Raw genomic sequence first — 72,089 nt, 5'->3', positions numbered from 1 at the left:
ATGTGCAGGGCCAATGTCAAAGAGTCTCGAGAGCCAGTCTTGAGAGCAAGCACTGGCAGTTCCAGTGTTCAGCGTTAGAGAGTCTCAAGAGCCAGTCTTGAGAAGCCTGTGTCTCCAGTTTTGATGTCTTGAGAGCCTGTATCTCCAAAAGCCAGTGCCAGTGCCAGAGTATCTTGAGCATCACAGTCTTGGGAGCCAGTACTGGTAGCTCCAGTGTCCAACATCAGAGAATCTCGAGAGTCAGTCTCGAGGAGCTAGTGTCCAATGCGAGTGCCAGAGTATCTCAAGCATCACAGTCTCTGGAGCCAGTACTGGCAGTTCCACTGTTCAGCATCAGAGATGCTCGTGAGCTAGTCTTGAGATCCAGTGTCCAATACCAGTACTAGAGTATCTTGAGTGTTAGTGTCTCAAAAGCTAGTACTGGCAGTTCCACTGTTCAGTGTCAGAGAGTCTTGAGAGCCAGTGTCTAGTACTAGTATCAGAGTATCTCGAGCATCAGAGTCTCGAGAGCCAGTACTCGCAGTTCTAGTGTTCAGTGTTAGAGAGTCTTGAGAGCTAGTGTCTAGTACCAATACCAGAGTATCTTGAGCATTAGAGTCTTGAGAGCCAGTACTGGTAGCTTCAATGTTCAGTGTTAGAGAGTCTCAAGAAGCCAGTGTCTCCAGTTTTGGGGTCTCGGGAGCCTGTATCTCAAGAAGTCAGTGTCCAGCGTTAGAGTATGTCGAGAGCTAGTCTCAAGTTCTAGTAGTACCAGTACCAACATACAAGTATTGAACCGAGGAGCTTTGCATTCCAAGTCAAAAGTTGAATTTTTGTATGGCCAGGCCAGTCATACCAATACCAGTTGTACCAATGTCCATGGAACACTGAAAATCTAAAACCATTACTGACTCTTTAAGTGTTGGGCCATGGAGCTTAGGGAAAGCTTAAAATAGAATCTAGGGTCTGAAAAATAAGGAAAAGCGCAAACTACATACGCTATAAAAAAGCTAAATAAAGATGGGGGAGGCTAAAAATAGGAGGGGACGCATTTTAAAGGACAGTTTTAAGCAGCAATGAGAGGAGGGGTTTTTTTTTGGGGCAGAGGAAGAAAACAGGGATTTTTGGGGAGAGGAGACAAAGGAGTTGAAGAAGAGGAAGAAGGTTATGAGCAGGGATAAACATCGTGATAGATTGCGAACTGTTTCCATCAGGGTTAGGGTTATCTAGATGAGGGATTTCAATTTGACATGCATACCAACATCGGAGTATGCAACCGTTTTGTATGAAAGGTTCTAGATATTTGGTTAATGGAAACATATTCTGTTAGACAACCTCAATCAAGCGTTTATATAGATTCTAAGTTGGATTTTAGCCTTTAACTTTGTTCTAATCCTTGATATTCTCATACAAATCTCTCTAAGCATCATTGGTTGGTCAACCTCCTGATCGAGACAAGGCGGTTCACAAAGAGGAAGTGGGAGTCAATATTGTATGTGGTGTGACAATGTTGACCATGTCAGGAATGAGTGCGAGGAGTTTGTTGAAGCCAAGCGTAAAGCTATTGTTTTTTGGAAAGATGGTCGGATACACTTGTGAGAAACAGGGTTGCCTCTAAAGACCAAATATGGAAGAGGTGGTATGAAGAAAAGCATGGAAGAGATGTTGCAGGAACATCATGCAAGTGTAGCTGAAGCACTAACTTATGGTGTGCAGATTGAGAACAAAGGGAATGAAAAACCAATTGAAGGTTCTAGTAGGAATGGGGCCTTCTGGCCATATGCTATGACAACAACAAAAAAGGGAAAAGTTGCATTCAATAGTTGTGTCAAGTGGAAAATTGTATTAGGAAGACTACTGGGTGGGAGAACCCTATAGATTCCCTCTAGTATATGCATACATAGATGAATCTCAAAACAACAAGGCTTTTGTAGAAGAGAAGCAAAAGAGGGATGAGGATTTTTTTGGAACTTCAAAGAGAACGACGAGATCGGAGTTACCAAAGGGAAAGGAGTCTAGCTCGAGAAAACCTCCTACCCCACCCAACATCTCAATGGATGAAGCCGAGAAGGAGAAAAAGGTGGTAAAAGCACGAGGCCCTTCATATAAGCTGAGATATGATATTGAACAGGCTACTGATGTGAGGAAAGTACTTGAAAAATGAATTTTGAATAGTAGGGTGGAGTTTTACCCTAGGTGAGATCCTAGGTATTGCAAAATATTGTATGGGCCTGAAAATGACCCAACTAGGACATAGGGGGTGCAGAGCATTTATGAACAAATTGAAGCTATTATGGGTAGTGTTAATGAAGAAGAACTAGCTAAGGATGAATGGGGAAGCATAGTGGACAACGATGAGCTTCCAAGGCGAGTAAAGCATCTCTGATTTCATGAGGATGAGTATGGAGAAGATGTACCTCGTAGTCATTTTACACGAATTCATTGGGCCAAGGCTACTACTGAAACTTTGGTAAAGGTAGGTGATTCAAAAGAGCCGATTGTTGCATTGGTAGATCAAGGATCAGAAGTCGACCTTATGTCAAAGATCTTGTTCTTGAAAGGAAAGTGGCCTATTGATGTGGAACATGGGTGGTGTATCTGAGTTGCCAATGCACAATCAGGGGATTTGTATGGTGCATGTCCTAATGTCAAATAACCATAGGGGATGTAAGTGATGATTTTTTTTTTCCGTACAGGATCACTCTACATATCCAGTCATCTTAGGGAAGCCTTACATTACGACGATGAGGATGGAAACCAAGGTTTTGGATGGTGGATCCCCGTATGCTAGAATCAAAAGTCGTGATGATAAGAAAGCAGTTCAATTTCTAATTGTTTGTGTGGATCATGCTAGAAAGAGGGATGCCTTAAGAGATCATACATTACCAAAGTTGACGAAAGAGTTCAAAGAGAACAGGGGTTTTCAAGATTTTTTCCAAGTGCCATTGTAAAGCGGGACTATGATGGTGCTTTGAAGGAAAAGTTCTTGCTCACAGCGGATGTTTACAAAGAGACTTTTTCTTCAGGATTTTTGGGATTGGCTTCAGAGGATTTGGTATGCTACAAAAAAATTCGCTGATTTGTGCAAATGGGAGAGGAAACATGTTTGCAATGTTCAAGGCATACTTCAAGGATGTGAAATACTGGACTGAGATGAAGCAATTTCAGGTATTTTTGAAGAATATGCGTTTGTGGATATAGTCATACGATCTAATGATCAAGCTGGGATAAATATGGTTAAGGTTAACTCTCTTAACATGTATGATTTTATTTTGAAATTCAAAGAAGAGTTGGATGCAAAAGAGGTACAAGTGAATATGAAATACAAAATACTGGCAAAGAAGGTTAGATTAGTGGCCATTCCATTGCCAAAAGAGAGTGATACAGTTATGGAGAAAGCATCTCAACAACCTATCCTTTGAGATCCAGGTAAAATTGGACACTCATTTACTGAAGAAACTCTACAGGAAATAAAGATTGGTGATGCAAATTTTTTGAATCGAGAAGAGATAGAATGTTTTCAAGAAATGCTAAAGAAGCATGGGAAGGCTTTTTCTTTCCAACCAGTTGAGATTGGTTGTGTTGATCCTAGTGTTGTAGCTCCCATGGTGATATTTACTGTTCCACATTTGCCTTGGAATTGACGGCCTATTCTTGTTCCAAAGGCTCATCTCCCTAAGTTGGTTGATTTGATGAATGAGAAGATTAAGATGGGCATTTTGGAGCCCTCTTGTGCTCCTTACTCTAACAGGTGGTTTAAGGTTCCCAAGAAGAATGGTACGTTGAGGTTGATACAAGATATGCAGCTGCTAAACAAGGTAGCTATTAGAAATGTGGGAACAGGTCCAGTGGTCGATAGTTTTGCAGAGGCTTTTGCAGGAAGAGCCATCTATTCCATATAGGGGACTTGTATTAAGGCTATGATCAGTTTCAACTGGCTATGGAAATTTGGGATCTAACAACATGCGTAATCCTTTGGGATTAGTAAGAATGTGTACCTTGCCACAAGGAGCAACTAATTCAGTTGCTCACATGATGAATGGGATGAATAAAGTGTTGCGGGATTTCATTCCTCAGGTTACCATGCCTTTTATTGACCATGTGCCGATAAAAGGGTGTGAAGAGGGTGAAAAAGATGAAGGTAAAGATAAGAGGGGGTGCAGAAAGTTTGTGGCTAACCATATTGTTGATTGTGACATGATATTATCAAGGCTTGAAGAGGTCAACCTTACACTCTCAGGCCAAAAGTCTATGTTTGGGGTAAAATAAATCTTGATTGTGGGGCACTTATGTGGACCATCTAGTAGAAGACCCAACCCTGTCAAAGTGGAAGCTATTCAAATAATGAAAGAGACATGCAATTCAATTATAGAAGTGCAAAGATATTTAGGTGCGTGTGTTTTTTACTTGATTTGGTACCACATATTTTACATGTTGCAGAGGTGTTATACCACTCAGAGAGGGACAAAAATTCATCTGGAAAGAAGAACACTCGAAGGCTATTCAAAACCAGAAGAAGATGTTACAAGAGGCTCCTACATTAAGGAAAGTAGACTACAAAAGTGGAAAGCCAATCATTGTGACGGTTGACACGAGTCCCACAGGTATTGGGTGAGCTATTGGGCAAGATGACGAGGAGGGAAAAAGGTATGCTATCAAATTCGATGCCAAAGTATAAAGTGCTCGACAGAGAGCATATCTGCAAGTAAAAAAGGAACTTTGGGACGTAGCAACTGCACTAAGGTGTGATATGAAGTACTTTATTGGTGCTTCTGTAACAGTGGAGACAGATTGCTTGTCATCACTCGAGATGATCACAAGTGGTTCTACACCAGACATACTACTATGCTACGTTGGATTGCATGTATTAAGTCATTAAATCCTGAGTTTCATCACATTGCAAGCAAGGATAATCCGGTAGCTGACATGTTATCCATGGCCAGATTTGAGGATGAGGAGACTATGATTTTAGAAAATGAAGACGTGGGCTTGAGTTTTTTTACCTCTACACAAATGCATGGAGAATGTAAAAGTATGGTTTGTGCACTACAATCCTTTTTTTGCGGAGAAAAATTATGATGGTGAATGGCTACTAATTGGAAAATGTTTGAGTACATTGAAGAAGCAGGATGACTGGACCAATCAAGAGTTTAAACAAATCCATAAGAAGGCTTATGGGTATTTTCTACAAGAGGGGCTTTTGTGGGGACATCCAAAGAAGGGAAGAGGAGCCCCTTGACGAGTGGTTTGTGACACGGTAACACAACTCCAAGTACTTAAAGAGTTCCATGAGTCATTGTGGGCAGGTCACAAGGGAGTTTGGGTCACTTTTGCTAAAATCAACGATAGATATTGGTGGAAGGGAATGTATAAAGATGTGATACACTTTGTTGAAACTTGTAATGTGTGTCAAATGTACTCAAATGTAAAGCACCGGTATGGGTTACATCCAACATACCTGTGTGTATGCATTTCAAATGGGTAATTGATTTGATTACAATGCCTACAAGATTATGGAAAATGAGGTATATTGTGCTTGTGAGACAAGATTTGACAAACCAAGTTGAAGGGAGGGCTTTGCGAACCAAAGCTACAAGTGTGGTATGCAAGTTTTTACTTGAAGATGCAATATGAAGATATGGATGTGCTGGACTGCGGATAGAGGAGAAATTGATGTTGATGAGGCAAGAGAATTCTTTGCTCGTCTAGGTATTAAGCTATCTCTCGCTATGGCCTATAACCCGGAAGGAAATGGTAAAAGTGATAGGGGACATCCCCCCATTATCAAGGCATTGGCTAAAGCATGCAAAGTAAATACTGGTGATTGGCCTTGGTACTACCCTATGCTTTATGGGCTGGCGGTACCACACACAGTACTATTACAGGGTTCATGCCATCAGAGTTGATGTATGGCAAAAAACTTGTATGCCTCTTGAGGAGATAGTAGCTACATGGAGTATATTGCTCTGGGATACGGAGATGAGCAGAGAATATCTACTTGCTTTGCAGATTTAGCAATTGTAAAGGAGGAATGAGCATGTGGAGACCGCAAGGGAAAAACTAAGAGATGCTCGTTTAAAGAACAAGGATTCTTTTGATAAACGGCACAGGCTGAGACCGAGAGACATTCAAGAAGGGGATTGGGTTCTTGTTTATGATAGCAGTCTCGATAATCAATACACAGCTATGCGCAAAATGGTAAGCGGTGGTTTGCTGGCCCTTATGTGGTCAAGCATGCTTTTCATAATGCTACCTATAAATTATGTGAAATGGATGATACAAAGTTAAAGGTTCCAATTGTGGGAGAATGCATCAAAATATATAAGTGTCAAAGATTCTCAAGAGCTAGTGTCCAGTACCAGTACTAGAGTATCTTGAGCGTCAGAGTCTCAAGGGCCAGTACTGGCAGTTCCAGTGTTCAGCATTAGAGAGTCTTGAGAGCCACCCAGTGTCTCTAGTTCCAATGTCTTGGGAGCATGTATCTTGAGAACCTAGTGTCCAATGTCAGAGTATGTTGAGAGCCAGTCTCGAGTTCCATTAGTACCAGTACCAGCATACAAGTATTGAACCGAGGAGCGATGGTTTCCAAGTCTAAAGTTGAAGTTTTGTATAGCAAGGCAAGTCATACCAATACCAGTTGTACTAGTGTTCGTAGAGCACTAAAAATATGAAATCAGTGCTGACTCTTAAATGTTGGGCCTTAAGGAAAGCTAATAATAGCATCTAGGGTCCGAAAAATAAGGAAAAGTGAGAACTACATACGCTATGAAAAAGCTAAATAAAGATGGGGGAGGCTAAAAATAGGAGGGGACATGTTTTAAAGGAAAATTTTAGGCGGCAGTGAGGAGGAGTTTTTTTTGGTGGCAGAGGAAGAAAGCAAGGATTTTTGGTGAGAGGAGACAGAGGAGTCAAAGAAGAGGAAGAAGGGTACGAGTAGGAATAAGTAGGGTGACATATTGCGAACTGTTTCCATCAGGGTTTGGGTTATCTGGACGAGGGATTTCAATTTGATAGGCATACCAACTTGGAGTATGCAACCATTTTGTATCAAAGGTTCCAAATATTCAATTAATGGAAACATCTTCTATTCGCCAGCCTCGATCAAGCATTTATATCTATTCTAAGGTGGATTCAAGCCTTTAACTCTGTTGTGATCCGTGATATTATCTTACAAATCTCTCTAAGCATCACTTGTCTTATTTAATTTAAATCGGCCTAAACCGAACTGGTTCCAATCAGTTCACGCCTCATCTTCTTCTTCGTCTACAGCCAAAAGCCGGCACATAGAGAACCCCCTGAGAACGTAGCTAAGTAGATATTAGAGTAGTTTACTTAATGGAGAGAGATCATTTTTAGACACGAGAGATTATAGAGTAGAGAGAGAGAGAGAGAGAGAGAGAGAGAGAGAGAGAGAGAGAGAGAGAGAGAGAGAGAGAGAGAGAGAGAGAGAGAGAGAGAGAGAGAGAGAGAGAGAGAGAGAGAGAGAATACATAATATATGTGGTTCACCCAATGTGGGCTACGTCCACAGGAAAGCAAGCAGTCACTCAACAGCTTTAAAGTAGAAATAAATTTGTACAAATAAATTGGTAGATAGATTATACTAGATATTAAATGAATAAACCAAAAAAAGGGTAATTTTTTTGGTCCAATTTTCTTTTGGTTCACCTATCACCATCTCCAACTCACTGCCTGTCTTCCTCTACCTCATCATCACCTGCTCTCTTTTCATCATTAGCTACTCTCTCTCTCTCCCTCTCTCTCTCTCTCTCTCTCTCTCTCTCTCTCTCTCTCTCTCTCTCTCTCTCTCTCTCTCTCTCTCTCTCTCTCTCTCTCTCTCTCTCTCTCTCTCTCTCTCATTCATTCATTTTTGTAGTTTTTTTGCGAGTGCAACATGGCCAAAAGATGATATTTTTCAAGCGCAACAGGCCAAGAAATGGTAAAATCTATTAAAAAATACAATAAACTAATATATATAGAAATTGCATGTAATCTATAAATATATAGATTAAATATAAAAAATAAAACATAAACACAACAAAATTAGATGGATAGAAATAGAAATAGAAATTATAATACAAAAAATAAATACAGGATAATTTGAGATTGAGAGTGACAAAACACAATAAATTGATATGAATAGAAACAAAAATTTCTATGTATTTTGTAAATATGTTTAGATTAAATATATAGATTAAAACAATAAACACAACAATTTTAGATAGTATATAATAGAAAAATATAGCATTTTGAGATTGAGAATGAAAAAAGGATTTATTGTGCAATTTATTGCCAACTACAAGTGCTATTATGTATGAGATCTAAATCAAATTGTCATGAAAGTAGAGTTGATTCAACATTCAGTGGCTTGTTGCTATTGTGTAGTGCCAATAAGTGTGCTTTTATCACCTTTATTGACATTTGTGGTTTGTGGAGGATTGTGGAGAAGCAAGGTGCAACATTTTCTCTAGCCTTACTATAACGACATCAAAGTTGGGAGCATCACATCCAGTCGAGTCTAGCGGCTCATGAGGTAGCCAATCAAGTAGTGGGAGTTGCTATAGTCTATATGACCTTGAAACTCTCCCTCTTTCATCCTTGCTCTCTGAGATTTTTTTGGAGTTTCACACACACTACTACAATCCTTTCCTCACTTACCTTTGGAGTAATTATAAGAGATCCCACAAAACATGCCAACTATAAAGCCTCATTGCTAGCCTCTAATGCTGCAACATCCTCAGCCTTTGTGATGGAAGAGGACATACAATCTTGAAGACATGATCCCCAAGACTTATATCCTCTAGCAAATATGAAAACATAGCTAGATATAGACCTCATGTTGTCTACATTCCTTACATAATCCACCTCTACATATCCAACAATGGAACTGGCATTGTTTCCAAAGCATAAGCAGATTCTTCTTGTACCTTTCAAATACATGAGGATATTCTTCTCTACATCCCAATGTTTCATGCTAGCCATGTAATGACTCACCACTCCCATTGCAAATGTAATGTCTAGTTTCATAGCCACCATTAGGTACAAGAGATGCCCACAGTTGAGGAATACAAAATCTTAGCTATCTCAACCATTTTAGTATCCAATTTAGGGCAACCATCCTTGCTAAGTCTCACATATATCGGCATTGGGGTACTTGATGCAAGAACTTATGTATGTACAATTCTAAAGGCAACGCAAGAATGCCCTTTGACCTATCACATTTGATACACATACCAAAAAAGTGAATAACGTCTCCCAAATCCTTCATAGAAAAATTTTGAGCCAAAATTTTCTTTAAATTGGAATCCTATGCAATTTTTTTCTTTTAAGCATGTCGTCAACATATAATGCAAGACAAATGAGTGATCCATCAGTGAGCTTCTTTGTGTACAAGCAATGATCCTCTTGAGTTCTTTTATATCCATGAGATTGAATAAATGTATTGCTTGGATCCTTTCTTCAAGTCATAAAGTGCTTTTCTAAGTCTACATACAAGCTCATCCCTCCTTGGCTTAGCAACCCCTCATGATGTTGAATGTAAACATCCCCTTGAAGATCACCCATGAAGAAAATATGTCTTCACATTCATTTGGATACACTCCAAGTCCTCAATAGCTACTAGTCCAAGCACCATATGCAAAGTAGTCATCTTGACCATAGGAGAGAAGCTTTTGTCAGAATCTACACCTTCCTACTACTTGAATGCTTTATCTATGAGTCCGTTCTTATGCTTAGGCTTTATATCTCTTGATGTAAACTTCTTCTTGTAAAGGTATTTGCAAGGTATAGCATTCATTATTAGGGGGTTATTAGGATCTACACCTTTTTTGCTACTTGAAACCTTTACTACAAGCTCAACCTTATACTTAGGCTCAGATTTTTTTATGGAAACTTCTTCCTATAGAGCCATTTGCAAGTTATTCTAATTGCATACATTGATGTCACTATATCTTCTCCTCCATTTGCATGGCTTCTTCGAAGAAGCATGGTTCTCTATAGTCAACTATATGATATAATCCACCTAGCTAAAACCATTGATGCAAATTTGAGGGTCTACTAGAACATCACAATCCTCTAGAGCATTGCTAGTGGAAGACTCCTCACTAGTGTGCGCGTATGTCGCACGTGCTTATGCAAGGAACTTGCCGATACACTATGTACGAGCCACAAATGGCTCCAAGCACACAACAAGCCTAAACTAGTAAGCTCAAAGATGGCGTTGGTGTGTCACTCACCGCTCTACGCTTCCTGTTGTGGAGGATTCCTCGCCGCGAAGAAGAGGGAGATGCCACTACGCCGCGCTCAACCGCCTCGCCGCCGTCGTGCCGCCGCAATGCTCGATCGCACACACTCTCACTCTCTCTCTCACACACACATAGACACACACACACACACACACACACACACACACACACACACACACACACACACACACACACACACACACACACACACACACACACACACACACACACACGCATACACAAGGAGATGAAGAAGAAGAAGATGGAGATGGAGCAAGAGAACTCTTCAATTGCACAAATGAGAGAATGAGTGAATTTTAGGTTTAGTTGACTTTTATATGAGCTCGCCCCATTCACACTTGGGTGCCCATTCTTAGCCAACTAATCCCTTGAATGTTCCAGTTAGAGTGCACCTCTCATCGGCGATCACTCTTACTTTTTTCCTATTGGACCGACAAGCCCAGTACCTGACTCTACCAAGTAAATAATACAATGTCTGTCGTAAGTGATAGGGTGTCCGTGAGCCGTGAGGGTTAACATGCCCCCCTTCCTGATGTAGATTCCGTCCTCCGAAGCTATTGAGTTAAAGCTCGTTCGTCGAGGTGGAAGAGCATTTGAGATGAATGTCCTTAGCCTTCTTCAGTCTCACTGCAAAATCAAACAACATTGGCACAGTAATTGCATTCTCATATACAATTAAAACGCATATGCAGTTGTAGGCAGACAATTTGATTGGTAATAGAATTTTAAACCATTTGTCAGTAATAAACATTAATTTAATATAATCAAACGCATAAACAGATGTAAAGGTAAAAAATTAAACAAGTCTGGGGTCGCTAATGTAACGATCGAAAGGCACTAAAGATCGACTATTAATACCATGGGTAAGCTTCTCAATTTTCTCTGGTCAATTAAGTTGTTTAATCGTGAGAGCCAAGTATTTCATGTTCGAGGGCTGACTAGAGGCTATACCTAGAAGACCTTGTAGTTAAGCTACGATAAAAGGAATTTCTCATGAAATCATCGCCTGACTGATTACCTTTTCTTTGACCCCCCAAAGTCTTTTCACAGTGAATTCAATTTTGATGTGTGTGCTTATTTTGTATGCCTTGTATTTTTTGATTTTCAAGGAAAAGCGCCCACACTGGGAACCTCTAGGGCTCTAGTACCATAGGTGATACATGTGAGTGAAGTACCAAATCAAGCTGAGATTTCTCTTCCAGTTTAAGATTTTACATTGTGGCACTTTGATTTTTTGTTTGTTCGTTTTTAGCATTTTAATTTTGTAACTTTGGGGGGTAATATAACATTGTTACCCTCCCCAGGCTCATCACACTAGTAAACTCCCTTTATAATACTTAAGCTAAATGTCAATAGGGACTAAGCCCACTAGAAAGCCCTATTACATTTCACACAATGCTGCCTAAATCAGATTAAGAACCTAAGTAACCATTGATTATTAGGAAGGCATTCCCCATGGTATTAAGAGAAGATCTCTAACACCTAGCTTGGTCAAACTAGCTTAGTCGGGGACTGCTTGATTTTTAAAACTAGACAAGTGATTATGACAAAAAATTACATTGAATTTAACGTTTGGTACTAAGAAAATGCTCTGAATATTATGCTACCAATCCCAATCAAAGCAGACAAACATGGATGCAAAAAAGATAAGGGGCAATGCTAATGGACAAGAAACACTTGTTTGTGTTGATGATTGCGCTTGATTTGAAGTGTGAACGAGAGAAAGATTCCATGAAGGTCCAAATCCTAACCACAACAACACGTTCCTGTACACACGAGGAAACACAAAGAATACCACTAATTCTACCTATCCTCCATCACTCTAGTGATGAGGATCAAAGGTGTTTGATGACATAGGTTTCTCTTTCAGTGTACCGGATGTGAATGTGTAGGTCTGGTCAATGTTTTGACTTTTATTGTGCATACTCGTTTGCTAATTGCTCTTGCTCTTTATTATTTTTGTTTTTTTATGAGTATAAGGCTTTATATATACATTCCCTAAGATTGGGAAATTGAGAGGTCAGGGAGGAAGGTTGATAGGGAAGCAAGTGAATGATGGATGTTAGCAAACACTCCCCCCTTCCTTGGGTAGATCATACCTTTTGGAATGATGTCGTCACCCTTTGAAACCAGTTGTTCCAAGTTGTTATAGGTGAAGGCTTTAACCAATAGTTTTCAACCACCCTATGCGTTTCTTCTAGTTGCAAGGGTGGTAAGGTACTCTCCCACGATTTTATTTGCAACATTGTTGTAGGTGGTGAACTTAAAACGGGAGGTGTAAACTCTTTCTTGCTTGTATGGATATGTACAATGGTAGGTGGAGGTTGTGTTGAAGCTCCTATTTCCGTATAGGAATTACACGAAGAGCAAGAATCTTCATTTGATTTCGTTGTTCTTGAGCTAGGTGGAACAATTCGTTCTTTCTTTGGTACCCAAAGTAGCTCTGGAGCGGGTGTGCCGCATTCCGTGATTTTTTCCTTTCCGCGATCTTCAATTTGTTTTGGAGCCACATGATTGAGCTCACATGGGCTCGGTGACAAGTAAGAGCACAATTTACGTTTTGGCAACCATATTTGATCATTTCCTTCATGGTAGCCTTGGGCTTCCAATAGTTTTTTAAGAATCCATCGCAACATTTCTTTACATTTCTTGGGACGAATGGGACGTCTCTTACCAGGCTCCTACCTTTTAGCACTGGCTATGGTCGCTAAAGAAGCTTTAGGGACCCACTTGTATGTTTTCTTCGCTATATTGGGATGGGTCTTGTGTGTCTCAAGCTTTATTTCAACTACATCAGTTGAAGCTCTAGAGAGTTGGCAATATCTCAAGGACTATGGCTTGCGTGGCAGGGCTAAGAGTTGGTTTCTGCATTGTGACACCCCTTGTCCCCCAATCAATAGTGCATTTGATGGCTATCATCCACGTGCGTCCTAGATTTATATTACCCTCCATAGTTCCAACAGGCATGACCAAAAAGTCTTGAGCTACAACCCCATTTTCATAACTGACATAAGTGTGCCAGATTCCAAAAACCAAATTTTTTTTCTTGTTGACACCCTTGACTTGGATAATACTCTCAGATAGAGGTGGCTTCCCTAACTGACACCACACCCCATATGATAGCAGATTATATTTAGCACCCGTGTCTAATAAGGCGTTATATAACACTTTTCCATAGGTGCTGTTTAGCTCAATAGGGTATCATATAGGTGTGCAGAGTCCAACCAATCCTCGTTGATTTCCACGTGGAATGCATGTGTGACTCCAAAGTTAGCCTCTCGTTTTTGTCTTATGTGTTGTTGTCACTCCTTAGCCTCAACTTGAGCTTGTATCTTCTTCAATTCTATTTGTGTCTTGGCTGCCTTTTTTTTATGGATGGCACGTAGCTCCTCTTGGCTTAAAGGATCATAGTATCTTTTAAATTTTCTCCCATTGAGGAATCCAATGGTTTCAACTCCATCAAGAGTCTCCACACGAATGGTTCCTTGTGGGGTGATCTCACATACTCTATATGGTCCTTTTCCCGCATATTTCAACTTTTTCTTTTCGTTACGCACTCCATACATAAGGACTTTATCACCAACATTGATATCTTTGTTCTTTAGATGACGGTCAAACCATTTCTTCCTCCTATCTTTCTCCACAAGTGCATTTTGCACAGCTAATTGCCTCTCTTCATCTAGCCTTTCAAGGATATATAATCGCTCAACTAAGGGGTTACCATCCCAACCTTCTTGAGAAGCTAGTTGAAGACTAGGAACGACAAACTCCCATGGCATAACCGCTTCTTGGCCATACACCATCTTGAATGGTGTGCAGTTAATGGAAACTTTGTACGCAATACGACAAGCCCATAGAGCTGATGTAAGCTTTAAATCCCAATCTGTGCGATGAGCTTCCACCGTTTTGGTCAAGGTAGAGATTAAGGTCTTGTTGGTGCTCTCAGCTTGGCCATTTGCTTATGGATAATAAGGTGTGGACTTATGGTGAGCTATCATAAATTTGGTAGTGAGTTCTTTTATTACTCCATTTATAAAATGAGTACCATTGCCACTCACAATCTCAAAGGGACAACCAAATCTTGTAATAATGTTCTCAAAGAGAAACTTGGCAGTTGACCTCGCATCAGTCTTACGTGTCGCCCTGGCTTCCGCCCACTTTGTCACATAGTCAGTGGCAATGATAATATATCGAGATTGAGTGCTCCGAGATGCTGGACTAATTGGGCCTACAAATTCTAAACCCCATTTTTCAAATGGTTGAGTCACTTTAACAGGGTGTAAGGGCATCCTATCCTTTCGTTGTGTGATCTTGTAATATTGGCATTCATCACATCCTTTTGCAAAAAGTGATGCATCCTTAAATAAGGTTGGCTACCAATAACCTGATTGCAACACTTTTCTAGCTGTTAGTTCTCCTAATAAATGTCCTCCGGCTATACCCATGTGGGCTTCTTGCAGTATGTATAAATACTCATCCTCACGGACACAAAGACTAAGAATATCATCCTTTCCTAGCTTGTAGAGAGTTCCTGCAATGAGAGAGTAAGGTTCACATTCTTTTAACAGTTTTCGACCTATGTCTTTACGAAGCTCTTTGGGTGGAAACCCATTAACTAGAAAGTTCACAATCTTCTCACTCCATTCATGTATGGTTTCGACTAGGAATAGAGAAGTATCGGGCAACTCATCATCGACTCCAGTAGGGGCTTCATCATTGGGTATGCGAGACAAATGATCCGCCATGACATGTCTTTGCCCAGGTCTCACCACAATGGTAAAATCAAACTCAAGGAGAATTAACAACCATCGTGTAATTCTTCCCGTGGAACAAGGTTTATTTACTAGATACAACAAGGCTTGATGATCAACATAGAACACAAACTTGTTGGCCAGAAGGTAGTAGAGAAATTTCTTCACTACATAAATCATACCTAAACCTTCTCGCTCTGTAGTGGTGTAGTTTCTCTCGTCATCATTCAATTGACGAATTGCAAAGCTAATGGGGTAGGCCAGTTTATGTTCTTCTGGTTGAGCTAGAACACACCCAATAGCAAAGTTCGATGCATCAATATGCACATGAAAAATTACATTCCAATCGGGCACTTGTAGAATAGGATCGCTAGTCAAGGTCTTTTTCAATGACTCATAAGCATGGTCACACTCCGCAGTCCATTGGAACTCAATAAGAAGCTTGTACAAAGGACAAGCTATCTTGGCAAAGTTTTAAAAAAAACCGTCGGTAATAACCAACATGGCCCATGAACCTTTGAACTCCTTTATAGTTTGTAGGTGGTGGCAATTCAGTAATGGCTCTAATTTTGCTCTCATCTGCGGAAATCCCATTTTTGGACACTGTATGCCCTATAATGACTCCATGTTTAACCCAAAATTGGCATTTGAAAGGGTTTAAGGAGATGTTATACAATCTACACTTCTCAAACACTTTTCGTAAGCATGATAGATGTTCTTTCCAAGAGGAATAAACACAAAGGTCATCTAAGAAAGCTTCACAAAACTCCCTCAAATATTCTCTAAAAGCAGTGTTTATTGATCTTTGAAAGGTAGCAGGGGCATTGGTTAAGCCAAAAGCCATAACACGAAATGCGAACACTCCAAATTTGGTTATAAAAGCTATTTTAGCTTGGTCCTCCAGCGCACTTGTGATTTGATTGTAGCCAAAGTACCCATCTAAAAAGCTATAAGCTTCCTTCCCTGCAACTCTTTCAAGAACATGTTCTGAATATGGCAAGGGGTAATGGTCCCTCCTAGTGGCGGCATTGACCTTCTTGAGATCCACACACACTCTGAGTTTCCCATTCTTTTTTGGAACAATCAATATTGGAGACACCCATTTTGAGTTCTCAATAGGGTATATGAATCCGCATTCCACAAGTTTTATAATCTCTTCTTGAACGATTTTTGCATATTTAGGATTCATTGGGTAGGGTCATTGCTGAACTGGTTTAGCCATGCTATTCATGGGGATTGTGTGCTGCACCATGGAAGGTGGAACACCTTTCATATCATGATATGTCCAGGAAAATATATCCTTGAATTCCTTGAGAAGTTCTTTAAGTACACACTCCTCAATCTCTGTCAGATCTTGGGCAATGAAAATAGGTTTGGACTCTTCTCCTGGGTTAGCTAACTCTATTTCCTTAAATATCGCTGGACCATCATAGACTCCATTGCTCCCATCGATAGGTTTTCTTTGAGCCTTTGTATACACGACCTTACATTCCTCTCTGGTATAGGATTTGAAATGTTCAGGTGCAAGGTGTAAGTCTGTGGGGTCTTGTTGTTCTGTGGACTGTGATTTAACTTTTGATTCCTTTTGTTGTTGAGCTAACTCTCGATTTTGTTGTCTCCTTATGATACAGCGCAACTTTGGCTTCTCTGTAGCCTCTAGTTTTGCAATGTCAATGGGTTGTGGACTACACCACATAACTCTTTGAAGGTATTCAAACCCAATTATCTACCAACTTCTGATGAGCATCACATGCCCCTATATAATTAAGCCATTCTGCGGTAGATTTCTTTTCATTTATTCTAGCACACACATTTGCTCGATATCGTCGCTTCTTATATCTCTTACTCTTCTTGTTTAATTCTCAATTACGGCCGATCTCTAGTGAAGAGTCACTAGATGAATCACTACTTGTGTCTTCTGCTCCCTTGGATAGATTGTCATCTAGGTTACCACTGGGCCCTGAATGGTTTGTCCCCACATTTGCACTAAGATCTAACTCAGATTCTTTGTCCTCAGAGTCAATTTCAATTGATGATTCTGACCCCAAATCGTGTGGGCTATAGTCTTGTGAGGCGCTACTGGTTCCAATGCTAGTCAAAATTTCATCAAAAGCTATATGCATTACTCCTAGCATATTTAAGGGTACGAGTGGTGGCATTTCATCCCCCTCAGGTGTTACCCACGTCGTCCCCCTATTCCCCCAAGTGTCTATGGTTGCTGCTAGGTGGACCCAATCCACATTCTCCAACTCAGTCATCCCAGGTAGTACATCCATATAAGGAGAATCTTCCCCAACATCAGTGTCCGCTTTACACATGTAACAATACTGCAATCGGGCCGAGTGAACTATTGCGTCAGATCTATGATCATTTATGAACTTGTTTCCTAGAGGATGTGCTCGACCAGTAACAAGATCCACTCGAATGACAGAATCTTAGAACTGCAAGTAGACATGGTTTTTAGACCAGTCATGCACCATTTTTGCTTCCCTCATGAAAGGACATCCTAAGATCATCTCTGATGCCATAGTGTGCTTGGAGAAATCCATAACAATGAAGGTAATCCTTATTTTATGTCCAAAGACCTTGATCTTGAGATCTTCTAGCATCCCAACAGGTTTAACAATAGACCCATTGGCCATCTTCACTACTATGGTTGTGGTCGCAAGGTGAGGTCTTCCCATAGTTTCCCAGCAATTTTTCGTCACAATGCTAACCCTAGCTCCACCATCAAGGATTCCCTTCACAGTTAATCCCTTAGTAGTGATTGGTATGGTCGCATTGGATTCATCACCCTCAAAGTATTGTCCCAACTTGTTAACGGGTATTTCTAAAACAAGGTTCTCATCTAGGTTGGGTTGTGGATTTAAGTGTTCCTCCTCCATTGGCATCTCCCCAGCTCCATCCATCTGGGCAAATTGTGGTAACCCAAATTTCAGTTCTACATTGAGGAAGGCTTGAAGAGCTGAGACTAGCTCAGGGTCTTTATATAGTTTGGACATGATGGTGGTTCTAACTTATGAAGACATGAAATCCATCAATTTGGCAATGCTTAACGACACCTTTTGGACTTCAGTCCCTTGACGTGGGGAAGATGGAATCTCCATTTCTTCGATAGGATCAAGTAGTCCCTCTGTAAACATTCTTTCCATCAAGAAGTGAGTACGCCCACTTTCCCAAGACTTTAAGTCACTTTCTTCTTGGATGACACTAGGTATGGCTAAGGGTCTATGGACTTGGTGAGGTTGTTGTTGTGTAGGGAACACGGTGTCTGTAATCTGAATATGCCTAGGTGCTGGTTCTAGATCCCTTTGGGTATCTTCTACCAAACTCCTTAATTTCTTGACTCGCTCAATCTCCTCTGTAGGGTTTGGATAAGTTCTTATCTTCTTCCTGGATCCTGGCCGTTGTGGCTCATGAAGATCTTCCTTGTTGGTTTCTATCTTAGTGGCCGTTTTGGTTTCCATGGTTTCTCCTGAATCAAAATCCTCTTCAGTGTCGTTCATATAAACAGGGTCGTCACCAGCCCCTATGTTGGTCTTTGAACTGGGGTCTGGCTTCGCTGCTTTTTGCGATCTCTTCCTTCGTGTTTTCTTGTTTTTCTGAGATTGGGCAATTGATGTCGTGTCTCTTTCCTCAAGAATATAATTTTGTTTTTGGAGCATCGATCGTGTGAGTACGTTTACTGGTACCACATGTGTACTTTGTGATGGCTCCTTGGTAACTTCAATCAAGTTTTATCGCGTGATCTTTGGTGCATTTGGATTATTTGGACATTGGGCACCAAAGGATCTATGCCACATCGATTACACATGAGTATCGGCATTGTAGACGTGCTCGCTTGATTGGTTTGCATTAGTGTGGCGTTCTTTTGTAGCCTAATAGGACACTCGGCTACACGATCCAGACCTCCACACTCATAGCATTGAAGAGGTGGTCTCTTAGCAGTGTAATTGATATTTTGATCTCTTGGCGCAAGAGCAGCTACTTGATATACAGGTTTGACTTGTCCCCAATAGTCCTCCATGTAGCATTGTGGACTTTCTTCAAGCACATCCATCCCAATCCCATAGGAAATATTAGGATCTATATCTTCCTCACAGCCTTTCAAACAAGCAATAGATGACTCACAACCTACTTGATTCATGGACGTGATTCTCGGATGTAGTGGTTGCAGTCCTAGCACTGGAGATGGTAAAGGTTTTGTTTGAACACATTTTGGGCCCTAGGGACCATGTGTTGTGCTGTTTGTTCAAGAGGTGGGGACGGCATCAATGCAGGCACTCGAGGTGTGTCTGTCCATGCTAAGGTTGGTCTATTGGCCATCGCGTGCTTAAATACTATGCAATCCTTAGCTTGATGACCATACCTCCCATAGGCATTGCAGTTCCCATTGAATTTTACTCTAAAAGTAGGGCATTCACTGGTACTATGCGGTCCATAGCATACTGAGCACCATTGTTGCTCCCTTCTTGGATACATATGATTGTTCTGCGAAGCACGATTGTCTCTAAGACTCTCTTGAATAGCCTCGGTGATATCTGCTAAAGTCATCTCAGATATCTTTGGCTCCTTAGCAATAAGCTTTAGAGTCATTGGCTGATGCCCTAATGCTTGCGAGCTAATAGATTTAGGCTCAATAGAAGATCTTTCTCCTTGAATCATTAAATTATCCTCCAATTGGATCGCATTGGTGGTGACTGCTTCTCAAATGGTGATACCTCTAATGACTAGGCCATTGTAGTTATCCTCATGTTGTAACCCCCTAATGAATCTATCAAGCAATTGGTTATTATTGAAGCGCTCATTTGGATAACAACGAGAAATCAAATGCTTCAAGAGACTAATAAAGTCTCTCACCGACTCTCCTTCCTCTCATTGGGCTTTCTGGAGCTGAGAGGCTATATCCCAAAGCACTCCCTCTTGTATGTATTCTTTCAAGAACAGTCTGCTAAGAGTAGGGTAAATCGTTTTTTCTTCCACCCTTAGGGTTCTATACCAATCTCTTGCCTTCCCACTTAAGGTTAGGCTTAAAGCATTACTCTTATGCAGGTCATTGTGTTCTCCTAGAGAATCGCATATTTGTTCAAACACTTCCATATGCTTTCTCACATCCCCATCTCCACTAAATTTTTGTGTGAGCTTGGCTATTTGTACTGCCTTACTTCTAGGCTCTCTATCAGGCGTGTTACACATATTCTCAGCAATAGATCGACCAATAGCTTGAGCAAATGTTGCCAAGTCACATAAGTGAGCAAGCACCGTGGGTGAAGGTGCTCCAGAGACTACATGTGGAGTAGGTATTGGCATTCGTCTTGGTGCATAGGAAGCCCTTGGGTTCCACGTTTGGTATGATGGTGTGCCATGTGGTGGTCCATAGTTCATATGTGTGGCCCCAGGCACAGCAGACGCCGGATGTGACATGCTAATGCTAGCCGATATAGTCCCATGGAAGTAAGAGCTTGGGTGTTGTGGTTGTGGAGCATAGGTAGTTGAAACAATGGGAGGGGTAGGGACTACATGAGTACAAGGACCCATGGGTGTATACGATTGGTACACACTTGTAGGTACTATTGCAGGCATTGAGCTACCATGTAGTGGTGCTTTAATAACAAATGAGGTCCATGGAGTGTTTCTCAGCATGTCCATCATTGGGGTAGGCATGGTAGCCATGGTGTCATCAAGGGAAAGATGAGCGAGACTTGGAAAGGTAAAGCTATCAGTTGTGGGCTCAGATTGCACTGAGACCCCTGGAGAACAACATATGGAGGATCCATCGAACTTACCGAGGGAGTCTCCATTTGCGATAAGATCGGTTGTTTAGTCTTTCCTGTATCCAAGAATCTCATGAGACCTGTTGAAGGCATGTTGATTCCCTTGTTCTGTCTCTCTAACTCAATGACCCTATGGATGACTTCACAAACTCTTTGTTGTTGATCCTCCACACTAGTAGCGCCCATTGTGGATTGTAGGACATCTAACCAACTCACGTGATAGGTGTGACCCGTGTATAGGTCGGTCAGAGTTTTCGTTTGTAGTTCGTACTCCGAGTTCTCATTTAAGAACACTCCATCTAGGATTGAGGTGCTAGGGGGTGTCCTTTGAGATAGATGCAATGTTGCTTTCTAGGGGTTGGCCCTTAGCAGTTGCTAAGTCAGAACCACTCGATTGCTCTCTTAGCAAGGATATTGACATAGGGGCTTTCGCTTTTAACTCTCTTCGTTGCTCCACCTTGCGCAAGCTCTCGAATTCCTTTTCCCTAGCCGCAATGATATATCGCTCAACCTCTTGCACTTCGGCAAGGCTTCTACCATCGGGTAATATGACCTCGGAGGGAAATAACTCTGAAGAGTCAGAAGGTGCAGTGAATGAAGTATCCACGTGCACATTCTCTAAGGGAATAGGCTCTACATTGGTCATGAATGGAGAATTTACTTCCCCACCCCCTCATTTACATCATTAGCTCCATGTTCGGAGCGAGTGGCTCTACTAAAGGTTTCGTTCAAGCGGCTAAGCACGCTCGGCCCGGACCGTGTGCCCATGGCATGCATGTCTTGGGTTGAGCTATCGGGATTAGGCATTGGGAAACCCTCCATGATGTCGTAGTCAGAGGAAGAGTCACTAGCCGCTATGTTCGGGTCTTGGTTTGTACTACCTTGGGTCCCCACCGAAAGCCCGGAACCTAAAGTAGGTGGATATTGAGAACTTGCGTAAGTCGAAATTCTCTCTAGTTGCTCTGTCTCTAGCACACGACCAGAGTGCAAATGCATGTGCCTTTGGCACCCTACAAGCGTCGGCGAATAACCTCGAAGGTTAACCGCTTACTTTTTTAAGCATCCGTTTTCACTTGTGTTTTTTACCTTTTTAATGTTTTTTTAATGATCGATTTTTTTATTAAAGTGTGTGATAGCTCAAAACAAGTGTATCACTCAGAGGGTTGCGGTGTGCTTTATAGCACAACGTTCGGTCACCTAAAGCTCCGTTGGTCCTCAAAAAAGTCGATTTTTAGCTACATGTGAAGCTAAAATATGTAATTTTAAAGGGCGATAGATGCCTAAGCGTAAGCGTCTGGGCTTGGGTCTGGGAGATATTCCCGATCCCGGTCCTACCTTAAAAAAAAAGAAAATACATTAAAAAAAAAAGGATAAGGTCCCCGCGGCCTACGCGAGAGCACACACACACTCTACCTACCTACTTCCAACTAATACACCTACTGCTACACACTAACACACTCTATTAGCTCTCACAGATCTACTTCCTACTTATTGTACATTACATTACACAGAACTAACAACCTTAATACTTACACCTTACACAGAGAAAAAACACAGAATCTTTGAAAACTCCATTAACAAAAAAAATACACAGTAGTAACACAAAATCCTTCTTCTCAATACACACATCCTCCTTCCTTACCTTTCCTACAATTGAAATTGCACCACAAAAGAAGCATAGAGTGCCATTCAAGCTTAGTGTATGGCATTCCCCGACAACGGCGCCAAAAATGTGTGCGTATGTCGTACGTGTCAATGCAAGGAACTTGCCGATACACTGTGTGCGAGCCACAAATGGCTCCAGGCACACAACAAGCCTAAACTAGTAAGCTCAAAGATGGCATTGGTGTGTCACTCACCGCTCTACGCTTCCTATCGTGGAGGATTCCTCGCCGCGAAGAAGAGGGAGACGCGGCTACACCACGCTCAACCGCCTCGCCGCCGTCGTGCCGCCGCAATGCTCGATCGCACACACTCTCACACATACTCTCTCTCTCTCTCTCTCTCTCTCTCTCTCACGCATACACACACACAAGGAGATGAAGAAGAAGAAGATGGAGATGGAGCAAGAGCACTCTTCAATTGCACAAATGAGAGAATGAGTGAATTTTAGGTTTAGTTGACTTTTATATGAGCTCGCCCCATTCACACTTGGGCGCCCATGCTTAGCCAACTAATCCCTTGAATGTTCCAGTTAGAGTGCACCTCTCATCGGCGATCACTCTTACCCTTTTCCTATTGGACCGACAAACCCGGTACCTGGCTCTACCAAGCAAATAATACAATGTCTGTCGTAGGTGATAGGGTGTCCGTGAGCCGTGAGGGTTAACAACTAGACTTTCGAATTTTTACAGAATTTGAGGCAACATAGTCAAATGTTACTCTTTTGTACTCAACCTCTTTTACATGCTTCTTATGAATCTTTGACTCAATGTGAAGATCACATGTGAACTATGAATAAACTTTTGAGATCTCACATTCTAGAGATGATAACACATCTCATTATCTAGAACATATCCAACAAAGATTTATTTGTGTGACTTTGGGTACGCTTGTTTCATACGATACTTTGGCATGTGAGCATATTCTTTTCAACCAAAAGGATGTAAATGATCATATTGTGGTGTCTTACCTAACCAAAACTCCTCTAGAATCTTGTAATTTAATGGCATAACATGTGATATGTTAATGATGTGAATTGTTGTCCAAGTAGCTTCAACCCAAAAGACTTGTGATGTTTTCCATAAAGATTATAGCCTTAAAATGCTCCTAAATTATGATATTTACATGCTCAACAATGGCAAAATAAAATACCACCAAAATCCTCTCTTCACATAGACATCTATTGTGTCTTTCAAGACATATTTCCCACCTCACGCTCTTAAGATTTTTTACCTTAATCATTCCCAACAAGTGCAAGGAAATTTGAGAATTTTGAGAATACCTCATCCTTATGTTTCGAAGTGTAAGCCCACACATTTTGAGTAGATTCATTTATGAATTTTACAAATTAATTGGCTCCCTTAGAGACTTGGTCAACATAGGACCACATGTGTCACTATGTACAAGCTCCATGGCTCATTAACATGCCTTCTATTCAATTGAAAGTGAATAATCGTAGTTTTCTTTCCACATACATAATATTCACACAAAGAAAAGTCACTAAAAATAAACATTGGTACAAGAGTTTCATTGCCTATTGAATGATATGGATTAGCTGGCTAGATAGCTATACCACAACTTAGTAGATGGAAACTCAATATTTTTTTGACAAAAGATACATGCATGGAGTACAAAGTACTATGTTTTTTAACTTTTGGAACCACAAGATTTCTCATTTTTATCATCCAAGAGGAGCTATTTCTAAACAATTGTATTGTATCCCAAGTCATCCAACTATCCAAAAAAGATCAAACTCTTAGCTAACTCGGGAACATGTCTAACATTCTTTAGCATAAAGTCAATGTCACCTGGAAGTACCAGCTTTATGTCTCCAATATCAATGATCTCAAGCGCATGAAAATCACCCTTTGGTTGTATTACTAGGGAGTCTTTTCAAAACACATATTGCATGTGCATTCAAGAGGTATGTATAAAACATCTCCACACACACACTTTCATTGTGAATTAAGAGACCCTTTTCTTTCATAGCATCAAGTGATTTCCACTAGGCATCTATGTAACCACCACCCTCTTAGCACTCAAACAATGGATCCAATTGAGCTTTCTCAATCAAAACATCCTAAATCTTCTCTTTCCATATGAAAATTTTTGTGGCATAAAAATTTGGGATGTTACAAATGTCCTTCTCAAAACTAGAAGCCATAACTACCAAGTATCAAGTCTACATGGCGAGAAAATCGTAAAACTATGGCAAGATTCTTGGGAAAATTTTGGTAGAGCTTGTCATAATAACTAATATCTAATTGTTCTAAATGATTTTTTGATGTTAAATTGGTCATTTAATATGGGAAAGTACCAGGGGAGAAAAAGATAGAATATTGGTTAAGCTAGTAGACTAGCCACGGTAGGGATCCAAAGTAGGGAAAATAGGAATCCAAAGGGGGGGCCATTTGTAAAAGAGAAATGTGAAACAATGGAATCCAAAGATCTTAGGGTTCAGCCCATTAAGCCTTCCAAAATGCTAAGGTTCCAAAATTCAAAGAAGTCGAAATGGTCAAGCTTAGTGCAATTGGATACTTATGTGATGATAAAAAAGTTTTTAAGTGGTCCTAGATAGGAGGGGGCGAGCCCTAAAGTTAGGGGAAGAGAGAGAAAAGGTGAGAGAAAACACACACACACACACTCCAAACTTCCCTTTACACAAAGGGCATAATGGACACATGTCAACTCCCTAGCCCAATTGCCCACAAGGTGCACTCAAATCCTATTGAATGGCCATAGAGGTGGAACAATGAGAATTAGACTAGAGTAAATCTAGTTTAATACATTTAAAAACACTTAATAAAAGAACCAATAAAAATTAAGCTCTCTAAAAGACTATTGGCCAGTCTCCCAAGGGGTCCAATGAGCATTCAGTAGCCCAATGGCTTGCCTGATTCCTATTGGCCAGAAGACAAAGGGGTCCAATGAAAGTATAATTGCATTATTTAAATACCTAAAGCTCTTACAAAAATGGAAAGGGGGACACATGTCACAAGGCTATCACTTATGATTCTCAATTATGATAGGCTAAGCTTTGCAGGGTCCAATGGGGTGCAAGAATGAGTAAATTGCAAGAGGGGTCGACCAAGAGAGAGGGGGGCCTGATTTTGGCAAGGCATTATCACACACGCATTCACAAAATCTCATGTGTGATGCAAGAAGACTCTCTCTCTCTTCTTCTCAAGCTTTAATGGAAAGCTCATCATCTACTCCAAGCTTGTGAGAATGGAGGCCTACACCAACAACTCTTGGCTTTGTGATGCAAATCCAACCAAGAGCCAAGCTCTAATGCATGCTCATCTCCTCTACCATGATAATTACTAAGCTATGCTAAGCTATTATGAGTGATTATGTGAGGAGATATACTTATTTCTCGTAAGACTACTCCTTCTTCCTCTCAATCTACTCTCATACCCCGCTAGCTCTCACCATCTTTGAAGGTGTGTGAGGTCTTGGGTCTGAGACCATGAGGGAATTGATGTTGTGTTTTATAAGTGTGTGCATGGTGCTTGAAGATTCCATCTTCATTGCACCATCAAGTTATTGAAGGAACACAAAGTATTGTATTGTAAAATGTCTCCCTTGATGGGAGAAACCTATAATACAAAGCCTTTTGGAGGGGGGACCGGCTCCATGTAAATCCGGTCCTCAACTGTTTTGTCACTTGCTTAATTTCACTCTCTTTTGAAGTATTATTCATGCCTATCTAACAAGGTGTTATGCTTTTTGTTTTTCTCTCCATCCAAGCACTCTTGCTATGCTCATTAGGAATTTATTCTAATGAAATGCTTACTATATCTATGCTATTTTTCGCTACACACAAGTTACTAGGCCATTAAATGTTACATTGGTATCAGAGCGCAAGCTTTCTCTTTTCTTGCTCAAGAAGGGAGGTCCTCAAGCTAGTTATAAATGGTTGGTATTATTAATTGCAGTTTAGTATGTAGAATAGGGATTTTTCAGCCTTGCACTGCGCCTGTCTTCGTGCAGATAATGGGGCATCACCGTCGAGAGCTATGGTCTTAATAGTGGAGTCCTACGGGGCTTGCCTACGGCTTAACAACTATTGATCTATTAGAAGCTTGACAGGAGCTGGTACTATTTTGATGTTGGAAGACCCTCTCTTCTATTCCTTGCAATTAATGATATTTGACCCACGGGTGTAATAGCCTGAGTGCTTTTCTAAAGGGGTAAAAAGGAGCAACAACTAGGGCTTGAAGTGCCAAAGTACACCTAAAAATATTACACGTAGAAAATTGTTAGAATGACTGACAATAGTAAAGAGAGTGAAATTAATGTTGATAGCTTTGCTTTTGCTAAGGAACAGTCTACTAATGATACCTAACTACCTTGTTTCTATGGTTCAACAAGCCATGGCAATCCATCCCTCCAAAGTGAAGTGCAATGGCAGCTTCATGCTCATGGGATTCTCCAAGCTCCCCACCATCAAGAGAGAGTACCTAGGAAGCCTGCTTGTGAGACTTCCAAAAGAGGCCTCTCTCCAATTTTGGAAGAAGAAGAGGATCCATACGAAGGGCTCAAAAATTTACTGCTTGATGACGCATCTCCTTCTCAAAGGAGAACTCAAAAGCCTCCACCAAAATAATGAGAAAGAAGTGAGTCTCCTGCCACCTTGGCAAAGATGGATCCACGAAGACAGCGGGCAAAACGCTCTCCATCACCTCCTAAACGAAAAAGACGATCGTTGTGTGGGCCATACCCAGACTCGACCCTACTCACTTCCCTCAGTCCTCCAGACCGTTCCAGGGAATGACATAGATCTATCTGCAGGTATCCCTCCCACTTGGGACTGACACTCAGAGAGGACTCCGATCTATCTTGAATGCCAACCCAAGGGGGTATATATCCCATCATTGAACGATTCTATCCGCTTCTCATAATCAGTCTGTCCTTGACAGCTTTTCGCACCTAAAATCATGGTCCTTAGTCTTGATTCTCTTGATCTTTAACTTGAGGATATGCTCTTGCTTTCTTGTTCTCCCTTGGTTCATGGCAATAACCCCTTTTTCTTGACAAGCAGGCACGGAAGTTATCACTTTCCCCTAAGAAGAGGGACCTTGCAATCCTACCTGGTCTCGCTCGTCCCCGGTTACCCATTTTTATCCCGCGTAGTCTTAGCGTTTAAAATAAAAATTTTAAATCAACATCCAGCCATCTGACCCTCCAGATCTCCCCACCCACCGAACCATTTCATGAAAATCTCTTCCTGAGGTAGTACTTAACTACTACAAAATCAGAAAGACAGTAGTCTATCAAACATCATCAAACAACAAGAAGCGTGCAATCTGTTGCATACCCTCGTTCAGGGAAATTCATCTGGTTGTTCCCACCAGATCTTTATTTAGAAACTTTTAATTTATTTCCTTTCCTTTATCTGCTATAATTAGCTTGTAACTAGTTTCCTAACTAATCATGCAACATATTTAGTCTCATCCAATTCATCTTGCCTTCCATTCAGGCCAAGATAATCGGTTACAAGCCATCAAAATGGCAACACCTTCACAAATTTCCCAGAATTAAGTGTTTGGGAAAGGCTCATCAAGTAATTTAATTATTCCTTCCTAAGCATTTTATTTCGAGAGATGTAGCACCATTTGGTGACAGATGCACATGATAGCCCCTATATTTCTAGCCTTTCCAGTTCCTTTTTAAGCAACCAAGTCGAACAAATTTTCTTTATTAAATTCACATCATCCTCCTTGAGTATGACCTTCTTATCCAACTATTGGCATCAGGCCATACCCGGATTATGGCCGATTTCCAATAAGATACCGCGGGTATTTCACCCGGCCGGGCAAAAATAAAACAAACCCATTCATCCCTTATCCCTTGCGCATGAATGACCTATGTATAAAAACTTTCCGGTTACGCTTCCCTGGTTGAAAAGGGCCAATCTCCGTCAAGTTCCCCAAGAGAATCCTCTCAATGGGCCGGCCTTTCAATCAAATTGACCCTAAGAAGATCCATCTTGGTTTCCGGTCATTTCGAGACAATCCTTATAACTCCTAGTGAAATCTATGTTTTGCAATGGGCTATCCCTATCACCTCTCAAGATTCCTTTTTAACTCCTAGTTGGTAATTTCCAGGTTCATTCAATTTATCAACCTTAACTCCTACTTTCATTAATTATCTACTAGCCAAGTTTATTAGAAAATACAAGCGAGTTTTGGCCATAAGCATTTGATGGTTAATGTCTCTTCGAGAATGCCAACTTTTTAAGTTTAATCCCCGTTTTGTACGATTCCCAGGTTTTTACAATCCTTTGCCATCCATGGGGCATCTCCATGGAAGCTTGTAGAGTTTTCCGTTCAAACAACACGGAGATCAATTCCACGAAGTTATCCCCTATCTCCCCCATCCCGTATTTGCAAACAAATTTGAAATTGAAAACTTTAGAAATACTCTTCAATACAAAAAATTGAACTATTTCTATCGAGCTTAGACAACTACTCTTTTCTTATGGTGCTTAGCTTTCCATTTAAGAAGCTAGAACATTATCCTATAATTTATGAGTTTTTGAGCTTTCCATTAAAGCTTAAACCTAAAATACAAGGTAGTCACTAAAGCTTACACCTAAGTGCAAAGTTACCATTAATGCTTAACTTAAGAGTGCAAATCTACCTTTGAAACTTAACTTAATGATGCATTGTTACTCTTAACACTTAACCCTAATTGCGAGGTTTTCATCAAAGCTTAAACCTAAAATACAAGGTAGTCACTAAAGCTTATACCTAAGTGCAAAGTTACCATTAATGCTTAGCTTAAGAGTGCAAATCTACCTTTGAACTTAACTTAATGATGCATAGATACTCTTAGCACTTAACCCTAATTGCGAGGTTTCCATTAAAACTTAAACCTGCAAATGCAAGGTAGTCACTGAAGCTTACATCTAAGTGCAAAGTTACCGCTACCTTTGAAACTTAACTTTATGATGCATAGATACTCTTATCACTTGACCCTAATTGTGAGGTTTCCATTAAAGCTTAAACCTAAAAATGCAAGGTAGGCACTAAAGCTTACGTCTAAGTGCAAAGTTACCATTGAAGCTTAGATTATGAGTGCAAATCTACCTTTTAATCTTAACTTAATGATGCATAGATACTCTTATCACTTAACCCTAATTGTGAGGTTTCTATTAAAGCTTAAACCTAAAAATACAAGATAGTCACTAAAGTTTACATCTAAGTGCAAAGTTACCATTAAAGCTTAGCTTATGAGTGCAAATTTACCTTTGAAGTTTAACTTAATGATGTATAACTACCATTAATACTTAACCCTAATTCCAAGGTTACCATTAAAGCTTAAACCTAAAATGATGCATATAAACCTTCCTAGTATTAAAACACATGGATTAATTGATCCTACTAGAAATGAAGATTACCTCCTCTAAACAAGAGGGAAGTGGGATTGAAGTCCTTCTTGAAGAGATGTGAGGCTCAAGGAGGAAGGAAAGGGATTTAGGATGAAGAGGAAGGAGAGAGAAGCTTCTTCACAAAACCCTCAAGGGTTTGGCCTTCAAGAGAGGGAGAGAGCAAGAGCAAGGTTTAATGGAAACCTTGATTTACTTAAGCATAATCTTGAGCATGGCAAGTATGCAAGTAGCTTAGCAATATGTGTGTGTAAAATTATAAAGGAGAGGGGGTGCTTATATAGGAAATGGTGGGTATTCTTTTCTCAATTCCTATTGGATCCCAATTTTCTTCTCAATTCTTATTGGACCCTAATTTTCTTCTCAAATCCTATTGGACCCTAATTCTCCTCTCAATTGCTATTGAACCCCATTTCTCTTCTCAAATGCTATTGGATCCCAATTCTCTTCTTAATTCCTATTGGACCCCAATTCTCTTCTCAAATGCTATTGGAGCCCAATTCTCTTCTTAATTCCTATTGGACCCCAATTTTCTTCTTAGTTCTTATCTCTTAACTTTATCTTTCAATCAAGTTAGTCCCTTTTTCTCCCAGTTCCCGATCTAGATCAGTTCCCACGCGGATCTTCATGAAGAAGTATAAAAACAATCTTAATATTTTTGTAAAAATATAGGGATGACGTAATTTCTTATTCAAAATATCCTTGTCTTTTCAGTGTGGAGTAAAGCCTCGTTGTCTGCATGACTTCTTTGTCGATCTTGCTTTTTCTAATTATTTTCTAGGCTGAAAAAGTTCTGAATGGCTCTAGGGTTTAGGGAGGGACCTTACAAACTCCCTAACAAAAATAAAGAGTTATCCTCCGCTCGAGACATGCTTTAGAGAGTAGATAGACTCCATCTTTGGTCAACTTATGATTAAAGATGGTCAGTAACTTTAGGGTTTTTTAGATTAAAGGACATTGAAGCTGGTAATGGATCTTGAATAATACACTTCTCTTCTATTTTTATTTTTTTTAGCGCGTTGACTCAAAAGTCTTAATCATAAAGAAGTCTTAATGACTTGAGGTTACTTTAATTACTGAGTGTGATCTTACTCAACTGGGTATTTTTCCTTTGGTGTGACCGGATTGTGTTTCTCTTGTTAGGTCCGAATATCATTTCTTCACTTTGCTCTCTATCTATAGCCTTAATACGCTTACCATTCTTACCTAAACTTTAACTTTTTTCCGTTTTGAGCATTGACTCATTTCTCTATTGATATCATCCAACTAATACCATGTTCTTGACAGTGAAAGGATTTGATACTGATCTTTCAATTAATCTTGCAACATCTCCTCCCTTGTGTACCCAATTTATTTCCTCCATCCTTATTTCTCTTTTGTCTATAGCTTACTGCCTCGTCTTTCACTTGGTAATCAGATATTTCACGTATCATAACAATTTAGACTTGTAAAACACCATAGATGATTTGAATCTCAAAGAATTGACTGACTAGAGATGCTTAAATTCCATAAAAAAGTTACATCAAAAGTGCCATCACTATCTTAAAGAATAAGTATAAATTGTTCCAAAAAAATATGATCAAGGGTTTGGACAAAAGGAAAAATTGATTTGATTCCAAAAGGTCCATAATAGCTGAATGCAAGCTTACGGAATTTTCTTAGATCTAGGGAGATGCGTTTGGGTTTGACTCTGAGGAAAACTTGTTCACCTTCGCTAAAGCTTCTAGCGGAGCAGTGAAGATCAACATAGCTCTTTTGCCTATCACTAGCTCTCTTCAGGTTGTAGCTGGTCGGCTAATCGAAGAGGGACTAAACATTCTTGACCATGCAAGGCTTTAAAGAGTGACATTCTGAGGCTGCGATGGTGAGAAGAGTTATAAGCAAACTCAACTAGGGGAAGAAACTTGATCCATTGCTGGGGCTGTTGGTTGCAGTATGCTCGAAGCATATTTTCAATGACTTCATTCACTCGCTCAATTTGACCATCAGTCTCTGGATGATATGCTGAGCTGAGATCCAGTTGGGTACGCAGAGATCGAAACTTGGTTTGCCAAAACTTAGAAGTAAATTTGGCATCCCGATCACTTATGATTCTTGGAGGGATTCCATATAATCTTACTACCTCTTTGGCAAATACTTGGGCTATATCGATGGCGGTGGCTGTCTGCTTGACTGAAATTAGATAAGCCACCTTAGAGAGCTTATCTACTAAGACAAAAATAGAATCATAGTTTCTAGTTGTCTTTGGAAGACTTGTAACAAAGTCCATAGACATTCCCACTTCATCTGAGGAATATCTAGGGACTGAAGCTTTCGAGGTAGTAAAGAAGACCATCAGCTAAGGTATAGTCAGTTAAGTGTCCCCTCGGGTTCTGAGCTTGAATCACTTGCAGAAGAGGTCTAAAATAGGGGTCTACCTGAATTTCTTGTTGAACTTCCTCGGAAGAAGAGCTAAGGAGTGAATTAGTCAGGGTGACTGCTGGTCAAGAGGTCTTTGAGTCTATTGAAGGCAGCATCTCTCCCCAACAAAAAAAGAAAAAGATGTCCTCAACTCAAATAAAATACGTAATTGACGAATCTTCTTGGATACGTCTTGCAAATTAACTTCTTGTTAATGCTTTCAACTTGACTTCTCTCTTACACTTCTTCATCTCCAAAAAAACTGCTAATATAATATTGGAGTCATGGGAAATCTTTCTTAATAAGCTATCTTCTTGAATAAGTCATCGCATTTGTGGCTTCTTCGATACGCTACTTCCTCTTTATAAGCTATTGGTAATCCTTTCTTTATCAGTACTTGTTATTCTCTTATTTTTGCGATCTTTACTCTCTTGTAACTTAGTCATTTTCTTATCTGATGGCCTCTTGACAAGAAGACTTGGTTCTTCCTGTATGCATCTCTCACTTGCAGAGTGCAGATGAGGCAGTTAAAAGACAGTTCTTAGAGTAATACAAAGATCTTCTCTTTCCTCAACCAAATTATTGTGTCGATCAGATGATATGGAAGACATGGCGACATCTCACAAGAGTGACTCTCTGGGGCAGAGACCGTTTCCGCAACAATACCCTACTTGCTATGGTTACAGAGGCTCTGGGACTTGGCCCTCGATACTACTGCGTCAAAATTACACGAGATCATGGGTTCTCCGCAAGGTTGTTCTTGCTCGTGCAATTTATCTCCCATTCTAAGATTTGCCTTGATACCATGTGGAGTCTTCCTCTTAGAGCGTTTTTTTTTTCTCAGCTCATACCCGACAAATTACTCAAGTTGTTTCTCGTAGAACCATTCCATATGGTGAGCGTCTTAACATGTGTGGTTCTTGAGATACTTGGTTATGTGACCATATATTAGAGGATCTTCATGAGTTCTAAACTTTCTTGCCTCTCTTGTAATTACTTCCTGCTTCCCTTGTAATCCTTTTTGGCTTTAATTAAAGAAATAGCCCTTTTTGAAAAAAAATTGAGTATTGTCAGTATTTTCTTTTCTTCAAATGTCTGTCTCTCCTCTGTAATTAAATTCTTAAGGACATCTCTATTTAGTGCTTTCAGCAAAGGGTCTTCTGTCTATGATAGTCTTGAGTAAGAATTCCAACTTTGAGTTCTTGACTAACTCATAAGTTTGTTTTCTTATTCTTCTTTGGAGTTTAAATGTCTGCAATATTTATGAACTTATCTATTGCACTTTCCCATCTTGCTTCCTTGTGAGTTTTTAAGCACGCCTCATTTACTGTCTTGAGGTACTATAAGTAGAGGTTTACTTACAAAAACTGAAAATAAGATTGGACCATACTATATCTCTTTGGTCCCAATACCAGTTTTCTCTCATCATTGCAATCCGTAAATTATTCAATAGTTGTACGCGTCCCCATAGGGTTAACCGTGTAACTCTACTCGACCCACATGTTCTCCATTTCTTAGTAGAAATGTCACTTTCCTTAGGAAAGAAAAGTTTGATAAGGCGTCTCAACATAACTAACGTGTTCTCCGGTTCGGCTATCCCCATTCTTTCAGGACCATCTTATAAACTTCTCCTTCTTGAATATTCCAAGCCATCAGTAATTTCAAAACGAGTCTTGCTATATATACTTATAGCTTTATCTGTGGCCAATCACAAGAACTTCTTGGATTTCTTCATTATTACTCAAAAATTATCTTCCAATCAATGTCCTAGAAATTAATTCTTCATGTGGTAGCTACCTTACCCAATCTTGCTCCTTATTACTAAGCTTGAGGGAGAATGACATGTAAAGCTCAAAAAAAAATTCATCCATGCCACTTTCATGTGTCTTAGCACAAGTGCATGCGTCTTCATTCATTTATGCCACTTCCATGCGTCTTCGCACAAGTGCATTACGTATTCTTTCACAAATTTCTATATCGTTCATTTCCAACTTTACTCACACTTTTCACTTGTTTAAATCTTAGGCACAAGTATAGGTTTCTGGAAATAAGATCTCCCTAAAATGTTTCAGCATAGCGAGCCTTTGATCTAGCATAGCAGTTTCCATCCTCTCATAGATAATCCGCTGAATTTCTTCTACCAGATCCCAAGCCATCTTGAATTTATTGGAACATCAAGAATTCATTTTGTAATATAATTGAAATTTGGGTACTAGACTGAGTTGTTTTTCTCTCATGCATTAATCTTAAATCCAAAATTCTAAACTCCAAGCTCCAAGATTCAGAATTAGGCTCTGATACCACTTGTGAGGGCCATACCCAGACTCGATCCTACTCACTTCCCTCAGTCCTCCAGACCGTTCCAGGGAATGACGTAGATCTATCTGCAGGTATCCCTCCCACTTGGGACCAACACTCAGAGAGGACTCCGATCTATCTTGAATGCCAACCCAAGGGGGTATATATCCCATCATTGAACGATTCTATCCGCTTCTCATAATCAGTCTGTGCTTGACAGCTTTTCGCACCTAAAATCGTGGTCCTTAGTCTTGATTCTCTTGATCTTTAACTTACGGATATCCTCTTGCTTTCTTGTTCTCCCTTGATTCATGGCAATAACCCCTTTTTCTTGACAAGCAGGCACGGTAGTTATCACTTTCCCCTAAGAAGAGGGACCTTGCAATCCTACATGGTCTTGCTCGTCCCCGATTACCCATTTTTATCCCGCGTAGTCTTAGCGTTTAAAATAAAAAATTTAAATCAACATCCGGCCATCTGACCCTACAGATCCCCCCACCCCCTGAACCATTTCATGAAAATCCCTTCCCGAGGTAGTACTTAACTACTACAAAATCAGGAAGATAGTAGTCTATCAGACATCATCCAACAAGAAGAAGCATGCAATCTATTGCATACCCTCGTTCAGGGAAATTCATGTGGTTGTTCCCACCAGATCTTTATTTAGAAACTTTTAATTCATCTCCTTTCCTTTATCTGCTATAATTAGCTTGTAACTCGTTTCCTAACTAATCATGCAACACATTTAGTCTCAACCAATTCATCTTGTCTCTCCATTAACGCCAAGATAATCGGTTACAAGCCATCAAAATGGCAACACCTTCACAATATTTCCCATAATTAAGTATTTGGGAAAGGATCATCAAGTAATTTAATCATTCCTTCCTAAGCATTTTATTTCGAGAGGTATAGCACCATTTGGTGACGGATGCACATGATAGACCCTATATTCCTAGCCTTTCCAGTTCCTTTTTAAGCAACCAAGTGGAACAAATTTCCTTAATTAAATTCACATCATCCTCCTTGAGTATAACCTTCTCATCCAACTATTGACATCAGGCCATACCCGGATTATGGCCGATTTTCAATAAGATACCGCAGGTACTTCACCCGCCCGAGCAAAAATAAAACAAACCCATTCATCCCTTATTCCTCGGGCATGAATGACCTAGGTATAACAACTTGCCGGTTACGCTGCCCTAGCCGAAAAGGGCCAATCTCCGTCAAGTTCCCCAAGAGAATCCTCTCAATGGTCCGGCCTTTCAATCAAATTGACCCCAAGAAGATCCATCTTGGTTTCCGGTCATTTCCAGACAATCTTCAAAACTCCTAGTTAAATCTATGTTTTGCAATGGGCTATCCCTATCACCTCTCGAGATTCCTTTTTAACTCCTAGTTGGTAATTTCTAGGTTCATTCAATTTATCAACCTTAATTCCTACTTTCATTAATTATCTACCAACCAAGTTTATTAGAAAATACAAGCGATTTTTTGCCATAGGCATTTGATGGTTAATGTCTCTTCGGAAATGCCAACATTTGAAGTTCAATCCCCGTTTTGTACGATTCCCAGGTTTTTACAATCCTTTGCTATCCATGGAGCATCTCCATGGAAGCTTGGAGAGTTTTCGGTTCAAACAACACGGAGATCAATTCCGTGAAGTTATCCCCTATCTTGCCCATCCCGTATTTGCAAATAAACTTGAAATTGAAAACTTTAGAAATACTCTTCAATACCAAAAATTGAACTACTTCTATTGAGCTTAGATAACTATTCTTTTCTTATGGTGCCTAGCTTTCCATTTAAGAAGCTAGAAGGCCATCCTATAATTTATGAGTTTTTGAGTTTTCCATTAAAGCTTAAACCTAAAATACAAGGTAGTCACTAAAGCTTACACCTAAGTGCAAAGTTACCATTAATGCTTAGCTTAAGAGTGCAAATCTACCTTTGAAACTTAACTTAATGATACATAGATACTTTTAGCACATAACCCTAATTGCGAGGTTTCCATTAAAGTTTAAACCTAAAATACAAGGTAGTCACTAAAGCTTACACCTAAGTGCAAAGTTACCATTAATGCTTAGCTTAAGAGTCCAAATCTACCTTTGAAACTTACTTAATGATGCATAGATACTCTTAGCACTTAATCCTAATTGTGAGGTTTCCATTAAAGCTTAAACCTAAAAATGCAAGGTAGTCACTAAAGCTTACATCTAAGTGCAAAGTTACCATTAAAGATTATCTTACAAGAGAAAATTTACCTTTGAAGCTTAACTTTATGATGCATAGATACTCTTATCACTTGACCCTAATTGCGAGGTTTCCATTAAAGCCTAAACCTAAAAATACAAGGTAGTCACTAAAGCTTACCTCTAAGTGCAAAGTTACCATTAAAGCTTAGCTTATGAGTGCAAATCTACCTTTCAAGCTTAACTTAATGATACATAGATACTCTTATCACGTAACCCTAATTACGAGGTTTTCATTAAAGCTTAAAACTAAAAATGCAAGGCAATCACTAGACCTTACATCTAAGTGCAAAGTTACCATTAAAGCTTAGCTTATGAGTGCAAATCTACCTTTGAATCTTAACTTAATGATGCATAAATACCATTGATACTTAACCCTAATTCCAAGGTTACAATTAAAGCTTAAAGCTAAAATGATGTACATAAACCTTCCTAGTATTAGAAAACATGGATTAATTAATCCTACTAGAAATGAAGATTGCCTCCTCTAAACAAGAGGGAAGTGGGATTGAAGTCCTTCTTGAAGAGATGTGAGGCTCAAGGAGGAAGGAAAGGGATTGAGGATGAAGAGGAAGGAGAGAGAAGCTTCTTCACAAAACCCTCAAGGGTTTGGCCTTCAAGAGAGGGAGAGAGCAAGAGCAAGGTTTAATGGAAACCTTGATTTAGTTAAGCATAATCTTGAGCATGGCAAGTATGCAAGTAGCTTAGCAATATGTGTGTGTAAAATTATAAAGGAGAGGGGGTGCTTATATAGAAAATGTTGGGTATTCTTTTCTCAATTCCTATTGGACCCCAATTTTCTTCTCAAATCCTATTGGACCCCAATTCTCCTCTCAATTGCTATTGGATCCCATTTCTCTTTTCAAATGCTATTGGACCCCAATTCTCTTCTTAATTCCTATTGGACTCCAAGTTTCTTCTTAGATCTTATCTCTTAACTTTATCTTTCAATCAAGTTAGTCCTTTTTTCTCCCAGTTCCCGATCTAGATCAGTTCCCATGCGGATCTTCACGAAAAAGTATAAAAATAATCTTAATTTTTTTGTAAAAATATAGGGATGACGTAATTTCTTATCCAAAATATCCTTGTCTTTTCAGTCTGGAGTAAAGTCTCCTTGTCCGCATGACTTCTTTGTCGGTCTTGCTTTTTCTAAATTATTTTCTAGGCTGAAAAAAGTTCTGAATGGCTCTAGGGTTTAGGGAGGGGCTCTAGGGTTTAGGGAGGGACCTTACAATCGCACACCTCTCCACACCATAATTCAAAGAGGGATGATAAAAAACAAGAGAAGAAAAAGGTGAGAAGAGGTCACCCTCTTCTCTATCTTCCTCAAATTCCTCATCTTCTGAAGAAAGTGATGGTGCAACTTTTGAACCATAAAAAAGAAAAGGCCATAGGAAATCCCATGCCGCGTGGAAGAGGTCGTCCAAGATCAAGAAGTTCAAAGAGGGAGGAAAAAACATCTCTTTCCTTACCTATGATAGCAGCTTTGGCTCATTAGGAATTTATTCTAATGAAATTCTCACTATGTCTATGCTATTTTCTGCTACACACAAGTTACTAGGCCATTAAATGTTACAGAGTCTCCCTTATAACTGGAGAAAATTTCAAACTAAAATAAATGAAAAATGATGTCAAGAGCATTAACAAGTACATAAAGAGCGTCAACTGACTATAACTGCAAATATGTATCAATCTCTGACCATAAATGACTACCAACACAACATCAAAAGCATTTTATCCTCTCTATACAAATTTTATGGTGAGGGGCCTTGTGGATGCAAGACTATGGTCAAGCTTAGCAATGACCATCTACTAATCAATTCTAAAAAATCATTAGAACTTTCATAAATGCCAAAATTGCATCCACAATTGATATAAAAGGTAGTATTCACATCTCAAAAGTACATTGATGGAGTATCTACACATAAATAAGTGCCAAAAAGATGCAAACAATGTAACCAATCCCTACAGGGATATCCGCTTGTAGAAGACCACAATACTACTCAAAAGTGCACAAAATATATGCATAGTGTAAGCATAAATTGTAATCATTTGTAGAATCTCTCTCTCTCTCTCTCTCTCTCTCTCCCCCGCCCCCCCCCCCACCCTTGGTCTTTACACTTTTGCATCGTTGACTTTGACATGGTATTGGAACCTTGGTGGAACAAGGTGACTTTTTGAGAGCAGTTTTTGTGAAGTGAGCCCCTCCCCAGTAGCTTGCCGCTGGTAGCATGCATCTTCTCCTACTCTGCATCTAGCATTTAAAAATGCTCTAGAATTAGAGCTCCTAGAATTTTATTCCCTGTCGCATCCTCTTGTTCCAAACTTTCTTGCATTGTGCTTGTGTTTTGACGTGATGTCCTTGGTAGCGATGTCAAAGGCGGTTCCCTATGTGACAGGTGTGGCATTTTGCGGGTGTTTTGAAACACCACCTGGCATTGCTTGGCATGACGATGGCATTAGAGTCCCTTAGCAACAAAAGCAAGAAATTCCATGCACTTTAGAAGACTCCTTGCCTCCCTTCAACAATGACATCCCCCCCCCCCCCCCCCCCCCCCCAAAGAAAAAACCCACCACCACCAATGAACCAAACATTTTAAAATGTTGTGAGTTGAGTAGAGGTGGACACCTTAGGGAAGAAGAGAGGGACAAAGTCATCTTTGTATTGGTGTCTTGAAAGGAGGGATTTTTGAGCCCTTTTAGTAGAAGTTTGGGACGGATTTGGTGCATGGCTTGGAGATTGTGATGCCCATTAGGGGAAGTTTAAGGTCTCTTTTTGGCCTTTTAACGTTTAGAAAAAGAGTTCTCTAAGACAACGACGGGATGGATTTTGTTACATACTCTTCTTATTGGAAATTGCATTTGATTTTCTAAAATAAATTTTCTTCGAGCCAAAATCTGAGGTAGCTTTCAAATACATGTGACTTTTACCTCAAAAAGGTCTCTTTCACCGAACCCAAATATTTTTTGAATCTTCTCACGGTCTTCTTTTCCCACCACTGTTCATCTCACCTCCCCTTCTCTCCTCTTTCTATTGTCCTCTCTTCATCCTCATTTGCTCTGCATCCTATTCTCCTTAAGCAATGGAGTCCACCCAATCCAAATGCCCTAGCACATCCATTGATTCCATTACCACTTACGCCACATTAGATGACCACAATCAATGGTTACCAATATCTATAACCAAGGGTAGTTGGATTATAATGCAACAGAGTAGGAGAAGAAAAGCCTCATCCAAGAACCCATTCTTGGCATGTGTTGGAAAGGGAGAGTGAAAGACTTCTGACCTTCTAGAGCCAAGAACATAGTGAAAGAGGTTTTGGTGCTGCGTGTTTAGATGTACGAGAAGCTTCACCTAGAATCCAAAATCTCAAATCTTCCTTTGCACATAGATAATCGTAAGTGTTTCAGACTTCTCTTCTTGTTGTGGTTGGTTCCCTTCTTGTTTATTTTTCAAACGTATTGAATAGATTATCTTCTCATTGTAATAATTTTGGTTTGTGTTTCTCTACTATGTTTGTGGTTCTCTACATGATTGTTATAATTTTGGTTTATGGTTCTCTACAATGCTCATTACAGACCTGTATCCCTCAAGCATAGAGGAATGGAAACCAATGGAGTGTGTCATAGATATTTTAGATGTCTGGCATGGATCCATTGGTGAAGAGATTTATAAAGGAAGAACACATATTTCTTTGAAAGGAAAAGGGATATTCTTTTATGATCATTTCTATGCCCCACCAAAATCTATAAAGGATTGGGGCACTATCACCTAGGTTGCACTACCTAGTTTCAGAAGTAGGGAGTGGCCATTGCCAGCTCAATAACAAGTGAAAATGTTCAATATCTTTTATGAAATCCACAAATTCCTAAAGGCCAACATTGCAGGCAAGCTGAGCAAAGTTTCAATGTTTATGCCCATCACTGTCTTTGTGCATTTCTTTGCAAATCTTGATGTGAAAGTCTCTAGAACAATGATGTTAGTTAAGTGCTTAGATAATGAAGATGTGTTAGAATTTGTGGATGAGGGTGGAGTGAGAAAACAGTGAATGGGGTCCTTTCAAAGTTCAATCTGGCTCCATTACCTGTAGATACATGATCCATACCCAAAACTTTATTAACTCATTTTTTATAGCCAATGGCATTGTGTGTGGGGGAGGGGGGACATGGTTCCTTTAGATCAAAACATGGATGATTTCAATGAAACCCCATTTTGGACATCGATGTATGGATACACAATGAGCACTTGGCAACATTGAGGATAAGTACCAAGTGCTCATTGTACCAAGTGAGGCAGGACTTACACAATGAGGAGGTTCATTTACCTTTAACTTTTGATTTTCAAGTAGCCGGAAAGAAGGTATGTAGGTAATAGTTTCTTTTCTGATGGAGAAATTTTTGTGTGACCTATTCTTACTTTTTCTATTTTTCAATATGGATTGCAAGTCTCAAGGAGGATTGAGAAGAAAGTTTTATGCCAAGAAGTGCCAAAAGGAATAGTACATCTTCTTCTAAGCTAAATCCTACTAAAGCCTATGAAAATTGTATCAAACTAGCATTTTGTACAAATGCTGGTTGTCTCTTCGAGTAGCAGACTGATATTTTAAACATTTCCATATCATTGATTCAAATATCTTATCTTGTTTGATTTGTTGTTCATAGGTCTTTTTTAATGTCTTATTTGTTTTTTTATTGTTCAGATGTCTTCTTGTTTGATGTGAATGTTATCAATATTGCATGTCTTCACAACGCTATAAACGGTTTAGGTTTGTCACACTTTCTCCTCTTCCTCTTTTTGTGAGCAATAGGTCAAGAGATATGGGTAAAGATTTTGTCTCCTCTTCCTCATTCATGTGAGAAATAAGGAGAAGAGAAAAGGGAGAAAATCCCAGGAACAGGAGAAGGAAGAGGTGGAAGAGAAGGAAGACCTTGAGCCAGTTTTGCTTCACAAAACACTCTTGGGGGTTCTCGCAGTCCTAGAACTCTTTCTTGTCCTAGCTTCCTCTGGTTTCCTTGGACTCTTCCTTGGTGTTTTGCACTCTTCTTCTTTCTTCTTACCCTCATTAAGCTTATCTTCCTCCTTGGGCTTTGGTTCTTCAAATGCCTGCTTCTTCTGCTCCTCTTTGGCATGTGTTTGTGCTTTTCTGGGGCTCTTTCTAGGGCCAACAAGCTTCTTTGCCTTCTTTGAAGCCTCCTTGGGCTTCTCTTCCTCTGCCTTTTCTCTTTTGTGTGGATCTTCCTTGACCTCTGTGGTGCCTAGCCTCTTCCTTTGGATTCTTTGTGTTGGGGTGTGTGATACATCCGCACCACCACAAGTGAGAACACTCTTTACTTTGGAAGCCTACACATTTGACATCACTGATTAGGTCATCAAATGCTCTCCCTCTAGCCTATATAAGAATCCAAGTTACACACTTTTTATACACTTACTCACTGCCATCATTAGCTACTTTGTATCCATCTTTGCATATTAGTTTGATATCATGATTCACCAATTGTATTAGTGTCAACTTATCTCTCTAATCTCTCTTGTAGTTAACTCTCTAATCACATCGTGAATGGCTTGTTTTACATTTCCGCCATAACCCCGTTACCTTTCATGTGGTACCAGAGTGGACAGTCCTCACCCTAGGCCTATTAATCTCCTTCAACAATTAATTTTGTGCTCTTGCATTTAGCTTTCTGTAATAAGCTCATGGAATGAGAATTACTAGCTAAGTTTTTATTAGTGAGTTTATTTTAACTCATCTCATGCTAATAAAGCTCATCCTTTGAGTCTTTTTTAGTGCATTAGAATTAAGTCTCCATTTTCATCTTGCATTATCTCTTTTATCTTGCATCAATATCTCTGTTTCTTCTTTTTTTGGAAGAGGAACATGGCCGGACATGGGCGAGTTGCTCAATTTCAACTAATTGCAAGGTCGGGTCTGTATGCAAGCATCCCCATGCTTCAAACGTGTCACATGGACTTTAAATTCCACTCAATAGGGCCTATGGCTTATGGCGGGTCCACGGGAGGCATTCATGCACTGATGTTGCGTTTTGATCTTATGAAGCAAGAATCGACTAAAGTGCATATTCACACAAGCTTCAAACCCTTACTATGCACGACCTCACCCGTCGGACATCCTTGTTCAATCCAACAAAGAAGGAATTTCCAGAGATTTGAAGAGAAGAGTCCCAAGCCCTTGCAAGGGTGGCTTCATACAATAGCAAAGAAAAGCTTTGTGACCTCAAGGATACAAGAGCTTCAAGGCACGATAATTTTTACATATGAAATGTGTGTAACATTTAGCACTGCGCACATAAGCACAAGAACAAGCAATGTATGTAAATTCAATCTTGAGGTTTTAACTTCACACCATGCTTTTGCACAAAGTTTCCCACGTTTGCACAAACCCGTTTTGCAACAACAACATTTGTATAGATACAAAGCACAACCATTTGCATTCACCTCTTGCACTAGAGCAAAGAATTACCTTTGGCTTCACAAAACAACTTTTGTACAAGGATTAGACATTACCCAACATTGGGTAAGACCATACACACATTTTCACAACAATATGTTTTGTATGCCATGTCGACATCTACATCCATGATCATTTTGACGACACACTTGAAGGGGAGGAGCATTAACAAGAACGACAATGACAATTTTCTAGGCAACATAAACAACAGAACCTAACACAACATACTTTGGAAAATTTGAAGTAGGACTTCACTTTAATCTCCAAAGTTGGAGAAGCCCTATGTAATGTACCCAGCAATTATCCATATAAATCATTTCAGATATTTTGCAAAGTAATTGAGATTCTCGATTTTGTGAGTCATCATGAGTTCATCAGAGCAATCGATTGAAAATCGGGTTCAGAATCCATTTATTTATTTTTCTTTATGTGGAACAATAGATTTATGTGGGAACCTAATCTATGTGTGAAGAAAAAGCTTAGAGATAGTATTTTTAGGAAAGAAAGAGAGGTGAGTCAAAATTAGGACACTTCTTTCTTTCTCTCTTTCAAAATAGAATGGGAACTTGTAAGTATAGAGATTTTTAGAATCGCGCATAGGATTCGCGTACCCACCGGAAAAAAAAAATCAGAGCCATGATGACGCGCGAGCTTTTTTCTTCTCCTATTCTTGAAACCTCTCAGTATTTTTAGCACCCCCTAGGGCCTATATAAAGGACCCTTCTTTTCTCACTTTGAACACATACATCTACGAAAGCGGAAGCTCTCTCGCAACGACGCGCTGGAGGAAGCGTCTCTCCCTAAACCTCTCATCTTCAAGCCATCTCTATCTCCAATCTTCGACGTGCCTTCACCCGATTTGTGGACACACTCTCTCTCTCTCTCTCCAACTACGCGCTTTTCTTTCTCCATTCCAAAGCTATGGCTCCGAAGCGTGTAACACGAATTTTTAAGGACGCCCATGCCGTTACACCACCAAAGAAGGTGGAAAGAAGGGTGTCAACTCCGAACGTACCTCATGCGGAAGCATCAATCGATGAAGAAGTCAAAGCCGTCCAACCGCCAACAAAGGAGTTAGCCGCACGTGCTCTAAATCCGGTAAGACAAATTTATAATTATGCATTGCTATTCATGTTGACTTGGGAAGCTAAGCATAGAGAACCCCTTAAACCGTCCGAGAAACGTGATTCTATCACATGAAACAAGCATATGTTTTCATAAACTAGTGAAAGGACTGTTTGATAAATTGTTACTGTTTGTTGGATTGTTATTGTTTAATCAATTGTTATTGTTTGATAAGCGGTTTTTGATTGATATGAAGAATTGGTTGATCATGTTTGATGAATCATTAATAAGATGAATTGTTGAAAGAATATATTTTGTTCTCGCGGGTAGCGAGATGATTCCGCGGATAGCGGAGATTAAGCTGAAGTTATCGACTCTCTTTTGTTCCTCGCGGTTAGCGAGATGCCTCGCAGGTAGCGGGATGCCTGGCGGTTAGCAAAATGCCTCGCGGTTAGCGAGATGCCTCGCGGGTAGCGAGATGCCTGGCGGTTAGCAAGATTCCTCGCGGATAGCGGGATGCCTGGCAGTTAGCAAGATGCCTCGCGGTTAGCGAGATGCCTCGCGGGTAGCGGGATGCCTGGCGGTTAGCAAGATGCCTCGCAGGTAGCGGGATGCCTGGCGGTTAGCAAGATGCCTCGCGGGTAGCGGATGCCTCGCGGTTAGCGAGATGGGAAGGTTGCGTAATTTGCGGTTAGCGAATAAATCCTTTGCAAAGTCTCTGTTGGTTAGATAGAGAAAGTCCGCGGGTAGCGGCAAAACCATGAGAAATTGGAAAAGTTGTTGAATAATAGGTTTGCCTTCATTAGCATTATTTGAATTGTTTTGGTATTGCTTGAAGGGTTGTATTAAAGAACTTGTGTTGGAATTAATTAAGGAACACTGTTTGTATATGTAAAACAGTGTGAAAAAAAAGTGTGCGTGTGGGGTGGAAAGTGGGGACTGGCTCAGGTTGCCAGTCAAGGATGGGTGGACTCGATTAGTCGAGTACTTTTCACTTTGTCTCAGTTAGTTAGAGATTTATCCCATGTCATATTTTGGATTTAAGGATGGCAGCCGTGCCTCTTAAACGCGGGGAAAAAGGCGTTGTTTTTGGATCCTTAATGTGTGAAAGGGATTTCTTCTCTTATAATGTAAGATCTAGAGTCCATAGAACCTTTAACCTCATCGACCTGGCTTGTGGCGTAGGGTCTTGCAACTATGAACATCAGGTGGAAGTCTTCTTCTCTTTCGTTGCTCATATCCTTGCTTCGCATTATCGGAGTAGGGTGTCGTCAACGGATTTAGAGGATAAAGAAGGCTATCTTCCAAGTCGCCCCGATCTTTTGGGGCGGGGACCTCACACCCTATTTTTGTATTTGACCTACTAGTTGCCTACAAATCTCTAGGGAAGGTGCACACTGTGATCCTACACCTAGTTGACAATTCTCTGAGGAGGATGTGACTCTGGTCTTACATCCAATTGACAATTCTCTGGAGAAGAAAACTTTGTACTATTTGGGTGCTACTACATCACACACGGGGAGGCTTATTGGGGTGTGTGATACATCCACACCACCACAAGTGAGAACACCCTCTACTTTGGAAGCCTACACATTTGACATCACTGATTCGGTCATCAAATGCTCTCCCTCTAACCTATAGAAGAAGCCAAGTTACACACTTTGCATCCACTTACTCACTGCCATCCTTAGCTACTTTATATCCATCTTTGTATATTAGTTTGGTGTTAGCAGCAACCTAACACGGATACCATTTTTTGGAGTTCTCATTGTAAAACACTTATTATTTTTCTAAATTGAGAATATTGTAACTCTTATTTTTTCGGATAAACTCTGTAATTAATGAGCCGAGACTACAAGCTTCCAAATTGTATCAACCTGTCATTACCCATCTTTGGTAGAACTCCCAGATGATTAGTTTCGACCACCAAAAACCTTGGCTAAGGTATAAGAGCCAATTTTTGTAAGTTATTATTAAGTTTTTGGATAATGAAATACACAACGTGAGCTAACGGCGCTCACTCCTCTCCTTCTTGTGCTTCCTACTCCTTCTCCGGTTGTCACATTGCAGTCGTGTTTGTTGCATTGCAATCGTAGGTAAGAGCTCTATGCATTGACGTAAACACATCACGGTATTTTATAGCTTTTGGTGTCGCCGACCCGCGGCATAATTTCATCATAACTAGGAATTTACACTTTCAAATAAAAACTAAGCATAGGTGGGATATTGGGGCATCATTGCTAAACATTTAGATGCATTTTGGGTCAAAAACGACTAGGTCAAAAATCCACTGCTATTAATAATTGTGATTTTGGAACTTGACCTAAAGTGGGGTTTGAGACCATAAGCATGTGTACTTAGGTTTTATAAACATGTCCTAGAAGTTTCGTTACGTTTGGATGTCATTTGATGCTATAACGGATGTGACTTGTTTGCCGATGAGCGATTGGCTTTTGGTGATTTCAATCACTTGAGTGTAGCTTGAGTTAGATGCGAGTTGTTAGTTATTTTTCGAGAGATTGACAACCTCTTGTAGCCTCTATGCACTAGTCGAGTCAGCTTCATCCCATGGATTGACAATTTAATCGTGGTTCTCGTTAATACTATAATAAGATAGGATGGTGAGGTTAGACATGCGCCCCACGTTTGGCGCCGTAGCCGGGGATCGAAGAGACCTAAACTAAGAAAAAACACGAGCGTCTTGTGAAGTTATCCTTTAAATTCCTCTAGGATCGCGTAGAGTTCAAAACTTTATTTTAAAAACAGCATAGCCTAAGATTGTCGTCTTTCGAGGTAGCTTGGAAGTAATCGTACTTGTTCGAGGTAGCTTGGAAGTAATCGTACTTGTTGAGTGTCTTTAGGATTGTAGGATTGTAGAAATAGATTAGGATTTTGAGAATGATTGGTAGAAGAGAAAAGTCTTAAGATCAATGCTCAGAAAACCATAAAAGACAACAAAACTAGTATTTGTGGACACTTTCCACAACCCCATTACATGAGAATCTAGGAGTAGGGTAAGTAGGATCCGAGGTGGATTCCAAAACATTGCTCTCTCTCAAAGAATCATTGTGAGTTGTTATTGGAAGTTGCAGACTTTCAGGTCTACGGCTAGAAATAGCACGAAAAGACTCCAAACTACTCAATCCGACTAGAGAGTAAGCTTAAAAGTTGTATGAACCAGTGGGTAATCTCAAAGACACTTCGAGGTAAAATTTCAAGTGTTGACCAAAACTCAGATTATTTACTTTTTCTTGACATTTTAGGCCAAAGTAAGTTTTGACTTGATTCATAGGCTTTAAATAGCTCATAAAAGGATTGTCCATTGAAAAATTGCAAAACTTGGTTCATTTCAAGCCTGAAGTTAATAATCGCGATTATTAACTTTTAGCTCAGATTTGACCAAGGTTCATACAGTTGACTCATTGCATGTGTACAAACAACTTTTGTAAAGCACAAAAGATTTGTATCACCAAACTGACAAAAAACTAGGTAAAAACTAAAGTTTGTACTGACTTTCTGAATCTTGAGTGCAAATTTGGAAAAAAATTGTCCAAACTTGTTGAATTTTGATTCATAGGCTTATATTGATGTGATAAACATGTGTACATGCTCAATTGACCAAAAAGATATTAAAAATTGTCAGTTTGTAAATAATCGTGATTATTTACATCCGTCCCATTTTTCATCTTTTTTGACCAAGTCAACATACCACAAGTTTTACCATGTTGTAATAAGCCCACAGACCAAATTTGGTCAGATTTGGATCACTGGATTGAAAATTGTGACCAAATTTGCAAAGTTAGTTGCGGACAAAAAATTGATGACCATTTGACCAAAAATTATCCAAACTTGATGAAACTTGGCTAAGGACCTTAACTTGAGGTGCTTAACAGATTTGTGTCAAAGTTCGGAAAAAAATTTGCAAAAATTTAGCTGGAGTAAAAAATCACGATTATTTACATCTGTTTCAAATAAAATTTTATAAATTTGAGTATTCCACAAGGTCAAGCATATCAAGTAGACCCCACAAATCAATTTTGGTGAAATTTGGATCACAAAAGTGAGACTTAAGCCAGATTCTTGAAATCAGAGTCTGCGAACACAAAATAGTTGATAAACTTGATCAGATTTTGTCCAAACTTGTTGAAACTTGTCCAGGACTTTAACAGGTTGTATACTGGCCAAACTAAGCCAAAAGGTGCAAAAAAAACTAGCAAAAGTAAATAATCATGATTATTTACTACTACTATCCAGGGACATCGGTTCTGACTTTTGAACTGGTAAAGTGTTAGACCAGCATAATATAAAGCCACCGGGCAATTTTGGGTTCAATCGGATCCAAATTGGTACACGTTCACTCAGTTTCTAGGTTGCAGATTAATCCTTTGAATTTTTATTGAAGTCAAATCTGAAAGTCAATTGCTGACTCCCATAGCTCGATTTGAAGTGATACACATAGACCAATCATGACACTTAGCAAAAACTCTACTGTCTTTATAGAAGAATAGCTAACTTGATCAAATTTGTACAGGAATCAGGTTACAGACGAGGAATCGGCAATTCAGTAGAGGTTGCAATCAAGTCAAGTGAAAATTGACGACAAGTCAATCCAAAGGTAAGTACTCTAACCAGGGCTTCACCAGTCGTTATGAGAGATACCCCTCCCCAGCGGTCTATGCACAAAATATACAATTTTACACTTTTATACAATTTTCAATATACATCAGAGTTGCGGAAGCATTTGCATAGGGGAGGAGTTCTCAGCGCCCGAACAAGCATGGAGTTTAGGCCATGAGCCGGACTGCATCCAGAGGTACCTAGCGACTAGTGCTACCCCTGAATGGATGTTATGAATGAAAGCGTACTCAAGAAAAATATAACATTGTGGAGGGTGAATATATGTGTACACCGCGTTGCGGGAAGAGAGAGAGAGAGAGAGAGAGAGAGAGAGAGAGAGAGAGAGAGAGAGAGAGAGAGAGAGAGAGAGAATATAGTGGAGGGTGAAAAATAGTGCACAGAGACATGAGAAATTGACAACAGAGAATCTTTAAATGCCCATCTAAATGGAACAGCCAACCATGTATTAATGCAATGACAAAATTTGGGTATACCATAACATTAAAAAGTTTATGACAAAACAACTAGTAGAGCACCAAAACCTGTGTAGGGATCGACCGGTCTACCCATCCACTTCCACTCTACTATGGACAGAGATAATTTCACTTCATCGGGAGCGAGCGAGAACACCTTTAGCCTACCTGAGCTAGACATAGGTGAGGCTGCTTCGCCTCCCTCCATGAACACGAGCTCTGAAAGGATCCCAAATACCAGCAGGTGGTAGGATATCAACATCAACCATACCAATTTAGGCGCCCCGCCTCTTCGATGCCCAGCACCAAGTGTTTAGGCAAAGCCAAGGCAAGATCCTCGACGCGTTAACCGTGTAGGTTATTCAACCCCTGATGCACTAACCGCGTAGATGAGCCTAACAAAAAGAAGAAGACCTAGGCAACACCCTCGATCTAGCAAAGCCCCAGGTCAGCGACCCTTTAGTCTAAGGCTAAGCGATGTAGGTGATCCTAGTATTGTAGCAACGCTGCCATAAGAAACATAACACATGAGTCCAATCACAATAGCACTTCCCAGATGCACAAACAATCCTTTTCTAAACAGTTAGATTGTACACGGTCTCTACCCTTACAAGTCTACCATAAACCATCTTGATCACTTCATGATCCAATCCAAAAACCATAAACCATAGTCCAATCACATCACACGAGCGAGTTCTCCACCCTACTTGGGTGAGGCACGACCAATCCTGCATAACCACTTTAGACATAACATGGCTACAAAAATTTCGGCAGCATAACCCAATCCAGAAACAAAATCATAAGCCACACCACCTTCCACCATAAAATATCAACCATAATCAATGAGGGAATCTCAGCCCTTAACCATAAATCATAATCACATTGAACCAACTCCCACACTTGGAGTTTGACACATCCCCTGCAATCAATCGGAGTCTACACACATGTGACCCTTAAGATGTGATTCTTTCATGCATAAAAAAAGTCCAACCAGAGACTAATCATGATATAAAAATCCAATTTTTGACAACATCCAACCATGCAAAGTTGATGCATCACTTCTGCACTTCACCACTCTAGCACATAGAGCTAGAGTGGAAGGTGGAAAAGTGGAAAGCAATCATAACCATTCATATGATACATCCACATCATTCCGTGAGTTCCCATACATCATATGATAACATTCCAACACCATAAACATGATGCAAAACAACTACGACCTTTAGCTCAACTATAAACTATAACTTCACACATGTGCAAAAAATGATTTTTTGACATTTTCGGGAGCATGCAAAACATGCAAATGAAAGTATTTGATCTCAAAACAATGTATCAAGTTCAGATCCATAATATAGGCTAACACTCCATCACATCACTTTGACCATATGATACTCACCCAACAAACGGTAACCTCAAAAGAAAGTCACTTTATTCATATTTGCCTATGCGGTTCGAAATGTTTAACCATATACTTCCATGTAAGTTTAGGGCCGTCTAATAATTGAAATCAATTCACCAAAACAAACCATAAAATATATCAAAACAGAATAGTTAACTCACGACGTTATATGGTATCCCCCTTTGATAGCACTCCTACGCGTGTAGGTAAAACTGATAATAGAGTGATCAATAACTCGCATTTCCGAAGAGATAACGGAGACCTAAATTAATTTAGGTTAAGTGGGTTTGCCCATCCAGTGAATCTATATAGTAGTTCTCCAAGGAGCCTGGAGTCAAAAATTTGGGTTGTGTAGTGGGCAACAATCTATAGTGGGCAGCAATTTTGGTTGTGTAGTAGGCAGCAATCTATTTTTTGACCATATCTCTTAGCTCGTACGTGTTTTCCACATGATACGTAATAGAGAAAATGTCCAAAATGATGTGTTTGTCTATGGTAAAAAGAGTTTGGGCTGATTCATAACGGTTTGTGATTTATGACCAAAACACTGTTCCTACCGCTTCTATGATGTGAAACGCAAAGCGCTTTTTTATGCACGTGCGTGACCATAACGCATCATGTGCATAAATCAATGTATAAAACATGATGAAACAATCATGAGGCAACCTTGTATGTACATGGTAAATCCATACATGCACTCGTATGCGAAGAAGCAATCACCGAGAGGGTGACTACGTAGAAAAACGACATAGAGAGAGAGAAATGATGACTATGGAGTTTATGGTTTCTCGCCGTGCTTTAGAATTGATTTGGGGTTGTCGAAAGGCTTCTTGATTTGCCACAAGAAAGCAGTGATGAGAGCTACGTAGAGGTATCCGCCACGAAAACTTTCGGAGAGCGCATACACCGTGAAACAAGAGAGAAGATAATAAGCAAATAGAGAGAGCGTATCCTTCTTCTTCTTCTTCACGAGAGAGAAGAGTTTATGGAGACGGTGATGAAGATCTTGCACCACTCCGTATAATATATAAGTAATCCTGACGTCAAGGCAAGAGAGCTTCCGAGTCTGAGAGTGTATCTACCTCCTCAAAGTAAAAGAAGAGAGGTCTTTATATAGGCTCTCAAGGCCAAAAGCACTAGCTAAGAATAGAGTTAGCAAGGAGAGACAAGTTCACGCACGTTCGCGGCTTTTTAAAAAAATAAAGATTTTTTTTTTCTTAGGACACGTATTTCGATGCACGATTTAGAGAATCCAAGAAAAAGTTTGGCATCCAAAAAAAGAGTTCTAAACTAACCTCCTCCTCTCTTTTCTAAAAAGACTCTTTCTTTTAAAAAAACAAGCCTTTGCTTTTTGGTGGTCAACCCTCCCACTAAACATTCAATTTTTACATTAAATTGACCATCCAAACAGTATCTAACCAACTAATGAAAACCGTAGCTAAACTACGCCACACCATAACATTCCGACATAATTATGACTTTCCAACCAAAAATCGATGAAATAGATATTGGAAGTTATTTTTCTTATTTTTAGAAGAGACCCAAAAATTAAGGATCTTATATCCTCCCACACTTGAAAAATTCGAGGTGTCCTCACCTCGACATGAAGTCTGGATAATTTAGTCTCATTACATCGTCACGTTCCCAAGTGGCATCTTCCTGAGGATACGTTGACCATTTAACAAGATATTCAATAATGGTCCAATTACGTAGAGGATTGATTTAGCTCTAACGTATTTCTTTAGGATATACTTCAAAAGTTCCGTCAATGGATGTAGATAATAGAGAATCATCAAGAATATGTTGTGGATCAAGTACATACCTCTTGAGTAAGCTAACGTAAAAAACATCATGTACCTTTATGTGTGGTGGTAACAAGAGTTTGTAAGCTTGATCATTAATTCGCTCTGTGATTGCTAAAGGTCCACAATATCTTTCACTTAGCTTCTTACACTTACCCATTGATAAAGAACTACGTTTGGGTCTCACCCTCAAGAATACCATATCGCCTTCTTCAAAAAGTCTGGTAGATCGTTTTGGATCAACATAACTCTTCTGTCTATCTTGAGCAGTCTTAATATTCTTCCGTATAAGATTGGTTCGTAGTTCCATTTCATCCAACATTTCTTTGGATGCTTGAACTCGTATGAGAGGGTTTGTCCATTTGAGTGGAGTAAGACACTCTTGTCCATACAATGCTTGAAAAGAAGACATCCCAATTGAGTGTTGGAAAGTTAACGCAAATTCAACCAAATACAAATACCTAGTCCATTTACTTTGTTCATGCATACAATAAGCTCTCAACATGTCTTCAATGATTTGATTTGTTCTTTTCATCTTCCCATCATTTTGAGGATGATAAGCAGTACTAAAGGCTAAATGGGTTCTTGTAGCTGAGAATAACGCTTTCCAAAAATTAGACGTGAACTTCGCATCACGATCAGATATTATCCTTCGAGGTAGGCCATGATACATGAAAACGCCTTTCATGAAGAATTGAGCTATGTCCTTAGCCGTAAATTTTGTCTTGACTGGAAATAAATGAGTCATTTTTGTAAGCATACCAACAACCACGAAAATAGAGTCATATCCCAGAGATGTAGAAAGTCTTGTAATAAAATCCATAGATATACATTCCCACTTCATTTGTGGAGCATCAATAGGTTGAAGCTTACCGGGATCTCAAATTCGTTCAGCTTTAATATGTTGACATATTAAACATCTTGTAACATAGTTTAACACATTGCGCTTTAGTCCTGGCCAAAAGAAACTCTTTCTTACAGTAGAGTAAGTCTTAATGTATTCTGGATGTCTTGCTTTAGGTTATCATGAGCTTCTTGTAATATCTGAAGTTTGATTCCAGCTTGATTTGGAATACAAAGACGATTACCAAAGTAAAGGTCATCACCTTCAACATGAAAGCCTTTGATTTGCCTTCTTGCTTCTCTGTGCGATTATTTTGGTTTATCAAGTATTGGATTCTTAAGTAATACGGATCATTAGTCATACCTTCTCTAATAAGGTCAATTAGAGAAGTAATAGAGGTTGTGACAACCGCTACCTTACTCTTCCTGCTTAAGACATCGACCACTAGATTTTCCTTCCCAGGTTTATACTCAATTGCAAAATCATATTCGCATAACAACTCCATCCATCTTCTCTGTTGCATATTAAGGTCAGGTTGGGTGTAGATCCACTTTAGGCTTCTATGGTCGGTATGTAGTTCAAATCTCCTTCCAAGAAGATAATGTTGCCATACTTTAAGAGTATGTACAACGGTCGATAATTCCAAGTCATGTATATAATAATTCAACTCATGTATACGTAACTTACGAGATTCATGAGCTACTGGTTTTCCTTCTTGAGACAGAATTCCACCAATTGCTTGTCCACTTGCATCACTGAGCACAGTGAATGCCTTTGAGAAGTCTGGAAGCTGTAGTATTGGAGCAATCACCAAAGCTTCTTTGAGTTTTTCAAAACTAGCTTGAGCACGTTCGTTCCAAGTAAACATTTTTGCTTTCTTAAGCGTATTAGTCAATGGAGATGCAATCTTAGCGTAACCTTCAATAAATGTGTGATACCATCCTGTCAAACCAAGAAAGCCACGTACTTCTCGTAATGATTTTGGTGTAGGCCAAGATTTGATAGCTTCGATCTTCCTTGGGTCAATAGAAACACCATCTTTGGATACAATATATCCCAAATATTCCACCTTGTCAGTGAAGAAGGTGCATTTGCTACGTTTGGCATAAAGTTGATTCTGACAGAGAAGTTCAAGTACTCGCCGCACATGTTGTTCGTGTTCTTCTCTGTTTCTAAAGTAAACCAGGATATCATCAAAGAAGACAAGAACAAAATCATCAAGATGTTCTCAAACACATCATTCATAAGATGATTAAAAGTTGCAGGAGCGTTAGTAAGTTCAAAAGGTATAACTGTAAATTTATAATGTCCAAAACGAGTATTAAATCCGGTCTTTGGTATGTCCTCCTCCTTGATTCGGATTTGGTAATACCCTGACCTAAGATCAATCTTTGTAAAGATAGAAGATCCATGTAACCGATCAAGCAATTCTTCAATCCTTGGTATTGCATACTTATTCTTGATTGTTACCTAGTTCAATCCACGATAATCAATACAGAGACATAAACTACCATCCTTCTTCCTATTAAAGAGAACAGGAGTACTCCATGGAGAAACACTAGGTCGAATGAAGCTTTGTTCAAGAAGCTGTGTTAATTGCTCCTTGAGTTCCACAGATTTGGGTACTGACATCTTGTAAGGTCTACAAGCAATTGGTTGAGCTCATGTAGTAAGATCTATTGCATTATCAATATCACGCCTTGGTGGTAGATGAGAAAGTTCTTCGGGAAATATATCATCAAACTCTGTTATCCATTTAGGTTCAGGTGAATCTATCTTCTTCTCTTTAGGATTAAGCTTTACTGTGTAAATCCTCTCATTCTTCCTATGACTCTTCATAAGTTTGGTAAAGTTCACTAGTTTGAGCTTAGCCTTTCCCCGTTTCTCAGTAACTGTAACTCTAGCGTTTTGATCATTTTGAAAAGTCAATGAAGCATCTTTACAATGTATGTGAGCATCATTGGCTTTAAGCCGATCCGTTCCTAGGATTCTATTGTAAATTCTGATGGGTAAGACTTTGAAGTTTGCAGAAGTATTGTGACCATTCAAAGCAAAATTGAAATTATCCACTGAAGTAGAAGGTCTAACCTTCCTACCCATAGCTAATTCTACTGTAAGGTCTGTATTAGGGTGTTCAGTCAAAATGAGGTTTCTGATGCACTTACTTTTTGAATCAACCAATAGGGTAAAATGGTTACCTTGATACTCCACTGGGGTTTGAATAATTGAAAATTATTCATTCACTCCCTGATGTTCAATTGCAGCATGAACATACGTATTTGCCTGATTTCCTTCACCTCTAGACCCTTGAGCTCTATCAGCTCGAGGTCTTCCTTGAGGTCTTTGATTTCCCCCTCCTCCTGGACGAAGTTGACGATTAACATTTCCATTGTTTTTATTGTTGACAGGCGGTCCGTTCCGAATAAAAGGTGGATTGTTTGATGTATAACTCCCCTAGTTTTGAGGCTGCCTCTCGTTTTGGTTAAAGTTTTGTTGACTGAAGTTCCTCTGAACTGCCAATGGTCTGGGTCTAAAGTTTCCATAATTCCGATTCAGATTGAAGTTTCTATGTTCATAATTTTCCACCAATCCTATGAAGCTTAAGTTGTTAAAGGGACAATCCCTGGATTGATGACCAAGATCAAAACAAGTGTAGCATAAATGATCCTGTCTAGCTTTCATACGTAATAAGTTCTCTCCTCTTTGTTTTGGAATTCCAGATCTTTGTTCCTCCTCTGGACGAGGTCTTTTGATTTCACAAACAGAAACAGGTTCTAATTTCCTCTTTCCGATAGTAGATAACTCTATTTCAATGGGTTTTCCTGCATCAAGGACATCTGTAAAATTGCTAAGGCGAAGACTTAGGAGTCTAGTCTTCATAAGATTATGTAGTCCTGACATGAATCGAGCTACCTTAACCTCTTGAGTCATCCCTGCTAGAGCATACTTGACAAGGGTTAAGAAATGTTGGTAGTATGATTCTAGATCTTTGGTCTCTTGAGTACAATCAAGAAACTCATTCATACGGTTAGAATGATAAACTTTGTTTTGATAGCTCTTCTTAAGCGGGTCTTAAGATAATCCCAAGTTGTAGCATTAGGAGCAACATCGTTCTTTGTGCAATAGTCTCTCCACCAACGCTTGGTTTTTTTCTCTAGTTTGAACTTAACGATGATAGCTTTGTTCACTGCTGATGAGTGAGCTAAATCAAAGTAGTCATCCATGCGCTCAATCCAATCTTTGAGAATTTTGCCTACATCTTTGCCTTCCTCGCTAAAATTTCCAGGTTGAGACTTGCAAAGCATAGCATCGATGTCTCTATTGATTATGGTGTGTTGAGGAACAATAGGTATATTTGCGTTAGCAGCAGTCGCATTTCCTCTAGGAGGCATGGTAGCTTACTACACCATATCAACCAAGGTCATACCTAGCAAAATGTTTTATTCCACTCGAAGTCCTTAAATCAAATAGAATAGACGTTTAAAGATAAGATGAGAGGAAAAAAGGAGAAAGAATAATGAACAAATCAATCAAATTTTGATATCACAAAACTTTGGGGTTTTCAAAAGTCTACAAGGTATTTCGGAAGTTTCTAATAAATTTTAGTGGCTCTAACATAATGTACTCGGTAACATCCATTGTGACATCCTTCCACCAATGGAGCATAGTTGTCCCATTCCTTCAGTATGTCTGATGGATGACTCCAATAGTCCTTTACGACCTTCGACTGGAACATCTCTTCGTTGGCGTGTGAGTCATACCATTCTTGAGTAAGAGATTTGTTTGTTACAGGTACCCCCAAGGCACTGAGGTCTGTTGTAGGCATTGTATATAATCTTTACATTGCAAGGGTTTTAGATTAGTGACTTTCCAAATAAGTCAAAGAATAACTTCCAAGGTACTGGACTATAGGAATGTCGGTCATTGTTCTCGCACTGTCGTCCCCATACATTAAACATAACAATACTGAAACATCCCGTAGCCATTACTAAGGGTAATATGTTTCTAGCTATCCACGTTTCCTTTTTTGGTCTTAATGTAAGCTCATACGCATTTATATACAATATTTGGTTTGTGACAACAATTTCCTTTCCCCGCTTAGAATGTATCCACTCGATACACCCAACAGGCGAAGGAGGTGTTCTAAACTCGAGGTTCCCTGTAGCATAGTGATACCAAGCTCTGAAGGTATTTGGTACAATGAATTCCGTAGACATCTACCTTTTCCTCTCTTCCCCGTGATGCGTGGTAGTGACAAGTCTTTGTACTTCCACTCCAGTTTGGAAATGCTCTTCCACCATAAGGCGAGAGAGTATATCTGCCCATATCCCTGGAGGTAAGATGTCAATCATCTACACACACACCCCATCACTCATGTCAGTTACAAGGATAAAAACCAAGATTCAAACTCAAGTATTATATCCTCAAAATAATATGTGTTATATAGAAACCAAATTTTTACAACCGTAGAAGATAAAAAAGATACATAGTGTTTCTTGGGAGATACATAAATACAAAAGGGTCCAATGAACAAATTCTTGGTTCCTACAACTGAGGTTCTACCCCTATATTTGTTCACATCTCAAATGTCAAAGTTTAGCACTCCAACTTGTGCACTAAAAGTCGTGTCTTTCTCTTCATACCATTCTTCCCCCGTGACACATCCTTGGGTGGTAATCCATTAAAACAGTTTACATGGGCATGTCGTTCATTTACATCATTTCTATAGAAAGATCTACTCCAGTTCACTGCTATTGGTTGTGCTCGGCCAAGGTCACTAATACACCTTGGTTTCTTGTAGTCATCAAAGGTAATGGTAACATTGTGAGGGTTGTATGTGAGAATGGGTCCATAGACGCTATTGAACCAATCCTCAGGTACATAATAGAATTGGTTGCCACTATTTGACTTCTTCCATACTCTGATTATGAACTTCTCACAAAATCCATATCTTTGGTTTAGCATAAGGACCTTTTTACTAAGTATGAGTTCACAACTTGGTATGTCCAAAAGAGAGCATAAGTTAAGGTAAAGAACATATCCTTGTACTTTAACATCGCCTTCTTGGATCTTTCCCTTCACCCAAAGCTGTGGGTTGGTCACGAATCTATCCGGTACTTGTGTTCGATGTTCAGGCTAAGCTTCAACATATAACTCCCATGCTACGTAAGTGTTGGGTATAAGGAAATTCCTAGTCCCCTTTGAAACTTTAGTCACTTCAATTCCCCAATGGAGACTTAATCCAACTGCGTAATTGAAAAAGATTCTTTGTGCAAAATCACTCAAGAGTTCATCAAGACAACTAAGAAGATCCATCTATAACAAGAGAAAGAGAGAAAACTTAGTACACATATGAACTAGAAAGAGAGAAAACTTAGAACTAGAAGAGGGATTTCCTCATAGGAGCCTCACAACTGGTGTTGGCAAGACTGAGGGGCTTGTGGCCCAAGACCCTATTTATACTAGTGCTTGAGGAGGTTAGAACTTTCTAGGTTCTTCTTGAGGAGGTTAGAATCTTCTAAAACCTTCTTGATTCTTCTTCAACTTTCTAGAGCTTTCCAAAAACTTCTAGATTCTTTCGGAATCTTCTCCAAGCTTCTAGAAACTTCTTGATCCTTCTAGTTCGTCTAGAACCTTCTAGATTCTTCTTCAACTTTCCAAAGCTTTCCAGAAACTTCTAGATTCTTCCGAAATCTTCTCCAAGCTTCTAGAAACCTCTAGAATCTCCTTTATACTTTTAGAACCTTCTAGATCCTTCTAGATTCTTCTAGAGCCTTCTAGTGATGATGTAGGCGATGAAATAGGCGATGATGCAGGCAGCAACTGACTCTCAAGCATCCATGACATTACCCCCTCCTCTAGCGATGAGTTCCACGAGGAGCAGTGGTGTTCCTTGAGTTGGGCTTCCATGGATGTTGTTGATGGAACTCTTGGACTTTAAGAGATGCATGTTGTAGATTGTGTGTTGGTTCCCAGGTTCGTTCACTACCATCATAGCCTTTCCAATGCACCAAGTACTATAACCTGCCACGCGAGACTTGAGAATCTAGGACTTTCTTGACCTCATATTCGTCATATCCTTGAATCTCAACCGGAGGAGGTGGTTGTGGGGCTCTTCCTGTGATCTTAGATGTGTGACAAGGTTCAAGGTTTTGGATGCTGCATGCGATGGAGATCTGCACTTTCCTTATACTTGGATTGAGCTTCTTTGATATGAATTGTAATTTCTTTGTGAATTGCAGATAATTGTTGTGTAAGATGAATAGCAGTTGGATTCTTGACTTGATAGTGTCTGTGGATATCCTGTTTGGGATGTTGACCATAATTAGCAAAGAATGGAGTGTGACGGATGGAGGCGTGAAAACTGTTATTATAGGAGAATTTTGCTAGCGGTAGGAGCTCGACCCAATTATCCTTGTGATAATTGATAGTACAGCGGAGATACTATTCCAAAACTTGATTTACTCTCTCTATTTGTCCATCACTTTGTGGGTGATTGGCTGAGGAGAGGTTGATTTGTACTCCGAGTAGCTTGACTAAGATTTTCCAAAAGATAGAGATGAATTGTGGGCCTTGATCAAAAACTGTCTCCGATAATCCGTGATAATGATAGATATGTTGTAGAAAGAGTTTGGCAGTACCTTCGCTGGTGATGGTTTTAGTGGTTGGAATGAAGTGTGCCATTTTTGTAAACCGATCCACGACTACTAAAATGGAGTCAAATCCTTGTGACAAGGGTAGCTCTACAATGAAATCCATGGAGATGGATGACCATGTTTTGTTTGGAATGGGCAAGGGATGGAGTAACCCATGAGGATGATGATGAGGGGCCTTTGATCTATTGCGAGTGTCACAAGTGCCTACATACTCCTTGACAAGCTTCCACATTTGAAGCCACCAAAAGTCACGGGAGAGAAGCTCAATTGTCTTATTAACCCCAAAATGTTCTGTTGATGGAAGATCATGCCGTTGTTGAAGTACCTCCAAGCGTGTTGGTCCTGGTAGAATATAGAGAAGACCCTTATAGTAAATTAGTCCATCAATTTCTTGAAAGTCCTCATTACCCTCTTGTCCTTGTAGTTGTTGTCTAATATTCTTAGCAAGTGGGCCTTTGGCAATTTGTGTCTTCACCTTAGAAATAAAAGTAGAATCTTCAGGAGCTTGGCTCATGGTGGCGTTTAGCTTAAGTTGCTCAGGTTTCAAAATCACTGACTCTTGTTGATCAAATGCTGCGTCGCCTTCTCTAGGTGCAAGGTAGGATCTTCTTGATAAGGCATCTAGCTTAGCTTGTTGATGGCAAGGGCTATAAGAGATAAGAAAATCAAACCTTGATAGGATACCACTCCACCTGGCTTGGCGACGATTCAAGACGCGGGATGTCATGAAGTATTCCAAATTCTTGTGATCTGTATAGACAGTGATCTTATGAGGAGCCCCTTCAAGTAGGTGACGCCAAGTGTCGAAGGAGTCAATGATTGCTAAGAGCTCTTTGCCATGGATTTCATAATTGATTTCTGCAGCTGAGAACTTGCGGGAATGAAAAGCCACTGGATGTACTCGACCATCCTCTCCTACTTGGGATAGAATAGCGCCAAGGGAAAAATGTGAAGCATCTGTTTCTAGGATGAAAGACTTTGTAGGATCTGCGTGGATTAGAATGGCTGCGGTCGTGAAAGCTTTCTTGAGAGTCTGAAATGCTTTCGCGGCCTCTGAGTCCTAGACAAACTTATTATGGCCTGTCAACCTTGTGAGCGTTGTAACCACCTTGGAGTATCCCTATATAAAGATATGATAAAAATTTGCAAATCCGAGGAAACATTGAACATCTCTTACCGAGGTGGGTGTCTCCTAATCAAGAATGGTTTGAACCTTCTTTGGATCCATGGAGATTCCCTTTTCAGAAATTACATAACCAAGAAATTCCACCTTAGATTGATGAAAAGAGCACTTCTCCAACTCTGCATATAACCCTGATGCACGAAGCTTTTCAAGCACTAATCGTACATGGTGCTCATGCTCTTCTTGATCCTTGGAAAATATCAAGATATCATCCAAATATATTACCAAAAAATAATCCAAATACTCCCGAAAGATATAGTTTATTAAATGTTGAAAAACAGCTGGGGCATTTGTGAGACCAAATGGCATGACGGTATATTCAAAGTGGCCATACCTTGTCCGAAAGGTTGTCTTCCATTCATCACCTTCTTTGATTTTGACTAGGTTGTAATCACCACAAAGATCTATTTTTGTAAATATTATTGCCTTGCCAAGGCGCTCAAGAAGCTCTTGGATCAAGGGAAGGGGATAGCGATTCTTGACGTTGATCTTGTTTAGGCCCCTATAATCCACGCACATCCGGAGAGTTCCGTCCTTCTTTTTTACAAAGAGTATTGGAGCTTCTGTTGGGGACTTTGAATGCCGTATGAACCCCTTAGCAAGATTCTCATCAATATTTTTCCGTAATTCTACCAATTCATCTTGAGATAGCTTGTATATTGGGCCAAAAGGGGGTTGGGTTCCTTCCTGAAGCTCTATAGTACAATCATAGGGTCGATGCTCCGGTAAGAGGTCTGCATTCTTCTTCTCAAAAACATCATTGTAATCTTGATATTGACATGGAAATTCCTCCATGACTTTTGTTGTCGACGTGTCGGTTGGTGTTGCAAATATCAGGAAAGTTGGATACTTTTTGGCTTCACGCATGAAGACCTTGGCTCCAAGATATATAGGCCTATTATGCCTTCCCTTCTTCTTTTGGACTTTTTGTGGTTCAATTCTACGAGCCCTCCAATCGATGTCAGGATTATGTAATTCAAGCCATGGTAGCCCAATAACAATTGGACTGCTTGGGCTTTGTATAATATTGAACGCTATTCTTGAAACATGCTCCTGCAATGTTACTTCTATGGGGCCAGTTTCATACCTAACATCCTCAAAAGCGAGGGGACGACCATCAATGACTTCTACGGTTGCTCGATTAGACTTCTCCACAAGTGGTATGCCTTGCTCTTTTGCAAATTCTTTGTCCATGAAGCACGCCGCTGCGCGTGAATCTAGTAATGCTTTACAATCCATGTGCCTACCCCGCATATGGATCTTGACTGGTAGCATAAAACTTGAAGTGGAATCAGCGGGAAGAAAGAGACCTTTTTTTGCTTGTCTTTTGTCCAACCGGTCGGTCTCTATTGGGGTTGGACGTCCATATTTTTCGAAACGTTGAGGCCATTACACCATGAACCTTCATCCTTCTCTTCCTTGGACATTGTTGAACTATGTGCCCCTGCTCTCCACAATACATACATAAGCCATTAATGCGTCGCCTTTGCTTCTCCTGGGCTGAGAGAGGTTGAAACCGTGCTGAATCAATTTGCATGGGCTCAATGCTTGATTCATGGCCTTATTGAGGTGTATAGACATTATGTGTCACTTCTGTTTGGGGTCGCAATGGTGCCCCAAGATGCCTCTCTTGTCTCCTCTCAAATAGCGATCTCGCTTAATGTGTGAACCTTTCGCATAGTCAATAAAAGATCTTTTACGTCATCCTTTAATCCCCACCGAAATTGGCTAATGAGATATTCCTCAAGCCAAGTCAGATCACAAGTGAGCTGTTGAAATTTGGATGCATAGATGGACGCATGTATTGATCCTTGGCGGAGATTTCTAAGTATGGTTTCAGCAACCCTTGCTCTATCAGTATCCCCAAAGGTTGCAGAGAACTCCCGCACAAAAGCTTCAAAGTCATGAAGAAGAGGAGATTCTTTTTCAAGCAAGGGAGCAAACCAAGAGAGAGCCATACCCGAGAGGAGGGTCCCAATAAGGCCTACTTGAGAGGCATCATCTCGATAACTCTCTCGTTGCATTCGAATGAAGAGATGCACTTGTTGGAGAAAACCTCTAAACTTTGATCTAGTCCCATCAAATTTTTCAGGCATGCTGACCTTCGGCTCCTTCTTATGTTGTTGAGAATAGCTAGATCTTGCAGCTTGTGCTTGATGTGTGCTTGTCTCTTGAAGCTCTTGAATTTGACGTTGAAGATTTTGCAACGCCAGTCCCAAGATTAGGGGTTTCCCTGCTTGAAGTTGAGCGTTACTCTCGCGAAGTTCTTGTAACTGAGCTTGGATGCTTTGCAATGAGTTGATGACACCTTCCATCGTCGGCTCCATGATGGCTTGAGAAGATTAAGAGATGGGAGTCTTAACAAACTGTTATGAGAGCGTATAGAGCTAGAAGCGAACAAGAGGAGGCACTCACAATGTACAAGAACTTGGACTTGATGATAAGCTTAATATTGATTATAAGACTTGATACTTTATTAAGAGAGCTAGATACAAGACTTGGAATACATGACTTGAGTACAAGACAAGGCTTGATTGCAAGGACAAGACTTGAACATAAGAACTAGAAGAGGGATTTCCTCATAGGAGCCTCACAACTCGTGTTGGCAAGACTGACGGGCTTGTGGCCCAAGACCCCTATTTATACTAGTGCTTGAGGAGGTTACTTGAGGACGTTAGAACTTTCTAGGTTCTTCTTGAGGAGGTTAGAATCTTCTAGAACCTTCTTGATTCTTCTTCAACTTTCTAGAGCTTTCCAAAAACTTCTAGATTCTTTCGGAATCTTCTCCAAGCTTCTAGAAACTTCTTGATCCTTCTAGTCCTTCTAGAACCTTCTACATCCTTCTTCAACTTTCCAGAGCTTCCAGAAACTTCTAGATTCTTCCAGAATCTTCTCCAAGATTCTAGAAACTTCTAGAATCTCCTTTATACTTTTAGAACCTTCTAGAATCTTCTAGATCCTTCTAGTGATGATGTAGGTGATGACATAGGTGATGATGCAGATAGCGACTGACTCTCAAGCATCCATGACAGAATCCTTCAATTGTAGTAGCAAAATTTTTTCGAGATTAAGAATGTCCCTTTCTACTGCAATATTTTTTGTATAGCTTAATAGACCTTTCATACCATCTCCTACAAATCTCATCAATGAAGATCAGTTGAATAATGGTGGGGTGCATTTGGTGATGGGGTCTATGGGATAGAATCTACCATATGTCCATAGATCAATGTGTTTCTTTTGTTCTAATCTCAATGCTTCTATGGCAGAAGGAGGAGTTTCACAAAGTCTATTTCTTTTTTGGAGAGGAGAATATTCATCTTCCAACTCGACATGGAGGTGATAGATACCTTCTTTAGCAGAATTCATAGAGATGATGTGGAGAAGATGATGATTTGGATATGGTGCAGAGAAAACTGCAAAGAAAGGACAGAAGGAGCATAGAGAAACTTAAAATTTGGACCAAAAGAGAAAAACGGTGCATTGGGAGGGAGAATTTTTGGGAAAGAGACACATTCCCAAGAGATTTGAAAATTATACTACATGTGAGCCCCGAAAAGTAACATCCCGTGCACCTAGTCAAAATATAAAGTTCTCTCCCCAATTTTAAGTTTTAAAATTCCTTGCTTATTTTTTTCAAAAATGAAAAGTATTTTCTCTCTCTACCATTTCTTACAAGGAAAATTTGAATCCTCAAACTTCCCCTAATGATTTCTTGGAGTGCAAGAAGGTATCATTTCTAAATCTTGCAGCTTCAACATGCCCTCCCTTTCTTGAGCACCAATGAAAAATTGAATGACAATAAATACACCCGTTGGAACTTGATTATGTGACTCTGGTTCACAAGGAAAGGCTTATGGGACATAGTTGACGGCTCTGAGCCCCATTCTACGAGGGATGCCAAGGTACACCCGCCTTAAAGATGATGAGCATCAAACTCGTGTGTCATTGGGATGCAAGTAATGCGAAGGAAATATCAGCCATTGTGGAATCCCTTACAAAGGAAATTTCTACAACCATACAAATATTCAAGACTGCCAACGATATGTGGTTCAAGCTCATTGAAATGTTTGATTGGGATTCTACGATGCGAGCAATCACCCTTTCTTGGAGAACTATTTGCCATCAAGTTTTCATCCAAAATTTCCATGCAATCATTTCTTATGAAGTCCAAGGTTCTATTGGCTATGAAAAGTGCATTGATTGGTACTGATCAAGTGGATGCTTTGGTACTCACAAAATTGCTTGAGGCATACAAAATGGTGTCTAGGACACTTTGGCGACAAATCACAAAGGAAAATCTAGAATTTGATGAGCTTAACTATTTTCCCATTGATGAGTAAGATGTGTTTATAACTCAAGAAATAATTCAGATTTTTTACAAAGGTGTGGAAGCAATTGATACTTGGGATTCTAGAAAGAATACCAATAGCCATTGCTATAGTTGTGGAAATTATGGTCATTTGTAAAAAGATTGCAGATCCAAAGGCAAAGACATAGGCTCTACAAAGGAGAAAGTCAAAGACAAGCATAATGAGGAAAACATTGATAGTCACCCACAGAAGGGCAACAAAGAGACTGTTGGTGTGGTGGTGGGCTCCCCCCTTCTAGTCACAATACCACTACCACCACTAGCTTCAACTTGAGAGAGAGGTTTGTGAGTGGCATAGATGGGCAAGCAATGTTGGACACTTGTGTTGGAGTTCAAGTTATTAATGTTTGCACCCATGGGTCAAAGTTCAAGGCACATGCATCTGGCAAGGAGCCAATCAAACATGTCCAAAACACTATGGATGAGTGTAGCAATCCATTTTTGTTGGATGTATCAGTGTTTTTACCTGTGGGTTAGAGTTCAAGGCGCATATATCTGGCAACTAAGGAACCAGTCAAACGTATCTAGAACACTATGGATGAGTGCACGTCAATCCATTGTTTTTGGATGAATTATGGACAAGATGTGTTTCAAAATTTGTTATCTTGGAGTATTTAGACGTGATCTGTTCACAGTTCATATATGTGGATTATTGGACATAGTGTGGTCTATAATTCAATTTTCTAAAAGGCATCTGGTACTCAAGATGGCATTCTTCTCAAGTGACACATTGATATTAGAAAATCCGGCATGATAGCTGCTATTGGGGTGTCCATGGTAGCTTGTTCATCAACTTGGTCTCGCCATTTATGTCCACTATGAGCTGCAAAGAGGGTGTTGAAGTTTGGTGCATCTCAAGTGAATAGCCCAATGTGATCCCATTATTTATTTTGGATTTAGGTATTTATTTTAATTATTTGTCAAAGGGGTAGGGCAATTTTTTGAAGTGGCTTTATGAGCACACCTAGCCCCCATTGTTATCACATTGATAATCAAGTTATTGCCAAGGTTGGTTGAATCTATATTTATTCTCTCTCTCTCTCTCTCTCTCTCTCTCTCTCTCTCTCTCTCTCTCTCTCTCTCTCTCTCTCTCTCTCTCTCTCTCTCTCTCTACACTTTTGTATCGTTGACTTTGACATACCCATATCAAACTATGAAACTTGTAATTACATCAAAACAAAGTTTGACTTTGCCTGCGCGTGCATGTAAAAAAAAAAATGTCTTATTAGACGTACATAATTTTGCATTATCTAATATATACATAGAGGAATTTTTTAACATGTGATACCTATGAAAATGGATGGTACAACTATAGTTAGTTTTCTTAGAATTTTCTATGATGCTCATTTATTTTTTGCTAAAACTTGTGTCATCGATCTTACCACCGTCAATTGTAGTTTTGCGCAAGTACTCTTGATGAGTATGATTCCACATCCTTTTGGGCTAAAAAATGCAAGGATAGTGAATTTTTAGGGATATCAGGATTAACATAAGAATTGTTCATTACACATGGCATTTTACTACAAATTGTAAAAAAAGACACAAGCATCCTATTTTGATACCAAAGCAGTGTTGACCTTCCAAGTTCCCTTAGTCCAAAGGGCCCTTCTAAGTTCCAAATATTTCCTATCGTAAAATTGTTTTATCTATTAATGTTGAGAGGAATCTAAGTCCTAACAAGACAATATGCAGCCTATGTAGATTTCAAATGATTTTACCTAGAAACCATTTTTTGTATAGATTTACAAGATGAAATTCAAAAGGTTGAAAATGAGCAAGCTAGATGTATGCCAAGATGATATACACAAAGCTTGTGTGAGAATAAATTGTGTGTGGCTTTATCTAGTTGTACTACTTGTTCAGGTTCTCAACATGCCTCTTATGCATCAGGTATTATGTTTTGGGTGTGTCTATTATATATGAAACTTTTTGTAACATTTAATGGCCTAATAACTTGTGTGTAGCGGAAATTAGCATGAACATAGTGGGCATTTCATTAGAATAGATTCCTAATGAGAATTACAAGAGTGCTTGGGTGGAGAGAGCAAAAAAAGCATAACACCTAGTTAGATAGCATCAACGATACTTTCAAAAGAGAGAGAAATTAAGCTATTGACAACAGTTGAGGACCGGATTTGCATGGAGCCGGTCCCCCCTCGAAAAGGCTTTGTATTATGGTTTCTCCCATCAAGAGAGACATTGTACAATACAATTCTTTGTGTTCCTTCAAGACTAGCTAGTGCAATGAAGATGGAAGCTTCATGCACTAAGCAAAACACTTAATCAAACAAAACTTGAATTATCCCCGTTCTCACACCCAAGACCTCACACACCTTCGAAGATGGTGAGAGCTAGCAGGGTATGAGAGTAGATTGAGAGGAAGAAGGAGTATCTTACGAGAAAGATGTACATCTCCTCACATAATCACTCATATTAGCATAGCTTAGCTTAGTAATTAGCTTGGTAGAGGAGATGAGCATGCATTGAAGCTTGGCTCTTGGTTGGATTTGCATCCACATGCCAAGAGAGTGTTGATGTAGGCTTCTATCTCACAAGCTTGGAGTAGGTGATGAGCTCTCCATTAAAGCTTGGGAGGAGATAGAGTATTCTTCCTTCACACATGGTCAAGTGTGAGTGTGTGTGTGTCAATGCCAAGCAAAAATCAGCCCCCCCTCTCTCTCTCTCTCTTGGGCGAGTCCTTGTTGCTAATTTGGTCTGGCTTTTGCCTCATTGGACCTCCCCAAGTCAAGCCAATGGGTATTAAGCAGCATAAGTGATAGCCTTCTGACATGTGTCCCCCTTTCCCCTTTTTTGAGAGCTTTAGGTAATTAAATAATTAAACTAAACTCTCATTGGACCCCTTTGCCTCCTGGCCAATAGGAATCAGGCAAGCCATGGGGCTTCTGAATGCTCATTGGACCCTTTGGGAGACTGCCCAATAGTCTTCTAGGGTACTTAATTCTCATTGGTTTCTTTTATTAAATGTTTTTAAATTAATTAAACTACATTTACTCTAGCTTAATTCTCATTGGTCCACTTCAAGGGTCTTCCAATAGGAATTGGGCACACCTTGTGGGCATCTGGGCTAGGGAGCTAACATGTGTCCCTCATTCCCTTTGTGTAAAGGGAGCCTGTGTGTGTGTGTGTGGCTTTCTCTCTCATCCCCTACCTTTGGGGCTCGCCCCCTCCCATGTAGGGATGTGCAAAGACTTTTAGGGCACACACAAAGCATCCAATTTTCCCTAGGGTTGACCTTTGGACACAACCTTTGAATTTTGGAACCTTAGTATTTTGGAAGTCTTAATGGGCTGAACCTTAGGGTCTTTTTAGCCCATTGTTGTACATGGCTCTTTTGCAGATGGCCCCCCCTTTGGATCCCTATTTTCTCTCCTTTGGATCCCTACTGTGGCCGGTCTGCTAGCTTAACCAATATTCCAGCTTTTTGTCCCCTGGCACTTCCCCACATTAAATGATCAGTTTAATATGAGAAAATCATTTAGGAGAATTAGATATTGATTATTATGACATTACCTCTCTCTTGAAATCATAGTCGTCCTTGACTATGGTGTAGAGAAGATAAAGCATATTCATGAGTCCCTTTCTTAGCGGGTAGAGGATCCCTATGTTACCCTACGACATCATTCCATAATGGATGACTAGTCCATTTGGCGCTTGAGAGCCTGAGGCTGCCGCAAGCATGTCTGCACATTAGTCCTATCAGTCTTCCATAGTAGAGTGACAAGCTCTACTCGGTGTTTGGGAGACGTCGTCTCCGCAAACTTGATCTAAGCATGCATATTACTTCATTTTTGTGCACAAATAAAGAAAAAGAGAGAGTCTTATAAGACAAAAACTTTGTTCATTTTTAACATTTTGTACATTTGCTTACTCTTGGGAAGCATTGTAAGCATTGACAAGGTTTAGGTTATCCTTTAATTGTATGCCTTGCATCCATCTAGCATCTTCAAAAGGATAATTCTTAAACTTAATAAGATATCGTCAAATAGTCTTACCGCCTCTTAATACCTTGTCTTCATGTCGGAGAATGGACTCGGGCTGCAGCACCTCCTCTTGTTCCTCGACCTCTGGTGGGTCTTCAATAGTTGGTTCTTGAGGTGGTTCTCCTTTGTAAGGCTTTAATAGGCTCACATGAAAAGCATTGTGTATGAGCCAATGATTGGGCAACTTAAGTTGATAGGCCATCTCATTGATTGGCCTAAGAATCTGGAAGGGACCATAGTACCTTTTTGCTAGTTTAGCATAGTACTTTTGGTGGCCCGTAGGATTCTTGCCCGTCGTGTGCCTTAATCGAGCCTTGGGAAACTTTAACAAGACCCAATCGTTTTCTTTAAAGGCTTGGTCTCTTTTGTGCTTGTCAGCAGCAGCCTTTTGCCTTTGCTGTGAGATAGAGATAGCATCCTTAATCTTTTGGAAAGATTCTTGTAGGTCTTGGCTATACTCATCTGCAGCAAAGATCTTCCCATATACCTTAAGTAGCAAGGGACTTTTTGATCTTCCCTCAATTACCTCGAAAGGTGCTTTTCCCGTGGAAGTATGCACAGTGTTATTGTAAGCATACTCCACTAAGGGTAAGTACTTCTCCCATTGGGATCTTTGATCTACTTCCGTTACATAGGCTTTTAGTAGATCGAGAATGGTTAGGTTAGCTATTTCACTTTGGCCATCAGTTTGTGGATGATAGGCCGAAGAGAAGTTTAGCCTTGTTATTAAATTCTCAAAGAGACCCTTCCAGAAATTACTGGTCATTCTAGGATCTCTATCCGACACTATGGACATGGGCAAGCCATGGTATTTGAAAATTTGTGAAATGAAGAGGGTTGCCATTTGATGGGCTTTGATAGTCTTTTTGACAGGTATAAAATGAGCTTGTTTACTAAACCTGTCTACTATCGTCCATATTCCCGTATTCCCATGGATAGACTTAGGCAATCCAAAGATAAAATCCATAGATATTCTCTCCCATGGTGAATTAGGGATTGGCAAGGGTTGAAGCAATCCAGGTTGCTTCCCTCTATCAAATTTTGTCTTTTGACATACCACACATTTGGAAACATACTCTTGTATGTTCACTTTCATGGTAGGCCAATAGAAATATGTTTCAATTCCCTTTAAGGTAGATTGAATCCCTCTATGCCCCGCATACGGGGGAGCATGAGATTCATACATTACTTTCTCACGCAGGGAGTTAGTAACGCATAGTCTATTGCCATAGAGAAGATAACCATCTTGTAAAGTAAATGGTTCTTCTTTCTTCCCTAATGCAAGGTCTGAAATCACATCTCTAAAATCGGGATCAATAGCATACTCATCTATCATTGAAGATAGATCATTGTGAGTTGCTATGGAAACCGCATTCACTCTCGGTCGTCTTGAGAGTGCATCGGCTACTTGATTATGCTTGCCAGCAATGTGAGCAATATGAAAATGAAATTGCGAAAGGAAATTTGCCCACCTCATTTGTTTGTCAGAGAGCTTGGTCTGCGTCATGAAGTACTTAAGACTTTGGTGATCCGTTCGCAGAATAAAAGGAGTCCCCAATAAATAGAGTTTCCATGAGTCTAAGGCATGTAGAACTGCAAGGAGTTCTTTTTCATATATGCCTAGAGCTTGCTCAATAGGGTCGAGCCTTCGACTCTCATAGCCTATGGTGTGCCCTTCTTGGAGCAAAACAGCTCCAAGGCAATCACCACAAGCATCACATTGGACCTCAAATGGTTTTGAGAGATCCGGTAGTGTAAGCACAGGTTGAGAGATAAGCTTTTCTTTAAGATTTTCGAAAGCATTGTTCTCCTTAGCAGACCATGTATACCTAACACTTTTCTTTGTTAGGTCATGTAATGGTCTCGCAATTTGTGAGAACTTTTCTATGAAGCGTCTATAGTATGCACGCATACCTATAAAGCTTCTTAGTTCATGAAGATTCCTTGGTTTAGGCCATCCTTTTATTACCTCTAACTTGGATGGATCCATTTGGATGCCATCTTGAGAGATAATGTGACCTAAATACTGAATCTCTTGCAGGAAAAATTCACTTTTCTTTCGATTAACATAAAGTTTATTCTCTCTTAAAACTTGAAATATTACCTGGAGATGTTGCTTGTGTTCCTCCAATGAATTAGATTAGATGATAATATCATCAAAGAACACTCCAGTGAAGGTTCGATGAGGCCTGAACAGCTTCTCCATCAAGCGGTTGAATGTGGCTGGTGCATTGGTCAAGCCAAAAGGCATGACAATGTATTCGTAAAGACCAAATGTAGTGCAAAATGCGGTCTTTACAATGTCTTGATCAACTATCCTTATTTGATGATAGCCACTCTTTAGGTCAATCCTACTGAAGTAGGTCGATCCTTGTAGCTTATCAAATAGGTCTTCTACCCGTGGAACGGGAAACCTATTCTTGATAGTGATCCTATTTAGTGC

The sequence above is a fragment of the Adiantum capillus-veneris genome, chromosome 6, assembly GCF_014529385.1.
Source record: "Adiantum capillus-veneris isolate H3 chromosome 6, ASM1452938v2, whole genome shotgun sequence".
Classification (NCBI taxonomy): domain Eukaryota; kingdom Viridiplantae; phylum Streptophyta; class Polypodiopsida; order Polypodiales; family Pteridaceae; genus Adiantum; species Adiantum capillus-veneris.
This window is presented reverse-complemented; position numbering follows the sequence as displayed.